This window comes from Lactuca saligna, chromosome 2 (assembly GCF_052625555.1).
Source record: "Lactuca saligna cultivar CGN05327 chromosome 2, ASM5262555v1, whole genome shotgun sequence".
Lineage (NCBI taxonomy): Eukaryota > Viridiplantae > Streptophyta > Magnoliopsida > Asterales > Asteraceae > Lactuca > Lactuca saligna.
This window is the reverse complement of record NC_136418.1, coordinates 155,522,333-155,581,952: the sequence shown is the minus strand read 5'-3', so window position 1 is coordinate 155,581,952 and position 59,620 is coordinate 155,522,333. Positions and strand designations below refer to the sequence as shown.

General features: G+C 37.0%; 4 protein-coding genes and 1 non-coding gene across 5 annotated transcripts; all 5 read right to left on the bottom strand.

The window, feature by feature from the left end:
- Window positions 1–17,461: 17,461 nt before the first annotated feature.
- On the bottom strand, window positions 17,462–19,337 carry LOC145030278 (uncharacterized). The gene is made up of 5 exons (XM_078978670.1): window positions 18,711–19,337; window positions 18,376–18,625; window positions 18,048–18,304; window positions 17,755–17,955; window positions 17,462–17,677 (listed from the first exon to the last, which is right to left on the bottom strand). Exons 1-5 carry the CDS (start codon window positions 19,335–19,337, stop codon window positions 17,462–17,464), a joined length of 1,551 nt encoding a protein of 516 aa, XP_078834796.1.
- Window positions 19,338–22,397: 3,060 nt separating this feature from the next.
- On the bottom strand, window positions 22,398–26,514 carry LOC145032261 (protein SIEVE ELEMENT OCCLUSION B-like). The gene is made up of 7 exons (XM_078981013.1): window positions 25,889–26,514; window positions 25,119–25,235; window positions 24,580–25,028; window positions 24,376–24,491; window positions 23,926–24,068; window positions 23,357–23,848; window positions 22,398–23,291 (listed from the first exon to the last, which is right to left on the bottom strand). The coding sequence occupies exons 1-7, from the start codon at window positions 26,285–26,287 to the stop codon at window positions 22,650–22,652; spliced, it is 2,358 nt and encodes a 785-aa protein (XP_078837139.1). The 5' UTR covers window positions 26,288–26,514; the 3' UTR covers window positions 22,398–22,649.
- Window positions 26,515–28,826: 2,312 nt separating this feature from the next.
- On the bottom strand, window positions 28,827–28,898 carry TRNAT-UGU (transfer RNA threonine (anticodon UGU)). The gene has a single exon. It is a non-coding gene; the product is annotated as a tRNA-Thr (tRNA).
- A 4,231-nt stretch (window positions 28,899–33,129) lies between these two features.
- On the bottom strand, window positions 33,130–36,558 carry LOC145032260 (protein SIEVE ELEMENT OCCLUSION B-like). Its single transcript, XM_078981012.1, has 7 exons — window positions 35,903–36,558; window positions 35,645–35,761; window positions 35,099–35,547; window positions 34,908–35,023; window positions 34,645–34,787; window positions 34,076–34,567; window positions 33,130–34,009 (listed from the first exon to the last, which is right to left on the bottom strand). The coding sequence occupies exons 1-7, from the start codon at window positions 36,491–36,493 to the stop codon at window positions 33,368–33,370; spliced, it is 2,550 nt and encodes an 849-aa protein (XP_078837138.1). The 5' UTR covers window positions 36,494–36,558; the 3' UTR covers window positions 33,130–33,367.
- A 15,779-nt stretch (window positions 36,559–52,337) lies between these two features.
- On the bottom strand, window positions 52,338–53,717 carry LOC145032259 (28 kDa ribonucleoprotein, chloroplastic-like). Its single transcript, XM_078981011.1, has 4 exons — window positions 53,245–53,717; window positions 53,044–53,145; window positions 52,684–52,959; window positions 52,338–52,616 (listed from the first exon to the last, which is right to left on the bottom strand). Exons 1-4 carry the CDS (start codon window positions 53,635–53,637, stop codon window positions 52,551–52,553), a joined length of 837 nt encoding a protein of 278 aa, XP_078837137.1. The 5' UTR covers window positions 53,638–53,717; the 3' UTR covers window positions 52,338–52,550.
- Between the last annotated feature and the right edge of the window lie 5,903 nt (window positions 53,718–59,620).

Below are 59,620 nucleotides of genomic sequence, written 5' to 3'. Positions count from 1 at the left end.
GTACTGATCGGTGGTCAACAATCTTGACCTCTAGAGGGCAATCCAACATGATCGAAGACTCAAGGAACCTCTTGCTAAGGGCAAGAGAGACAAATGATCGGGTAGCCCCCAAATCGAATAACACCTAAACCGGAATACTGATCACATGGAATGATCCTAAACAAAACACATAACATGGCATATAAATATCATAAATGATGCGACATCGACCTCCGACAATTCTTCTGGTCTTCTGCTCCGGCGGAGATCTGGACATCACAGTGTAAAGTCGTTAGAGCCGCCCTAGGGACTGTGCCCCGGGAGCGGACTCCGACGGTCAAGTTAGATCAGCTATAAGATCTGAGATGGCTCTCTTTAGCTAGAGAGGACCATCTTGGTGCTAGTGGTGGTATATGGTGGCTAACGGCGGCGGGTGGCGGCTGAGCCACCCGGCCGGAGTATAGTGGCGGCTAAGCCATGGGGGAAGATCTAGTGGCGACTGAACCACTTGGGAGAGAGTCTAGGGAAAGGTCCTTCTCCATGGAGGGGATACTATTCATTATATAGGGGACAATTAGGTCAGGCCTTGGGTTAGCCCAATTCAGGCCCAACTAGCAAGGAGCTAGGCAAGGCCGCTCGGAGGCGTCGGGTGGGGCTGGCGGGCGTGCCCCAGGCAGGGCTGGCGAGCGCGCACCAGGAGAGGATGGCGAGGGATTGCTTGGCCGAGCCGGCAGGAGAGTCCCCAACAGGGCTGGCAAGGGAGTCCCCAACAAGGCTCGTAAGGGAACGCCAGGGCTGGCAGGAGCGCACCAGGCCAGGATGGCGCACTAGAGCAGTCTAGGCCATGCCAGTGGACCATATCTCATCAATAAACAACATATAATAAAATCTATGGAGAAGAAATCATACCTATTACCACATCGGGTATGGCGCGTGCCTCCTCAACGGTCAACTGGAAAACTCGGCTCCTCACCACTAGAGCCTCTGTCTTACCCTGCCGGCCATCAGTAATCCGCAGGATCGCTGGAGTTGGTGCCACCACTGGCATTGCCGCTGCTGTCAATCTCGGGCAATCGGTCTTTTTATGACCCTTATGATTGCAGTTGAAGCAAATCAGGTCTGATGTTTGGAATGTGGGGGTAGGGGCAGTACAATCCCTGCTGAAGTGCCCCATCTTGCCACACTTGTAGCAGCCCGATGATCCCAATCTATAAGCTCCCTCATGCGGGATGCTGCATTTCCTGCAGTGGCTCTGGCTCAGCTGGCCTTTCGACCTAGTGTCAGATCCCTTGGGTTTCTTCCCCAAAACCCCAGTAACCTGCTTCGTCTCTGCCTTCCTCTTCCTGAGGTGCTCCAAATCAATCTCCGTCTCCTTCTCCCTCGCAATCATGGAATCCAGGGTCGGGCATACTTAGTAGCTGACATGCTCCCGCATATCAGCTCTCAACATATCATGATAGCGGGTCTTTCACATCTCCTCATCTCCTGCATACTGAGGCACCACCAAGGCCTCTCCCAGAACTTGGCGGTAATCTTTTCCACTGTCTCTATAGTCTCTCTCATGTCGAGGAACTCCCTGGCCAGCTACTGAAGTTCCACAGTCGGTGCAAAATCACCCCTAAACCTGGTCACAAAGTCAGACCAGGTCATTGCCTCAACGACTGAGGCTCCCAAAGAATCACCAACTGACTCCCACCAATCTCTAGCCTTGTCCCTCAAACATCCAGCAGCGTACCAGACCTTCGACCCCTCAGGGCAGAAGCTCGTCAACTGGGGAGACTCTATGTCTACAATACATCTTCGAGAAGCAATGGGGTCCTTCACCCCATGGAAATCTGGCGCACCACATCCCCTGAAGTCCTTAAAGGACAGTGTGCGCACCCCTGACTAGCTAGACTCCCAATCATTCCTAAACGCCTTGAGGCGATCCTCCATCAGCTCAATAATCCCTTCCTTGATCGACTCGAAAATCACCAAGGGCGACTCAAGGATGCCTCTAGTGATCTCAGAAGCAATGAAATCATGTAGTCCCTCATCAACTGGCTCAGAACCTGATCCTGACCCTGCACCTCCTCCTCCGTGTCACGTAATCATCACCATTCTGAAACAAAACATACAATTATCAGGGTCATACAAAATATTGAGAGGTCTCACACACTCTACAAGTTCCCTGGTTCATCTCAGCCCTCCTTGACTCGAGTACAAATCCTATGCTTTCAGTAGTACGGGCCCATACTACCTTCTACATATATCCATACTTTCCTCAAGGATTGCTTTGACTTCACCAAGTTACTTCTATTACCACTGCTTGATGCACTACTGTCATCCTAGGCTTACCCTACCTCTCTCTCCAACCCACTCTCCGCCATCAACTGCGTAAGAGCTCCCTGTCATCTATCCCTAACTAGCTCGCGAATACAATTACATATTACTAAGACCAGATAAATCTTCGAATGAGAGGTCCTGCCCTACAACGGTTGGACTCAAACAAGAGCTACAAAATAAGGCTAGACCTAACCTTCTGAAATTATTTAGTCCTCATAATATGTAACTTAACGTATTCATTTACTAGTTAGTTAAAGATAACTAGAACTCCTAATAGCACAGAGCAAGCAACATTCGGGCATTGAGTAACCCAAACCAATCACATCCTATCCAGGCTATTATATCACTGATTACTCCATACTATCATGCACCTCAATAAGCACATACAATAGGCATATCAGCCATCTTCCGAGATCCTTAGCCCTAATCTAGCATGCAGTTCTCATAATCATATCACATCATAACATATAATGTATGGGTATCTTGGGGAAAACTTACTTAAGCTCGGTCGGTCGCATGCATCACACACTTTGTTCTTTTCAAAGTTCTTTTCTCTTTTCAATTTCTGTTCAACTTCTTTTTTTAAATGCTTTTTACTTTTGAAAATTTTCATACCAAGTCCTTAGTTTGAGTTCAGACACACCCGAGAGTGTGCCCGAATCCCTTAAACCAAGGCTCTGATACCAACTTGTAACATTCCAATTTTCAAGACCAGAAATTTTGTTTTTAGTTATGTTACTTATAAAACCATTTACTGAAAAACATCATCAACATCATAAAAATCCATGAACCATAACCACATGTCTCAAAAATCACATCATCAATAGTAATAATATCATAGTACAATCATATGGATCTCAAAATGCGAAAATCATGTGTGTGCGATGCGTCGCTACCGTGCCAGCTCCTTCCCCTTCGACGAATACGTACCTGAAACCAAAACTGAAAACTGTAACCACAAAAATTAGCAAGTTCCCCTATCATACCACATACCATACAACATACATACTGTCGGGCAATTTTAGGGCGCCCGACCTACCCTGCCAGGCATTTCTGGGGTGTCCGACCTACCCATGTCAAGCAGTTCTGGGGTGCTTGACCTACCCTACTAGGCATTTCTACATTGCCCGACCTACCCTTAGGTCCTTACGACCATGTCACGGGGACTACTCCCGGCCCCTACTGCTATTATCACATATCATCATATCAAGCTAGCACATAAAACATAACAGGTAGTAGCAACCTATATAATTATCACAAAGACAATCATCTAACAAACAACTCCTACTAGTGGGCCGACATTGTGGCCGTAGACCCACTGCTACTGGAAGGTAACTCACCTCAATGTCGTGCAGTAACTGAACTGTCCTCGATGTCGAGATCAACTCCTCTCAACTCCTATACATAACAACCTTCCTTAATTTACCAATACATACTCTTAACCCTTACAAGGATTAATCAGGTCAAAGCCAAAGTCAAGATCAATACCTTGGTCAAAGTCAACTCTGGGTCATAGTCAACATTTTATTGACTCAACTCGCCGAGTTGATCCAACAACTCGCTGAGTCCCCAAATCCCCAAAACACTAAAACCTCGACTCCACTCGTCAGGTTTAGTACGCACTCATCGAGTTCTCCTTCATACCAAGTCGGGACATTCTTCAACTGACTCGTCGAGTTCATCCTTGAACTCGTTGAGTCCTCCTTAATGCAAGAACACACATTTAGCCCTGGACTTGCTGAGTTCCTTATGAACTCGTCGAGTTCGTTTTCATGCACTTGGGACTTGCCTTGAACTCACCGAGTTCTGATCTTGAATTCGCTGAGTTCCATGATTTCCAGGTCCAGTTTCACATCTAACTTGTTGAGTCCTCTTCTAGACTCAACCAGTTCGATAAAAGCATAAAAGGGGTGGGGAACCATACCCCGACTTGTCGAGTCCCATGAACAACTCATCGATTCCCCTAAATTCCATGTCCATACAATTGATTTCAGTCGGGTTTAACACATCCAAAACATAGATCTAGCCTCCTAGGGTCCATAATACACGTAAAGTTACAAACTTGATGTTCATGCATGGGGTATTTGGCACAAATGGCCCTAAAATGGAGTCTACAAGATGCATGGGTCCCTTATGGCAATAAAGTTGGCACCTTTATGCCATACGAACCCTTAATGGTTCCAAATCTGAAGTCATACCCCTTTAGAAACACACAATCCCGAATATGGCACTTCAAAGGCTTAGAAAAGGTAGAAATGAACCCTAACTAGAGATCTAAGAGATAGATGGTCAAGGTTTCAACTTTATACCTCAAATGAGCTGGAAATGTGCCAAAACCTATGGTTCTTCTTGCTTCCTCTTGATCTCTCAAGCTTCCTTCTCCTCTCAAACTTCAAATACACACAAATGGCACCAAAAAGCTCAAGAACACTCAATAAATGATTAGGGTTTCGGTTTAGGGCTTTTCTGGACTGGGAGGGACGATGAAGGATGGGTTGGGACAAGATAAGGTGTTTAAAAAGGGTGAAAACCCTAAATATTAGGGTTTCATCCAGACAGTCCTACTCACCGAGTCGAGCTCTCCGACTCGTTGAGTAGGTTACTTAAAACCCACGTCCAAGAGTCTAGTCTACTCAACGAGTTGGGCCTCCAACTCTCTGAGTCCTAGTGTAAAAACATACAATTAATTAAATTTAAATATGTACCGGGAACCGGGTGTTACAATCCTTCTCCTTCCCCTCCACATTTACGTAAATTTGCTATGAACTATGTACAGAATAATGTTGTATGTTCCATAGTCTCATAAAAATGTTTGTTTTTGTTCTAATTAATCTCCGTCTGGGAGGTACCCGACCTTCACCAATAAGTTAATAATACATCAGATCTTATATATAGTATACAAGAAAAGTTGCATATCAGTTAACATTTTTTCTATGATGGATTTAAGGTTAGATGGTTATAATATGCAAGGATCTTACACTTATAAATTTTACTTGTTCACTGGTAATCGTTTGACTAGAAATCAATTATGAGTTTTCCTTCATTAATGTCAACATCTTTGTTATATAAACATCTGATATTTATCCAAACTATGAATCTAAAACTAAAGTTAATCGAAGTATAGATATCATTGCTAAATCATTTTCCATGAACAGAAGAACAAAAAAGCATTACTAAGTTGATTAAGTCACCACTTGTTGTAGGGGCAGATTTACTATGTTGCACAGGGTAGCACATGCTACCCCCTCAAATTTTCCCGTTAAATGTAAATTTAGTGAAAATGCCTCAAAATCCATCACAAATCCATTGGAAATCCGTCATGAATTTTGCTACATCGTAAAACTATTGGCAATCCATTACAAAGTCTGATAATTGTGGATTTAGTGTAAATTCATCGGTTTATTGACTATTTTGTGACGGAAATTATTTTGTGATGGAAATTATTGTGTGACATAAATTGTCTTCAGAAATGAGTTTTTCTAGTAGTGTAACCCCTGACTTTTCTTTCTAGATCCGCCATGGATCCGCCACTGACTGGTTGGTTGTCTAAACTTTTTTCATTCAATACAACTCTAACTCAAACATGTAGGATTGAAAATTACACAAAACAGTTAAAAGAGGCGGAAGAGTGTTGAAATCGATATTGTGTGGTGTCATTGGTAGTCGACGAGAAGAAAAGAAAGAGAAAAGGGTGATCGATGACATGAGTTGTCTAGGGTTTAGGCGACTGTTGAGTGATCACAAAGTAGAAGTAAATTGAAAGATAAGGGTGTTTACATGTCCAATCCAAGCATATGTAAGGCTCGGGTCAAGATAAAAGAAGGGTTCCTTTGGTCACCAGTTGTTCAAATCTTATGTAGCTTTCATATATTCGTACACATCATATTATGGAAATCTTTTTAAAAAAATTTTGTTTCTAATTACTTAACTATAAAAACCTCCTAGTATTTTTTTTATAGTTTAAATGTTTTTTTTTTTTTTTTTTGCAAATAAACCAAAATTAATAGATTTAAAATCGTTGATTGGATTGTTGATTAAAATGAAAGAAATTTAAAATACTCTAAAAAAATTATTGTTTAATCCATTATTTTTGGGTTTTAAAATACCCTAAAAATGTAACATCCTAAAATCATGACAAAAAAATTCATTTTTATGACCATTCCAAAATCCATAAGTTACATAAAACATAGTTTCTTAAAACCATAAACATGAATCAGAGTATTCCAAAATCATACATCATATCAAAAAACCAAGATGATGTACACAATCATGCCTTCGACTTGCCCATATCCTCTGATGTACCTGAAACCATAAAATCAAACTATAAGCCAAAATTGTTGGGTTTTGAGCAATCAAACACTCCTAAGTGTACATGCAACCCTAAATACCTTGGATCTATTTTTTCTCTATTATACATGCAAATATCAACTTTCCAATGTATTGTTCTATTCTAGCATACAAATCTTTGGATAACACAAGTTAGAATAACATACCTTTTGTTGGTGCTTGTCTTCATGAAGCTTGAGTGCCTAGTGCCCCAAGTGTGACACCTCAAATGGTTCACACAACACCATAAGCACTTGGAATAACTTAGAGAGAAATTAGAACACTTCAAGAATCGGCTTGCCCTCCATGCATATCTAGTGGCCGATTTCTCACATCAATAAGATGCTTATATAGTTGTTACACTTAAGGTAAACCCTAATTGTCATGGCTTTCCATTTCCTTGGATCCATGGGTTCAAATACACCATGGAGCATCCAATGGGTTTGAGCCCAACTTGATAATCCATGGAGCATTAGCCCACTATATAAGTATGAATGATTTACACAATCAACCCATATATTTAATTAGTCTTCTTTTGATCACTTAATTAATTCTAAATCAATTATTGATCAATACTAATTAAATAATCTTATTAATATATTAGAACTTATAATATATTAATAAACCTTAAGTGTTATTTCTCTCCTTTTAGTCTATCCAAGTGCATGATGCCATGCAACCCAAATGGACCATGCCGGGTCGGGTCAAGTCTTACCAATTATAGTTATGGACTTAGACATTAATCCAACAGTCTCTCACTTGGATAAGTCTAAAAATATTATTGCAAGTATGACTTCAGAACCCGACTAGCAATCGTAGCTCTCAAAATCTTCTATCGATCTCTGACCTTGTCGAGGAACTCTGACCTCTGTCAATGACTTGTCCATTAGATAAGTGATCATATATTCCTCCATTCTAGATATCATATGGATTGAGACATGGATTATAATCATTCTCTCTGTCCATTTGTTGTTTCCCGATTTCTGATTTATGACGACTGACTAATTGAACAAATCAAATCAGTCCAGGCCCGGCCGAGCACTTACTTTTGTCATCACTAAATCATTGAGGGGCCCACAGATATCGCTTTTATCCTGAAGGTAAAAGGAATGGATAAACTTTGACTCATATGCTTGGACCAACTATTTGTTGAATCATACACAAAGGCACGTTTTATAACATCGAGTTACCAATGCATTTACGTGCAATCAATGTATAACCAACTCATATCTCTAGGTTTGACTAATATAAGATATTATCGTCTCATGATTCACTCGTGATAAAATCCATGAAGTGAATCCAAATGAGCGTGGGTTGAATCCAATACTCAGCCCTTATGAGTACTCATGAATGTTGTAGCAACTATTGCATTGTCTAAAGCACTTTAGACAAATCATACAAGCCAAATTCACGACAGTCTTGATTCATATCTACTTCCAACATATGACCGACTGTGGATGGTTTGAATAACCTGGTCATTCGGGAGAATGACCTAGTTATTCTGGAAGTCAAAACATGCAAAGTGAAATACAAAATAATACTAATCCTATATGGCCTCAACACCTTGAGCGTAAATAAAACACCTTTTATCTAAGCACCATATTGATCACTCATTATTCATGTTTCGAATAATCAACTTAATACTTGAATTTAAACAGTAGTGATGCCATGCGCCAAGCATGCATACTATGTTTCTCTAAACAATAGCTATGAAATACTCCAAGTATGCACACTATGTTTACATATGGTCATCTCTTTGTGAAATGTATATCAATTGAACATGACTTCAATGATTCTCACTTCACAATCCCAATCTTTATTGTAAATGTAAGAATACCAAGTTCTTGTCATTTACCGTAATCTATGCAATGATCATCTTGTAATGATATTCACACAAGTCACAAAGACTTGGCAACAAACATTACAAAGTATTCCAATGGAAAACAATTCCATGGATATGAAGTCTCAAATTCAAAGTACATTCCTTTGAACATCCTTCTTTGCATTAAGTTCTTTAATCTTACACATATTTAAAGAATAACCTCCACCTATGGAAACAATTCCATATTCCCATCTTGACCATTACTTTTGAACAAGAGTTGCCTCTTTCCAAAATATGTCAATACGATCCTTACTCTATACTTCCAATTGTCCATGAGTAACCAAACTTTGGAAAACCCCAAATTGTTCTCGACAATTGCTTAATCATCTTAGTCATATCCAATTCTAATCCCTTTTGCCTTCTTAACACCCTAAGCATTTGGAAAATTTAGAATGGATGAATATTATAACACATGCAATCGATCCTATATCCGAAGCATATGGGATACGATTCATGCTATAAAATTTTTATTTGCCATTTTCTCATAATTTGAACTATGAAGAGGGATGTCGTAATCATAATCGAATTTTGAGAAAGCAACATATATAGAAATTCCTTATGTTGAACCATTCCAACATAACATTCATATATATTCTTGACTAAAGTTGATTAAAATCTCAATCTAAACTTGTAGAATTGGAATGAAGTATAAATTTCTCTCCCTTAATTATAGTAAAACAACTTTTCAAAGCGAGTTGAAACTTTTGTTTTCTATAATTAACATTGCTAACTTGCAGCATAATCATCATGCTCCCACTAACATAATGATTATTATCTTACTAGCATAACACTTTATGCTCCTACTAGCTTTGACATGTACCTAGAAATCAGTCAGATTTCAGATACTAGATTGCGTTGATAAGACTTTATCAAATCATACACCTGGAGTCTAACCCTTTCCTTAGATAACTCACATATGAGTCAAAACCTTTGCCATTCTCATTAGTTAGTGTGTCGGTTAACCACACACGCTCCACTAACGATATGAGAATGCAAACTTCACACTTGCTATCCACTTAAATCTACTTAGTGAAAGAGTTTCCTCACTATCATTTCCATGAATCGGAGAGAAACCTTATGACACTTAGATTTTGATGGTGTATGTGTTCCTATCCATGTAAATTTGACATAACCATAATCACACGGCAAGGTTAATGACAAATCCAAATTCATATGGACTGAACTTGTGCAGTCTTAATTTCTTGCCACCTGGTAGCACAAGGGCCAGCCATTGCTTCCAAGTTGTTATGCAACCAGTTGAGAACTCTCAGAACTCTAATGCAAAACCAACTTTAACTGGAATAGGCTTAGAATATGTTAACACGATAGGTTACAAACCTCAAGTCGTGGTCTAGTGATTAACAAAACTCTTGATTAGTTCTTGAATCTATCTTAAGATCCTTTTAAGACTCCCACTGACCTCTTGACATATAAGATTCTCTTTGTCAAGAACCATTCCTTGACAAAAATGAATATTCAAGAGTTAGTGCAGATTCTTATCAAGTTAAACACTTCTCACAACTGGTCTTAGTTGGTCTTTGTTTTATCCAAAACATCACAACTTACCAATTTCAAATGTACAAGAGTAAGAACACATTTTACTCTAAAATTAAGAAGTGTTTTAAACATTTCTTAAGATTATGTCACTCAAGGCTTAATCTTGGAGTATGACTCTAAGATTTAATTTTGGAACGAAGTATAACTTATCTTTTGATCTAACCATTTCAACAATTCACTATTCATCTCCTTAATCAAACAAAATGAACTAAGGTGTCCTCAGAGGATCAATTGTGACATGGTTTCATAATCACTAAGATAATCATAAAACAAGATACTCAAGTACTCTCCCATCTCTTCAGATTAGAGAAACTTTTATCTTTCTGCCTTATTTGATTCTTCTTACTCATTATGTCTATCATTGAAACTTCTCCAATGATCCATAACTATACTTAAACTTGTAAGTATAACCACATTTACTAAACTTTAGTAAATCATAATGAATAATCTTATCAACTTTGTGGTGGACCTGATCAGCGCACACCCAAGTGTATCCGATCCCTTTGTCCTTCACTTGATTCACATATACATGTGAACAAGGAATTAGACTTAATTTTCCCAAATATATAAAAAAAATTCTCATGATCATACAATACAAGTTGCATGATTCTAAGTTTTTATCCAACTGAAACTTGGGCGATGAGAATCTTTCCTTATTTGGTAAATTATGACACTTCCACTAATGGAAAAACCAAATCCATTTACCCATATTGCTTATCAATGGAAAAATCTAATCAACAATTTTTCCACAAATGCTATTGTAAGGATACTTAAAATAAATAAAATCAAAACCATTTTTCTTTTATTTTAAAACTTTGCGGAAAAATTTATCCTTACAATCCATATGGAAAACTTGTTGTTATCTATTCCAAAGCAATATATCATAACTCTTAAGTAACAACTCAAAATTCTGATCACCGAACCATGCGATCGAAATCCATCTTCGCGATCAGAATCAGCATATACTTCCTTTAAGTTTCTTCACCTTTTCTTTGATTCTTAAAACATCAACATATGACCTCATCACATTATGCAATAAGAATCTCAGAATAGAAACTTAATAGAGTTAGACAATGGACTTTACCTGAAGTAGAGTCAAACCTATTGACTTTACCATCCTTAAGATGTTTCAGGTAAATTTAGCAGCTTCGCAACCAATGTCTTTCCTTTGGCAACAGAATCATATGGACTCTTTGGAAACGGTACATGGGACTATCACAAACTTAACCTTTCTCTTTACCATTTGGTCAACCGAGTTGACTATGACCGATCCCTTTCCATTGGGAAGAGAAAGTTTTTCCTGGACCTCCAATGTCACCATTTTCAATGTCCAAATAGGTTTGGAAAGTAGATCTTCCAATCCAATTTGCTTTACTAATGCTCCAAATCATTGCTGATTTAGCATCATCAAGCAAATAGGTAAGATCATTAAGGGTCTTGTCGCGACCTGTCATCAGGGAGTGACTGAAAAACCAAGTCAAGAGCCAGCTACCTCGAGACTTCGACACCCGACTCTCCCGACTTGTCAATATGTGGCTTAATCCCCAAGATCTAAGCAAATATGGACTTTGCTTGCCAATAGGGATTGAATGACTTAGAACTTATCAAGTCTTAAAACTTGTGGGATAGGGAGATTTATTGGAGGAGGTGGATGAAGTGAAGTATGATTTCTAGTCCCACAAATGCCCAACAAAGGGATTGATATTTCACCTTGATTGCCATTTGGGATATCATCTTCATTAGGAAGCTTGTTCCTAAAGATTTGGGAAGACCATAGCTGTCTAAACTAGACATCTATAATGGGAGAAATTCAAGTTAGCTGACTTAAAGTCCTTAATATAATACCCAATATGAAATATTAAGTCTAGGACTCAACAACCTATTTATAACTGGAAGAGCGATGCCGTAATCCAAATTATAAAATAGTTGAAGGTAGGTAAATGACGATTTACTAATTTCCACCATGAAAACGAAATATTTTATTATTAGGTTTTATTGGTTTTTGAATCTCCTAGATCTTTTGAGATACATTGAACTTTCAATGGCATGTTTGAATCTCGATTGTGTCCTCTCAAGTTTGTGACTGGGATGTCGAGGATCACAAACAAGGTGTGAATAACCATACAAATTGACTTGGTAACCTCAACAATATTACCTAATCGATGTACCGGTTAACTACACACGCTCCACCGATCTATAATAAATTCAAGTTACCCTTTGTCACTCTTACTAGTCCATGTTAGTGTGCCGGTTAACCACATACGCTCCACTAACGACTTGGTAAGGTACAAAGTGTAATTTTATGGGCTAGCACCTTTTCACATTTTCCTAAGTAACTAAGATTGGGAATTTATAAATGTTTAGTTACTTATGAGTTTAAATCATAACTTATGAGTTTAATGGTTCATTAAAATGAAGACTCTTCATTTTAATGTAACCCCTTATTCTTTAAAAACACTTTAAAGAAGTGTCTCTTCAACATCCATAACTCGAGGACAAGTTATGGAGTCATTAAACTATTTAATGGAAAAAACTCTTACATTTTATGTAACCTACAAAACTTTTATGAGTTTTTATGATTCATAAATATGACTTTTCACATAACTTGAAGACAAGTTACAAAAACATATTTTATGAACTTTTTTTAGACTAATATGGATTGAAAACAACTAAAACATAATTTTTTCATTATCAATCTAAACTAACTCATAAATCAAGGAAACATAAAATTCTTGAAAATTCATAACTTGAGGACAAGTTATGAACTCCATACAATTTTTCAACAAGATCACGAATTATATCACCAAACAATTTGCACACAATTCCTATGATCTAGCAAAACTCATAAGCATGATTATTCATAATCAACAATTTTCAAGAATAACATGAACACATATAAACTTGAAATTTTTATTATAGCATTGAAATTGGTTTAAAATAATCATTACCACATTCAAAACAAGTTTTATAAGCCCAAAACAGTCAAATGTAATGATTCTAGACCAATTCCAGCACCAAAACTCAAAAATATGTTGTCTGGGAGTCCAACTCGTCGAGTGCACGAACAAACTCGGCGAGTTGGATGCATTTTGCCTTGGACTCGTTGAGTCCTTTCATGGACTCGGCGAGTCGGCTGGGCAGACAGCACCAAAAGTCGATTTTTAAGCAGTTTAAGCAAGTACAACAAGAAAACAAGCCTAGTCTCTGATACCACTGTTGGGTTTTGAGCAATCTAACACTCCTAAGTGTACATGCAACCCTAAATACCTTGGATCTATTTTTTCTCTATTATACATGCAAATATCAACTTTCCAAGGTATTGTTCTATTCTAGCATACAAATCTTTGAATAACACAAGTTAGAATAACATACCTTTTGTTGGTGCTTGTCTTCATGAAGCTTGAGTGCCTAGTGCCCCAAGTGTGACAACTCAAATGGTTCACACAACACCATAAGCACTTGGAATAACTTAGAGAGAAATTAGAACACTTCAAGAATCGGTTGCCCTCCATGCATATGTAGTGGCCGATTTCTCACATCAATAAGATGCTTATATAGTTGTTACACTTAGGGTAAACCCTAATTGTCATGGCTTTCCATTTCCTTGGATCCATGGGTTCAAATACACCATGGAGCATCCAATGGGTTTGAACCCAACTTGATAATCCATGGAGCATTAACCCACTATATAAGTATGGATGATTTACATAATCAACCCATATATTTAATTAGTCTTCTTTTGATCACTTAATTAATTCTAAATCAATTATTGATCAATACTAATTAAATAACCTTATTAATATATTAGAACTTATAATATATTAATAAACCTTAAGTGTTATTTCTCTCCTTTTAGTCTATCCAAGTGCATGATGCCATGCAACCCAAATGGACCATGTCGGGTCGGGTCAAGTCTGGATTGCCCTTCAGACCCTCATCTTATGTCTGGATTGCTCCCGAGCCCACAACATACGTTTGGAATGCCCTCCTAACCCTTAGCTTATGTATGGATTGCTCTCGGGTTTGTTGGCTCCCGCACAAAGCATTATTTCCTCAACACAATCGTACTATGTCGACATATGCAACAGATAAACATATAGCCATCAAATAGATAATCATATAATCAGCAATAGACAAACAGGAAGATCTACAGATCAATATAACATAACAACATCCTATATACCAGGATACATTATACAACCTAGTGGGACGGCCTTGGTGCTTTCGACCCACGATTATAGTGAGGAAAACTCACCTCAATGTCCGAAAGATCGATGAACTGAATGTTGCTCCAAATACCGTCTCTATGAGTCACAAAAGTCCAGAAACGTGCTTAAGGTAGATAAGAAGTTTTAATTGCTGAAACCAAGCGCAAAGATGTATTCTTCTTCTTTAAAATGCCACCAAAACATACAAAAGCTCAAAGATTAGCAATCGAGGCTAGGGTTTCCTCTTGGAGGCTGAGGGAGAGTGAATGAGGTTAACGGTGGCAACCCTATCCATCATATTCCCATTAATAGGGTATCAAAACCCATATTAGAGTTTGTAATTAAACAACAGTCATGTCGTGGCGAATATATACCACGTCGTGGCGCTAACTTAGAGTCCACGAAAAACTCTACCCTTGGCCACACCATGAGACTCCATCGCCACGCCATGGCGACCAAAGATCCAATCATCCAAATTATTAAATTACTTAAAAGGAACATACCCGAAAACTTGGTGTTACAATTCTCCCTCACTTGAATCAGACTTTGTCCTCGAAGTCTTCAGCTGCAAATAACTCTGGGTATTGCTCCCGCATTTCTGCATTGGGTTCCCAAATCCACTCGAAACCCTTCCAGTGCTGCTACTGGACCTTGACCAAAGGTACCACCTTATTGCACATAGCATTTATCTTTTGGTCTCAAGTTGCTACCAACCTCTCCACACATATACCTGAATGTCATTAAATGGGATCACTTCTTAATTGTTGGCTACACATTTCTAATGTTGGGAAACATGAAAGGTATTATGAATCTGGCGATGCTCGTCAGTAAATCCAAATGATAGGCTACCTTGCCAGCTTTGGCTATCACTCAGAATATTCCAATAAGTTGGGGACCTAGTTACCCCTCTTCTTGAAGCATATAACATCCTTACAGGGTGATACCTTCAACAAAACTACATTCTTGACCTAAAAATCTAACTCGGATCACCGTCTATCGACGTAGCTCTTCTATCGGCTCTGATTTGTCTGCAATCTTTGTATAATCTGCTTAATGAGATTTGTGGCCAACCTCAGTCCTCCCCATGACTACCTCATTCCTACCCATGACCCTATGGAAAACCTCTCCCCAACACATCAGTGTACGAAAACTCCTTCCGTATAGAAGCTCGAAAGGCAGTGCACCAATACTAGAATGAGAGTTGTTGTTATAGGAAACTTAGATAGGTCAAGGTAGGAGTCCAAACTCCCACCAAAATCAATAACACAAGCCCTCAATATATCCTCAAGCATCTGAATGGTCCGCTAGTTCTGACCATCGGTCTGAGGGTGAAGTTTTTAGGGAAGGTGGTGACAGCGAAGCTATAACCATGTTTCACTTTCACAGTTTGAGGTTACATAAATGTGTGGAAATGCTGGGAAAGAGCATATTATTGGGTGACTGAATTTCATACCTTTATGAGGTATTCTAATTATTTCTGAAAAAAAATATTCTACATAACTAATAACTTTGTTCAAATTTTAATTACAAACAACAATGGCAAATGAATCTACATTGTTCGAATTTAGGCTATGAAATCATATGTGGAAATCATATGTCAAAATGTTTATAGTATGTGTAACTCAATATTTTATACATATTTTCTCATATTTGGTTGTTTATATTCAATTTTAGTTATACACATTTTCTAATTTTTGGTAGTTTGTATGCAGACTGACTAGATGGGACTTACATCTTAATTATTCATATTGGTTGGTAAATCTAATTTGATTCCACTACGGTTGGAAACTGATAGCATCTTCTTTGTTTCTTATTTATTGTTAAATTTTAGCTAATTATGTGTGCATGCATGTGAGTATGATAGTTTCAATGCTCAAATATGTCAAACCAGGAAGTTTTATCAAAGAGAGCAGGATATGGCATTCAAAAGTCAATAAAGCTACAAGTAGAAGGCATAAGTTTGTGACAAATACAGAGTAGGAAGACTATTGTAAGGAAGAAGGCCAAGGGGAAAAAGAAACAAACCTTAATTACCAGTGGTGAAGCAGTTGTGACAACGAAGGTAGTTGTTGGAAGACTTTCAAAATGATTGAGGCTGTAGGGGTACCTGGTAGCGGAAAAGGCATTACCACATCTTCATTACGATATAAATAAAAAATAGAGATTTTAGGATTTTTTGAGATAGACATCGCCATCATTGAGATGAAGAAGGTGAAAATGGATTAATACGCATTTTAGGGTTTCAGATAGAGAGAACGCATGGAAGACATGGATGAAGTTTTTAGGGAAGGTGGTGAAATGGAAGTCTTTGGAGGTTGTGGTGATGATCTGCACAACGATAAATAATTTGAAAAGGGTTGTGCTATAAGTGCCCCTTAACAAAATTTACCCCCTTAATATCAATCTAATCAATTGTCTAATCAATCATTTATTTTTGATTTGACATCATTTTTTTTGCTCTTTCCCTCTTTGTTTTATTTAATGGATCATTGACATACTATTTATTTATACCATTTAGATATAGAGTTCATAATTCTTTAAAGCTATATCTGATCGCATTTCCAAGTCAGTTTGTATCTATCCTAATTTATATAGGACAAAATTACGTAAATGGTCCTTGTGGTTGGCAAATTATAACACCGGAGGTCCTTTTCAAAGTATATGAACACCATGAGTCCTTTTGAGAAGAAATTTGCACATGAGGGGTCCTTTTGGTAAACACCGTTAACTTAGAGATGTTATTCTCTCTCAAATGCCCAATATGTGAGGGCAATTTGGTATATTTTTGAATTACTTTACGTATTCACAAGGGATTTACTTTATGGTGTGTATCCATGTTAGAATCAATAAAGGCTAGTTTGGTAATTTTCATATGAGGGATACCATTTTCTGTTAACTGCTTCTTGAGTACTGCATCTTCCTGGATTAATATTAACATAACATCATGCAAGCAACAGTTCTAGTATCATTTGTGTAAGCAAAAATATAATGTTTACATAAACTAAATTAAAATCAAATTTCACAAAAACATGATTTTTACACAAACTAAATTAAAATCTAATGTCACAAAAGCATTGTACTAAAAATATGTCTAACCAAAACACTACCCATAAGCAAAAGTCAAAAATTCTTTAACCAAAAATACCCAAAAGCAAAGTACCCATAAACACAAACATAACAAATATCACCCATCAGCCACTGCTTTGCCTCTCTTCTGCACTTCATTACCACCATCATTCATCCTTTCTCTTTCTCCACCTTGACCCTTACAACTTTTTTGATTGTGCCCTTTGCTTCCACACTTACTGCAGGTTATTGTGATGTACTTTCTGCTCAAGTTTTTCCCTGTAGTCACAACCTCACCTACAACTCTCTTTCTCTTCTTTTTTGGCCTCCCAACCTAAAAATAAAAAAGAAAAATATTAGAACCAGATAGTACCTAGTACCTGAGTATTATGTTTAAAATTTAAAGATTACCTGAATATGATGTTTAGGGGGCATTAGTATAAAAGGACATGCTGATTTGCACCACCTGCTCTTTCCATTAATAGGGTCTATTTTATGGCTATACATATCAGCCCATGTTTGAAGCCAATAAACTGGATGAACCCATGCCTCTATATCAGGTACTTTTTTCCACGATACTTGATTTTGTCCCAAATTGCACTCACAGCATGACTACAAACAATGCCTGTGAGTTCCCAATACATACAAGTACAACTTTTTTCCTTCAAATTGACCACATATTGGTCCTTCCTTGGAGTGGTCACCTGTGTCTTCTCAGCACCATTAAAAATGCACACATTTTGAGTTGCTTCTTTCTTAATACCTTCTAAAATGGTTGTAGTTGTTGGTGTTAGTGGTCCTTTAGATTTGTCAATGGATTTTTGAACAACAACTATCCTTTTCATCAAGTATTCTCTAATATATTCAAAACAAGTTATCACGGGTTTGTCTCTAGCATGAATGATTTTTGAATTAAATACCTCACACAAGTTATTTGTCAAGCTGTCTGTCTTTGCCCTTCCTATATAAGATTGTATACATTTAATACAATTTATATAAAAATAGTGCAATAATAACACGGAAAAAACAAACCACTGAAATGAACTCTACTCCAATGTGTTGTTGTAATTTTCTTCAACCAATCATGTGCCATAACATCATACTTCTTGAACAACTCCATTGCATTGTCAAAATGTGGAATTGTAGTTGTTGTTGCAATGTCCCATAAGAAGTCCTTGTACTTTGTATCCCTCCAATGCAGTCTCATATTCTCATGAATATGTCGTAAACAATATCTATGCTCAGCATTTGGGAACATATGATTGATAGCAAGTATGATACCCTAATTTAAAACAACAAACATAAATTAGATAGTTTACAAATTAGCAATAGAAATAGCAGTTATGACAATCTAAAAAGAATTTTACTTTTTGTCTATCAGAAATAAAGGTGAAGTTTGAAGATGCATTTAAATCTAGGTCATCTGCTAAACACTCTAAGAACCAACTCCATGAACTTTTAGTCTCAGCTTTAACAATACTGTAGGCTAGAGGGTAGATTCCATTGTTTGAATCTAGACCTACAGCAGACAAAACTTGACCTGGGAAAGGACCCTTTAAGAATGCACCATCAAATCCCAAAAAATCTCTCATACCTGCTTTAAAACCCAACTTCAAAGCACCCAAGCAAACATAAACTCTTCTGAAGGTTCTAGACTGTGAACTGGGATTTGGTTCACTGTACACATCTACTTTGAATGTTGTTCCAACATTAGATCTCATCAGTTCTAATCCATAATCCCTGAGTAAAGCATATTGCTTTTGAAAATCCCCAAACACTTGTTTTTGAGCGATTTGTTTAGCCCTAGAATCTTTCATCCTTGAAAACCCCACTTCGTATTTTTTTTTTTGCAGCTCTTCATGTAAGGCACTAACAGGAATAGTAGGGTTCCTCTCCACTTGTCCAATGAGATTTTTAGCCATGAAATTTGTTGTGCAAGCTTTGATTTCTCTAGTATGAACACGGTTGTGATCTGTATACTTTTCACCATCCATTCCTCTTCACTATTTCTCCTTGAAACAAACAATAACCAAGGGCAAGTGGAAGAAGTAGACTGAACAACTTTTTTTTTTTGCTTCTAATCTTGCTTTTTATCCATGGCCCACATTGACTAAAGTCTGGAACAACACCGTTGCATTTTACCCTTATTCTTGTTTTGTCATTTTTTTTCAAAATAAAGGGACCTCTTAGTATGTATTGAATGAAGTTTCACCAACTGCTTCACATCCTCTTTATTCTTAAATCTTTGACCAAGTCTGAATGTTGGTTGATGAACTTCCTCTAGTGAACAAAGAATTGGCTTTGCAAGATTTTTCAACATTTCCTTCCTCTTGTCCCCTGCAACTATCCCAGAATCAAGAACTTGGGTATCAATGACATTCAGTTCATCTTCACCATTGTCAAATGAATCAAGAATTGGAATGGTACTTGGATCTCTGTCAACTTCTTGGTCAAAAACACTAATAAAGTCTGTCATGTCAACCTCTGGTTCATTTAAGATGTTGTTCTCATCATATAGTAAATCACTACTCTCTTCATTGTTTGTGTTACTACCATCTATAATCCCATCTTCACTCTTATCATCCATACTGAACAAATCATCATCATCTAAATTTGTTTCCCAAAAATTAAGGCCTTCAAATGAATCTAATTTAGTATCATCTTCCAATAGGTGACCTTCATTTGCATCATAAAAATATGGAATAGGTTCATTAAGTGTTGATTGCCCATGTTCTATGTAAATGTGAAGGACTTTATTTTCCTTAACATATTTACTCATGTTATTAACATCTCCATCAGTAACCAGAGGCATTAACCCAAAATCCAATTCAGTACCTGGTGTATGAAAATGAAGGTAGATTGGCTCACCATTCTTATATCCAAGTTCCCTAACCATGTCGGCTAGCTCGTGAATAGAAAACAAATCCATATCAACGAAATCGTAATAATCAACTATTCCATCAATATATCTTATTCCTCTGTTCTTCGTAAAAGCCCCACTGTGATGGATTTTGAAGGAACAAAAATTTTCTACTGATCCTGATAAAAATCAGAACTTTATTGTTACCTTGGAGGGGAAAAAACTAACTATAACATTTTTTAAGATAAACTTTGTATTTTGATGATAAAACTTACCATATTCTTCGTGCAAGTTTGGTTTAGGGGCAAAACGTGAACGAAGATTCCATATACTAAAAACCATTATGCATGAACTTCAACAATAACGAAGATGAAGGAGATATTGCTCGTGATTATGGTTGTTTGCAATTTCTTCAATCGTAAGGAGAAAAGGGTTTTTGGGCTAGTGATTGATGAACTAACGTAGGGTTATGAGCATGAAAAGCAATAGTGTGGCAAAGATGAAAAATACCGAATTGCCCTCACATAGTGAGCATGTGAGAGAGAGTAACGTCTCTAAGTTAACGGTGTTTACCAAAAGGACCCCTCATGTGCAAATTTCTTCTCAAAAGGACCCATGGTGCTCACAAACTTTGAAAAGGACCTCCGGTGTTATAATTTGTCAACCACAGGGACCATTTACGTAATTTTATCTTTATATAGGGAAGACCGGAAGAGGTATTAAAATACCTTGCACACTAAAGCTTTATTTCCTTATTTATTGCGAAAGTTATAACTATTATTTTGACATGACTAATCCATGGGTTATTAAAACTAACACCTTAGTTATATTTTTGAAAATGACTATTTTTTCCTTACTCCACCCACACTTAGGCTCTTAAAAATAACACCGGGTATTACTAACCCATCGAATGAGTTTTTTTATCACATGGTCGCGTCAAAGAACAAATATACAATGAATATCATCTAATGGTTTATGGACAAAATAGTGATGCAAAATAAGAAGATAATGACTATCAAGTTCATAGCCATTTTCAACGGTTAAAGTTGTTGATTTTGTTGATTTTATTTAAGTCGCCAAAGGAAGGATGTTTGGATAGCTATTATGATTCAAAGTAGTTAAATTTATTCTACAATCAAGAATTCTAGAAGTTTGATTGTTTGGATAGTTTATTTTCTTTTTCTAATGGTATAATTTTAATCATTTGAACTAATCGTCTTTACAAACTATTTTATGAAAAAAAATCATTCGCACTCGTCGCTTAGCGCGGGTAAACGGTATATATATATATATATATATATATATATATATATATATATATATATATATATATATATATATATATATATATATATATATATATATTTTGACAACCCAATGCCTATTTTTAGGTCCAGTTCCCAGATAGGTTTGCCCATTTCTCGGCCCATTGACATCACTTAACGTCGTTTTTTCTCTACTTTTCAGTCAATTTCAATTTTTAATGTCATCTAAAATTGTGGTTATTTAACTTATTTTAAAGATTTCTCGAATTTCTAATTATTTCTTAAAATATTTAATGTTCTAAACTCTATTCCCTCGCTAATCCATTTCAAATCAAGGGTTCGTAACTTCGGTTACGTGAACTGTTTGCTGGAGAAAAGCAACAAAAAAACAGTCGATCGAGAATTGGCTCATTAGGTATCTTCTCCTCTGTACTCCTATTCGTCGAAATTTGGATTTCCAAATCCTCGAACGGATTCATAAATTATACAAAGTTTTCATAAATCAAGTATTAACTTGAGTTGTATATGTGCTCTTTATTTGTTTCCAGAGTAAAAATACCCATCTTTGACGATGATTTCAACCTACACTGTAGTCGTGTTAAAGATATCCAATCGTTCCGTAAGATTTGTTACAATTGCTACTTATTTTTGTGGATTGTTAACGGATGAATGTCGATTGTTTAGTTGATTCTGTTTGTAAATAAATAATGCTAACATTTTTACATTTTACACAAGCATGAGATTGAAATTACACAGTTTAGTAAGTAGATTCATTTAAAATTGGTATTTCTAGTTATCTATTTTCATCTCTATCTTTTCTTCCATCATATCCTAGCGACTTACCTGATTATCAAATTTATCCAATACAATTTAGGAGAAGTGGTTTGCATTTTGCAGCATAATATATAGTGTAGTGTCAAAATATCAAATACATATAACAATGACCTTATAATAAGATTCATAAACATTTTTATTACATAGTGGTTCTAACCCATAATGCAGTTTAGATCCACCAGGATACACTCAAGTAATAACAATCACACACTTCTGACTTCACACATTACAATCTTATCATAGTAGAAGACAAAAACAACATTCACATACCGCTGTTTATTCACTTCGTAATACTTACTGGCATCCGAGTAGAGTGTGCCAGTTTAGTTGATGCGAATATCAGTTCTTCAATAGGGTTCAAGAAGGCCAGTTTGATCGTGGCAACAAAGGAAAGCAGTGTATTTCTCCATCAATCGATGACACTCAGGGCAACGCATGCCTTCAGGGATTCTACCTGCTGTAATAGGAAACTCGAATTGACAGCAGTAACCCGCTGCAACATAAAGCTTGTCATGATAGTCTCTAAATGACAAATCAAAACCCCTTGTAGGGACATGTTCCTTCCATAGATCAAAGCCAGTAAGGGTCTCCAACATGGTGGATCCATGTCCATTAGTTAGAATCTGTGATCCTCTACACAGCAAAGCCCATGATCCATCCTTATCATAGCTCAGTAGTTTCTTGATCTGTAGCATTATAAGGTCTTGATCATCATCCCTCTTAAGTTGAATCTTGGAGAACAACATGCTCTCAATTCGTGCCCAGAAGAACCAAATCAGAATGGTATCTTGCCAGGTGTAACTAAGTTTTTCCACATTGATGGCGGCAATCGCCCTACGAACATTTTCCCTTTTCTTGCTTTTTCCAACATACGCCATTTCTAACGGGATGCGTGCAGCTGTTGCCATGGCTCTTGCATTGCTTGTGAATTTGCGAATCCACTCAATATCGTCCCCTCCATACAAAAAGATGTATTTGTCATCTCTTATCTAAAACACAAAATACAAGTCAATATTTAGTATGTATTTAAGAATATAACAAGAAGCAGACTCACCCAGTTAAGAATGGTGGGGTCCATGCCACTGACTAGCAACTCAAGCCTCCAAGTTTCTTCCCTCCACAAGGCTTCCTCTCTAGCACTTGTGAAAGGGAATGCATTGCTTCCCCAAATCCACATCATATGAATTGCATTGGGGCTCAACTCCCTTCCGTGTAGGTCCAACACTACGAGTATAGGCTTGCTCCTAAAGTGCCACCTGTCACCAATTGACCTTTTGACTGCCCTATCAATGATGGAAGGGTGGTACACTGAGAACCATGGCATTCTGTTCTTCATCTCTTCAAACTTTTTGTTCATTGCTTCAGTGTACTCTATCCAGGGGTCCACAATAGGCATCCATAGGACCTCATACAGAGCATCCCCTCTTTTTCCTTGAATTCGTGACTCGCTGTAAATTTGCTCAAGAATGGACAGCTCATCGCTAGACATGTCTAGCCCTGATATCAGCAACAACACATTCCTTTTCCTAAGAACTTCTAGGCTGACCTGTAATTATGTAAATTAGAATTTGCGTTTAAATATAAGTCAATATATGTAAATATAGTATAAATCATTGTTCAAACCCTTTTCTTAGTCGCGCCATCGAAAAGTGGCAGATTGTCATCTCTTGGACTAATTAAGATCTTGAGGATTTTCATGTTGTCGATATGGACTGTCTCAAATAGCTGATTGAATGAGTTCCTGAAATCCATCTCCCTCCTCTCTCCTACATTATCCATACAGGAATATAGTTGCCTTAGGTGATGTTTTTTTTTTTTTTTTCCTCTTTATGCATTGTATGTGTAAAGTGGTAAATGGATAAATATGTTTTAAAAAGAAATTAAAAAAAAAGAGTTTGGTTAAAGGGTAACAGCTTAAACAATGAGGTCTTAATGGATAAGCATGCCCTCCACTACCATAACCCATTAAGCTAATCTGTTTATATTAAGTCAAAAAGAAACAACATCTTCGTCTATATATTAATAACCAATGAACCATGTTGCGATTATTTGTATAAAGCATCAACAACATACCTACAACACGGTGGCAATTTTCGAGTTGTTTCTTGAAAAACTCATCTAATTGATTAATCCTAAGGATTAAGGTGGAGAGTTCCCATGGCTGCAACTCCAAGGATGATTTCCCATACCTGAAGTCAACAAACCTCATTAGTCAATACACATTCTCATTTCATATAAGATTTTAAGCAGTGTATCAAAGTATTATTTAGTATTTACTCATGTCCATTGCTAGTGATGCTTGTAATCAGTGTAGCACAGGCAACAATCCCTCTAAAACTCCAGTAAACAGCGGTGGGTATAATATTCAAAGCTTTAGCCATGGTTGGCACATCAGGAGTAACATACATAGATGGAAGCTCGTTAAACTGCATGATGCATCGAGTTAATTCAAGGACAGAGCGAATGAGTTTATTTAGGATGTCAAATCGAGGTTTCAAAGAGGCTGAATTCTCCATCATCATTGGAACTTGTCTTAGAATAGCCATGGAACTTCCAAGTTGGTTTGATGAATGGATTTGACCTAGAAGGCAGAAATCCCCATGGTTGAGAGCAAAAGCTGCAAGTGTCAACACCAGTTTTGCATCCCAGTGGAAGTTTCCTACCATGTGCAATAGGGCGAGAGCGGTTGTGTGTCCATCCCCGACACTTAAGCACCTCAAGGACATCTGAAATATTTACAAAAATTAGTTTCTTATTTTTTATTTTTTATTTTTTTTATCACATTTTGGTTTGTTAGGATGGGAATAGTAATATACCTCGGAAGCAAGTTTTTCGATTACATGTGACAATGAGTTAAGCATCACAACAGTGTTCATTTCGTGGGGTTTGCTGCCCAGTTTGCTCTCGACCTTTCCCACATCTGTATGCTCAGCCTACACCAAATTCAAGAACAACGGGGCGTGTTTTTTATAATGTAATGGAATGAATAACATAATTAAATGGATAATGTTTGGTTGGTTTGAAGGATTATAATGAAACATTCAAATATGTTTTTTGTTATGTATAGTTAGAAAACTAAGTAAAATTAAACTGATAAATATAGAAAAAGGGTTGCTTCATAAAACAAACTGTAACCAAATTAAAGATATATCGTTAAATAAATTACATTTAAATGTATTTCATATCATTTAATATATATATATATATATATATATATATATATATATATATATATATATATAATTTATCATCTAAATTTTTTGACAAATAAATAAATAGCATGAAATTTAAGAGAAAAAAACATCTACTTATTCTTGGAGAATAAGAAAAATCTAATTGAAGTTTTGAAAATTTTGGAAAACATTAGTTTAATTGAAAGATTATATAAATAAAAGAAATTTACAATTATAATATATCATTCCATTCCATCAATGAATGAAAAAGAAAAACCTCATAAGGAATGAGTTTCCATGAGGAATGTTCAGTTCTATTCTTCTTCGATTACTGCATACCTAACACGTGTTAGTAATAAAAGTCTTATTAATAGATAAAAAGTGAACATATTGATAAACAAAAATGTTAATACCAATGAAGTGGAATCGACATTAATGGTGGCATATCGGATTATATCTTCCACGATGTCGAGAAGTGGTTTGACATCAACATCATTGCCATCAGGGAGATGAGTATCAACCACTTGCTTCGTGATCACATTGTCATCCAAAGCACTAAAAATGTAGTTGTTTTTACTTCTGTTTTGTTGATGCATCAGTGGATTGTGTACAGATGTCGCCATCTGGTTGGGCAACCGGGTGGTATGCATTGTGTTTGCCATTGGATTCACCATTGGGTTCATCATAGGATTTGCCATTGAGTTCATCATGGGCTTGTCTCTGAGACCCATTAAGTGCTGCAATGGTTTGCTTGAGAGATCCAGTAGCTGTTGAGCCACTAGATGTGGCTGTTGCTGCTGCATTGGGTTCATTGATGAAGTAGCTAGTCCCTGTTAATGGATTGGTGCTCGTTAAGGGGTTGGTGGGTGTTAAGATGATGGTGATTTGTCGGTGTAAGTGGACAGCTATCGGTCCATTTTGATGGAAGAAAGGTGAGGAGGGGCTATTGGTAGTTTGGTTTTGAGGGTAACCTTGATTGGGTTTAAATACATGTTAGAAAATGGAATAAAGGTAGTCCAGGTATATAGCTGAATCAACTTCCTTGCTTTACATTGGAGTCAAAAAAAAAAAAAAAAACTTAATGTTAAGCTCAAGATTTGTCTCTTTACACTTTTAACATTTGGAGCCTAGGAATCTAAAAACCACAAAGTTTCAAACAACGTGTTTCTTGCGTGTGTACTATTTTGGAAAAAATTGTGCTTTTTAAAATAAGAAATTTTTTATATATACTCTTATTAAACGTCTAAATATCATATTTGTATGATCTAAACTCTAGATATCATATTTTCCTTTCTTAATGTTTTAAAATATGAGATTTGCCCAAATCTATTTTTTAAACAGTTTTTATTATTTGATAATCCTTTTTAATATTTTAAAATCATTAAAAATAAAATAATAATAATAAACAAATGAACCATAATACTCCTGCCTTCTAAATCACAGTGATAATCTTTAACCCTTAGCACGATCATTTCTTTTTTCTGACTTCTCGCCAATTAATTTTTGCAATCAGATTATATGCGGAACCATGGTAACAATACTCTTTAAATTAAATGATTTTGAATAAGATTAAAGGCACGCCTCCCATTTTCAGACAACTTATTAAAGCCGAAAAACTCGCTTTTCTTGATAAAGACGACGGAGTTGCATCCCTACAAATCATCAGAAAAGGTGGGTGTGGAGAAGCATACAAGTACGAATTGGTAGAAAGCAAAGTCAACACAATGAGTTTTTTAGTGGACATCTAAGATGAGTTTGGTGGAATGGATGAGAAATGTGATGACTTCGGAGGATCCAAAACAAGCGGTTGATCAGAAGCTTTTGGGGAATGGTTAAAAGGAACAGATGCTTCTTGTTCTTAAGATTGCTTGCTTGATGTTGGCTCAGATTAATCATTAAGTATCCAATGTGGAAATTAGCATAAACATGTGTTTAGGTTTTATATCAAGTGTTTATATATAGTTGTTTCATGTACCAAAGTCTAATAGGATGAGGATGACGACCAGGGACTGAGATGGCAGAGAGGCTGATGTTTTTGGAGAAGGCTCAATTCTAAAACCACGTGTGTTGAAGATGATTCTTAAACCCATGTTCCATTCTATTTCCTCCCAACCAAACACAAACACATGACGTGACATATTCCAAATTCTTCAAATTTCAATTACTTTGACAGAATCCACTTTCTTCCAAAACAATATGTGAACCAAACTCCCCCATGAAACTTTTAGGAACTATGTAGCTTATCAATGCCAGTCTACCAAACTATTATTCGTAGCACATATACTCAAACAACAAAAGCAATTTTGGTTAATCCAACCACAACTCATTGCCTAAAAACTGAAATCTATCATCTCTAGCATCCAGAAAATGGAATTAACTTATAGAATGCATATTTTAAGGGCGCCAGAGATGCAGAACAAAAACACATATAGCACAACAAGATCCAGCAAGATAGTATCAGTAGGCATAGTTTGGCTATACTTGGAATCGAGGGCTCATCAAACATGATAGACGACAGTAAGTTCAATTCATATCAAATTACTCCTGAAACCTCCAAAATTCAAAACACAAAGATACCATTTAACTGATATTGATGTTTGAACTCACAACCTAAGGCTAAGGGTTGTAGAGATACCATTAGATCAAAGACCACGTGATTGATACAAATCTGAATTATTAAGCACTTTCAATTCGATAAATGAAATAAAATTAGGTCATGAAAATTGGTATTTCCGGAAAGTGAAATCAAAAGAGGGGATGTTACAGAAATTAAGGTAGATTCTTCTCTTGAATCAATAAGAAAACCAGCAAAAAACAATAACCTGGCATCCTCACCAGATTGAAGAAAATGAAACTATGTTTTCCTCCGCAGACGCTTCCTCAGCTTCTTCAATTTGTGCTTGTTCATCTTCTTCTTTCTCTTCTTCTTCACACTATCAGCCCAAATCCCTCGTTCATCATTGCCCGAAACAATGTCTTCTTCAGGTACAACATGTTGAATAAACCCAAGTTGAGAAATTGGATTCAAAAAACTCTCAAACGCAAAAGTCGGGTAGAAAGCTGAAAGATTAGGAGGATTAGGGTTTGATTCATCAGTAGTTTTGGGTAGGCCATTGAAGAAGGGGATCGGAGCGACGGTTGGTCCGGGTTTGGGATCGAGTAAATGGGACGACGGGGAGAGAATTCGTCTGTTTAGATTGGTAATCAGGCTTGTACTGGATTGCTTTTATCTAAAAAGCTTTTGAAGAAAGGAAGCCATTGATGACTGATGACAGGTAGAAGATGAAAACATAAGAAGTTTACAATGAAAAATACCCCCAAAAAAAATAAAAAATAAAAAATAAAAAATTCTGCCCCCATGCAGGATCGAACTACAGACCTCCAGTTTACAAGACTGGCGCTCTACCACTGAGCTATAGGGGCTTTTATTATTGTAAGCCACCAACCGCTTTTTTGTTTTCTACAACTGATTTATAAAGATATCCATTCAAAGTACCGATTTCTGTTTATTAAATTAAACAAAATGAGTGAAGGTCTGAGATAAACTACTAAGAAAAACGGAGTATCCAAGTCAATAAAATTGGTTATCCAATATATGACGGTGATACCATCACAAAGGACTTGTTAAAGAGTATGAGATATTTGAGCTCAAAATCAATTTTCAATAAACAAAAATAAGCATCATGTGAATATAACAGTTAAGAAAGATGCACAACGATTTTGTTAATGGAAGGTACTCGACCTTCACCAATAAGTCAATAATGCATCGGATCTTATCTATAGTATACAAGAAAAACCACATATCAATTAACATTTTTTCTATGATGGATTTGAGGTTAGGTTATTATAATATGCAAGGATCTCACAACTATAAATTTTACTTCTTCACTGAAAATCGTTTGATTAGAAATCAATTATGATTTTGCATCCATTAATTTCAACAACGTTGTTATATCAACACCTAATATTTATCCAAACTAGGAATCAAATATTGAAGTTAATCCAAGTATAGATATAATTTGCTAAATCAATTTCCATGAGCACGAGAACAAAAAAGTGTTACTAAATTGATTAAGTCTTCAGTCTTCACACGTTAGTTTTCTAAACTTTTTCAATTCAATTCAAACAGTTATCAGTGGCCAAGTTCATACGGATAACAAAATCAATACAATTATACCTTAAACATGTAGGATTAAAAATACATAAAAACACTTATAAAAGGGAAAAGAATGTTGAAATCGATATTGATGTGGTGTCATTGGTAGTTGACCAGAAGAAAAATAGGAGAAAAGGGGGATTGATGACAGTAGGAGTAATCTAAGGTTCAGAAGGTTGTTGAGTGATCATAAAGTAGCAGGAAATTGAGAGATAATGGTGTTTCTCAATGAGATTTTGGTGGGCGACAAAATCTACCACAACAAATAAAGGAGGTCAGGGTCATCATTGTTTTCAACATGAAGAAAAAAAAAATAAAGGTGAGAATATGAGATAGATCAAGAGGTGAGAGAAGGTAAAGCATATCTAAATAATCAACTGTCAACGAGATATTTGTTGTTCTGCAACACACGTTGCTGGAACATGGAATCAACTCTCCTTATTTCCTTATTTACATAAGGATTGCGAAGAATTTGAATATGGTAGTTAAACAAGATTCCTCCTTATTTCCTTATTTATATAAGGATCACGAATCCTTACATGCAATTAATTAAGCATCTTGTCGAACCTCATGTAACATAACCTTATTTAATATTCTAAACTCTATTCCCTCGCTGATCTATTTCAAATCAAGGTTTCGTAACTTTGTTTGTGTGAACTGTTTGTCGGAGAAAAGCAACAAAATGAAAGATACGGGAAAAATGAGGGTATACCTACGGTCTTATAATAGAAGGTTTGCCGGAGAAAAAAAATGAAAGATGTAAGAAAATGACATGACCTTGATGTGGTATAAAAAAATGAAATGTGAAAAGGCTTATAATAGAAGGTTTCTAACTTGCTCCTTTTAGCCCTTCGTCATAATTATATTTATTTTTAGGTCCAAAAATTATTATTTATTAGTTGCTCTCTTTAAATTTTAAAATATTTTCATTCTAGATTTATAAAATAATAAAATACAAACTATAATATATTAACGAGAAATTGGGGCTTACATGTTCTAAACTCCATCCCCGGCAACGGCGCCAAAACTTGGTTGGGATGTCAAACCCACCAAGAAAATTACACCCTTTGATTGCTAAATAAACGTGATATAATGGTAAAAAGGGGTATCGATCCTCGGGAAATGGTTTCAATCACCAATGTAATTCAATAAAACTAGTGAAATTAAACTAACTAACTACAATTAAACTAAAAGGGGGGTGTTTGATTTTACTTGAAAACTAAAATAATTGAATAACTAAAAACCTTGCAATTAAGCAAGTTGATGAGATGCTCAAAGATTGGGAATAATTGGTTAACTAAGGCAATTCAATACAATGAACATTTGTGTGTTTATCATTAGGATCTAATACAAAGCTTATCCTTCATCCCAAATTGGTTATAACAATCATGAAGCATGATATGCTAAGATTCCTCATAGGTAGTATGGAGGTTGGGGAAGCCCACAACACACCTTCTTAATTAAGATCAAGGGTCAATTGAAGCAATTAATCCCAAGAAATCAATTAGCCTTAAGAATGAAGGAATCCCCAATTCCTAGAGGATGTTAAATGCTTACAAATCTATAAAGGAGATATGATTCATAAGCTAGAGATGATTTCTACCATCATAAAGCCTTTGTTCTAGATAAATTCAATGATCCAATGCAAAATCAATGAAATAAATCAACCATTGCTCAATCAAATACTAAGCTCATGATCAAAGCATCAAATAAGCATAAGAATTGCAAACTAGAATCATAAACATGGAATAAATTGATAATCAACATAAATCCTTCAAAACTCACAAAAATTCATTGGTTTTCAGCCAAAGTCAACCAAATAAGAGTATTAACCACTCATGGCAACATAGTAACAAGAACAATAATCTAATTGCATAAAGAAACTACCTAAGATTTGGAAAGATGAAAGGAAATGATATCTAGCTCCCAAAATCGCCTCTTGCAGGTCTCCAATGGTGGAAAATCGTGAATGAGCTTCTGGATCTGATCTCCAAAGGTTATGGCAAGCCAAATGACCAAAATGCCCAACCTGGGCAGTTGCGCGGGTACCCGCGTGACGAAAATTCCACCCGCGCAAATGTTGTTGTAATGCTATTGGTCCACCAAACCACTCCACCCTTCTTCCACTACCAAAGATTCTTTTGGTCCCCCTCCTTGTCCATGTAATTTGAAATGCACCAATCATCATTTAGCCACCAAATGGATGCTCCAAGCCTAAAATTTGAATTTTATGATCCATCTTCACAAGCCCAAATAATCTAAACCAATAACTTTCAAAGCCCAATTCTTCCTCTTTGATTCCGCCAAGCCCAATAATGCCCCAGGAGCCCACTAAGCTCGTCTCCAATCAACCCGCAACCGCAACAAGCACCGAAAAACCTACAAAATATCTCATGCAACATAACAAGCACCCGGTACGATCCATACTAAAGAAAAATAAATAAAATACAATGCATTAATGATAAAAATATCTAAAAATCTAAAATAAACTAATAAAAATAAGTAAATAAAATAAGCTATCACCCTTGCTAATCTGTTTCAAATCAAGGGTTCATAACTTTGTTTACGTAAACTATTTGCTAGAGAAAAGCAACAAAATAGTTAAGCGAGAATCTGTTCATTAGGTATCTTCTCTTTTGTATTCCTATTCGTCGAAGTTAAGGGTGTGTTTGGTTGTGGAAAATTATTTTCATTTTCTAGAAAATGTTTTCAAAAAATAGAGTTGAGTTTTCATTTTCAATTTTCAATGAAAATTTTAGAAAACGCGTTTTGTTAAAATCGGGGAAGTTTTCATTTTTCCATCTTAGAAATTTGGAAAACTTTGAAAAACACTTTTCTAGTTTACATACAATTTTGAAAACAAAAAATTTTCAGTTTCTTGGAAAATTTTGGAAAACTGAACGAACCAAATGCGTTTTCAAAATTTTCGTTTTCTTTGAAATTTTTTCTAGAAAACTGGAAAATCTGCTACAACCAAACGCAACCTAAATTTCCAAATCCTGTTATCCCCTGGATCAGATTCATAAATTATACAAAAGTTTCATTAATCAGAGTTGTATGTGCTCTTTATTTGTTTCCAGAATAAAATAGCCATCTTTGAGATGATTTCGGCCTGCATTGTAGTCGTGTTAAAGATATCCAATCGTTCCTCAAGATTTGTTACCGTTACTATTTTTTTGTGGACTGTTAACAAACGAGGCCAATAGTATAGTTGATCACTTGATCCTGTTTGTAAATGCCTCTGGTTGTTGATGATCTATTGTGTGTAGTCAAATAGATAACGTGACATTTTACATAAGCATGAGATCGAACTTACACAGCTTAGTAGATTCATTAACAATTGGTATTTCTAGTTATCTATTTTCCTTTCTATCTTTTTCTTCCATCATATCATAGTGGCTTAGCTGATTATCAGATCCGCCCGTTACAATTTAGGAAGAACTAGTTTGCATTTTGCAACATAATAATATTATACTAGTATAGTATCAAAATATCAAATACATATAACAATGACTTTATAATAAGATTCATAAACATTTTATTACATAGTGGTTCTAATCCATAAAGCAGTTTAGATCCACCAGGATACATTCAGGTAAAAACGATCACACATTACAATCTTATCGTAGTAGAAGACAAAAACAACAACATTCACATACCGTTGTTTATTCACTTAGTAATACTTACTGGCATCAGAGTAGAGTGTGCCAGTTTAGTTGATACTCATAGCAGTTCTTCAATAGGGTTCAAGAAGGCCAGTTTGGTCATGGCAACAAAGGAAAGCAATGTATTTCTCCATCAAACGATGGCACTCAGGGCAACGCATGCCTTCTGGGATTCTACCTGCTGCAATAGGAAACTCAAATCGACAGCAGTTATTCGCTGCAACATGAAGCTTGTCATGGTAGTCTGTAAATGACAAATCAAAACCCCTTGTAGGGACATGTTCCTTCCATAGATCAAAGTCAGTAGGGGTCTGCAACATGGTGGATCCATGTCCATTAGTTAGAATCTGTGATCCTCTACAGAGCAAAGCCCATGATCCATCCTTATCATAGCTCAGTAGCTTCTTGATCTGTAGCATTATAGGGTCTTGATCATCAGCCCTCTTAAGTTGAATCTTGGAGAACAACATGCTCTCAATTCGTGTCCAGAAGAACCAAATCAGAGTGGTATCTTGCCAGCAGTAACTAAGTTTTTCCACATTGATGGCGGCAATCGCCCGACGAACATTTTCCCTTTTCTTGCTTTTTCCAACATACGCCATTTCTAACGGGATGCGTGCAGCTGTTGCCATGGCTCTTGCATTGCTTGTGAATTTGCGAATCCACTCAATATCGTCCCCTCCATACAAAAAGATGTATTTGTCATCTCTTATCTAAAACACAGAATACAAGTCAATATTTAGTATGTATTATAAGAATATAACAAGAAGCAGACTCACCCAGTTAAGAATGGTGGGGTCCATGCCACTGACTAGCAACTCAAGCCTCCAAGTTTCTTCCCTCCACAAGGCTTCCTCTCTAGCACTTGTGAAAGGGAATGCATTGCTTCCCCAAATCCACATCATATGAATCGCATTGGGGCTCAACTCCCGTCCCTGTGGGTCCAACACTACGAGTATAGGCTTGCTCCTAAAGTGCCACCTGTCACCAATTGACCTTTTGACTGCCCTATCAATGATGGAAGGGTGGTACACTGAGAACCATGGCATTCTGTTCTTCATCTCTTCAAACTGTTTGTTCATTGCTTCAGTGTACTCTATCGAGGGGTCCACAATAGGCATCCATACGACCTCATACAAAGCATCCAGCCTTGTTCCTTGAATTCGTGACTCACTGTAAATTTGCTCAAGAATGGATAACTCGTCGCTAGACATGTCTAGCCCTGATATCAGCAACAACACATTCCTTTTCCTAAGAACTTCTAGGCTGACCTGTAATTATGTAAATTAGAATTTGCGTTTAAATATAAGTCAAAATATGTAAATATAGTATAAATCATTGTTCAAACCCTTTTCTTAGTCGCGCCATCGAAAAGTGGCAGATTGTCATCTCTTGGACTAATTAAGATCCTGAGGATTTTCATGTTGTCGATATGGATTGTTTCAAATAGCTGATTGAATGAGTTCCTGAAATCCATCTCCCTCCTGTCTCCTGCATTATTCGTACAGGACATAGAAATAAGTGGGTTTAAATATGTTTTAAAAAGAAATTTAAAAAAATAGAGTTTTGTTCAAGGGTAACAGCTTAAACCATTGAGCATCAACAACATACCTACAACACGGTGGCAATCTTCGAGTTGTTTCTTGAGAAACTCGTGTAAATGATTAATCTTAAGGATTAAGGTGGAGAGTTCCCATGACTGCAATTCCGATGATGATATCCCGTACCTGAAGTCAACAAACCTCGTTAGTCAACACACAATCTGATTCCAAGATTTTATAGAGGATGAAAGTATTATTTACTCATGTCCCATGCTAGTGAGGCTTGTAATCTGTGCAGCACAAGCGATAATCCCTCTAACATTCCAGTAAACTGCTGTGGGGAGAGTGTTCAAAGCTCTAGCCATGGCTGGAACATCAGTAGTAACATACATGGATGGAAGCTCTTTAAACTGCATGATGCATTGAGTCAATTCCAGGACAGAGCGAATGAGTTTATTTAGGATGTCAAATCGAGGTTTCAAAGGGGCTGAATTCTCCATGATCATTGGAACTTGTCTTAGAATAGCCATGGATCTTGCAAGTTGGTTTGATGAATAGATTTGAGCTAGAAGCCAGAATTCTCCGTAGTTGAGAGCAAAAGCTGAAAGTGTCAACACCAGTTTTGCATCCCAGTGGAAGTTTCCTACTGTATGAAATAGGGCGAGGGCAGTTGTGTGTCCGTCTCCGCCACTTAAGCACCTGAAGGACATCTGAAATATTTACAAAAATGAATCTTTTTAGTTCTTTTTTTTATTTATTTATTTATCACATTTTGGTTTTTTAAGATCAGAATAGTATTTAATATACCTCGCAAGCAAGTTTGTCGATTATATGTGACAATGAGTTAAGCATCACAACAGCGTTCATTTGGTGGGGTTTGTTGTCCATTTTACCCTCGAGCTTTCCCAGATCTGTATGCTCAGTCTAAGCAAGTTCAATAACAATTGATCGTTAAGGTTTGTTTGGTATGATGTTCAAATATGTTTTTTTGTTATGTATAGTTAGAAAACTAAGATATGCTGTTCAAAAAGTGGAGTTAATTAATGATAAAAGAAATGTTAATACCGATGAAGTGGAATCGACACTAATGGTGGCATGTCGAAGTATATCTTCCACGATGTTGAGAAGTGGTTTGACATCAACATCAGTGCCATCAGGGAGATGAGTATCAAGCACTTGCTTCATGATCACATTGTCATCCGAAGCACTAAAAATGGAGTTCCTTTCATCTCTGTTTTGTTGCTGCATCAGTGGATTGTGTACAGGTGTCACCATCTGGTGGTGCAACGGGGTGGTATGCATTGTGTTCCCCATAGGATTCACCATTGAGTTCATCATTGGATTTGCCATTGAGTTCATCATCGGATTTGCCATTGAGTTCATCATCGGGTTGTTTTTGGGACCCATTAACTGCTGCTGCAACGGGTTGCTCGAGAGACCCAGCAGCTGTTGAGCCACTGGGTTACTCATAGGACCCATGAGTTGTTGCTGTTGGTGTTGCTGCTGATGTGGCTGTTGCTGCTGCATTGGGTTCATTGATGAAGGGGTTCCTGTTAATGGATTGGTGGTTGTTAAGGGGTTGGTGGTTGTTAAGAGCCGTTTGTCGGGGTTAGATGATGGTAATTTGTTGGTGTAAGTGGACAGTGATTGGTCCATTTTGATGGAAGAAAGGGTGGGAGGCTATTGGGGTGAAGGATAGGTAGTCTGGTTTTGAGGGTAACCTTGATTGGGTTTAAATACATGTCAGAAATGGAATAAAGTGGTAGTCCAGCTATATATCTGAATCAACTTCCTTGCTTCAGTTGGAGTCAAAAAATAAAAAAACTTAATGTTAAGCTCAAGATTTGTCTCTTTACACTTTTACACATTTGGAGTCCAAGAATCTATAAACAGCAAGTTCAAACGAGCGTGTTTCTTGCATGTGTACTATTTTAGAAAAAAAAAAATGTGTTTTTTTAATTTTTTATTTACACTAGTTTACTATATAGTTTCAGATAGAGGTATGCCACTAGGTTTCTAGGGTTTCAAAGGACACAGTATAAATATTTTCGTAATAATTGTTTATATATATATATATATATATATATATATATATATATATATATATATATATATATATATATTATTTTTAAAATATCTCAGGAAACCGAATTTTAATTTGACTGGTTCGAATTGAATTTGAGTTTACTTTAAACTATTTGAATCCATGTGCTAAAAATGAATATCAATTTGGATTAAGATGATTGGATCATATTGAACCCATCCATTCAAACCAACATTCATAACAACTCAATTGTGATTACATTTTTCATTAAATATTTTGCTTCTAATTGTAACTATTTTTATTCAGAATTTTGTGTAACATACCCTGGCAAGCCTTTTTGTATTGGAATATATTTATTCGTAACTAGACAAATGGTAAATAAAGCAAGCAAGCACAGAGAAAAGGAAAAGATTGCTTCTTTTCCTAGATTTTATACGTGCTGTTTTAATAATTATGGTTTTGATGCTATGACCCAAAAGGAACTTCAAAAGGACAAATATATTATTTTTCTTATTGGCTTTGTTGTTCATTGTTAAATGCGTTGATCTAATATGGTCTTAGGAAAGAAAGCATTGCAGATAGTATAAAGTTCTTGGTAAGTTTATACCTATGAAATTAGTTATTATTATTTTATAAAAGATATATTATTAACTATGAACTAGTATACAGGGATGAGCATCGCAATGGGGTACCTGCTTTTGGAACCGGAATTGCCGGTTCTGGAACCGAAACTGTCTTAAGTTGTTCCGGTTCCGGTTCCTAAAGTTATGGAACCGCCTTAAGCGGTTTTGGTTCTTGTTCTCTTTTTTTCGGAACCACTACCCGTTGAGTATCCGTCAGAACCGATATATATATATATATATATATATATATATATATATATATATATATATATATATATATATATATATATATATATATATATATATACACACACACACACACACACACATTTTTTTGTACACGATCGGCAAATAATAAAATAAACAAAGTATCTACTTTAAAGCTTTAACGTTGCCAAAGTATCTTGTTGTAGTTTGATATTAAAAAAAATGTGTGTGGTATTATTTAGACCGATTTAGAATATATTTATCTGATTTTATCCGTTGTTGGTTCAAATTGATTCGATTTAAACCAAACTAAATTGAGGTTTTTATTGACAAAAGTAAACATATATTGATGTAACCGGGTTACCCAGTCCTAGAATCGGAACCGCCAGTGGGACTTGTTCCAAAAATTTAAGAACCGTCTAGACTGGTTCGGTTCTAACTTTCTAGGAACTGTCGGATCTTGTTCTTGTTCTCTCAAAACGAGGCGGGTACCCACCTATGGTCATCCCTACTAGTATATTATACAAAAGACGGTATTGCAAAAATGGTCCTTGTGGTTTGTCGAAAACTATCATTTTACTAGAAAAAGTTTTGGATTAGCATCATTATTCCAAAAAGTAATTTTTGTTATTGTTTTAATTTGAAAAAATTTAAAATAATGATTATGCCCTTGATAATTTTTTTTTATTTTTTATTTACTTTTCAATTTCTTTATTAAAAAAACATAAAAATATATCTACCCCCTCCGACTAACCCACCCAACCCCCCTCACTCTTTAACAAATTGACCCATTGACTCCTCATATTGACCATCACTACCTATCGGAGCTACTATTTTCGCCTAAGCACCACCATCTCTTCGTCATCTGTTGTAAGGAGCAACACCTTCTTGTCAGATCTAGAAAGAAGAAGAAGGGTGCTTCCAGAATTTGATTCTGGTGAAGGGTTTGTAAACAGGAGGCTGGTAATGGTGGAGGTCTAGCGACGAAGATCTGGATCCAACAAATAACACATACCGACGATGGCAACCCACAACACGCGTAATAAATCGAAAATCATAGGATTATCTGGTGTAACGCCTGTGTTTCTTGGCTTGCCATTTTTAGCAATGTAATAGTCTAGGTTAACCTTTGTAACTCAACTTGAAATAATAAGAATGTATTATTTGTGAATTATGTGAATTATGTGATTTATGTGTTTATTTTCTTGATTTTTATAATTTAATGAATTAAGAATGAAATAAGCGTCAAAATTAAAGTGTGAGATACGCCCGATATCTTTGCATAAAGTTGTAGTGGTCGAAATAAGGATTTCGGAGATATAAGGAATGCCAAAATCCGAGTTATAACGAAGAAGTTATGACCTGTCGAAGTTTCGAGACAGAACCAGCACGACGCCGAGTGACGTAAAATATGAATTTAAGATAGAACGATATTTAGCCTTAGCGATCTAAACGAAAGTCGTAGATTTCGTTAAACCGAGAGCGTGCATAAAAGGAATGCCCAAATCTGACTTCGTATGAGGAAGTTATGATTTTCTGAAGTTTCGACGTGGCAGTATGCAGCCCGAATACTCGATTTAAGATCGAGCGGTTTTTAGCTGAAACAATCTAAATGAGAATCGAAGATCTTGTTGTTAGTAGCGAAGCAATGAAAAGTTAGGCGAGAACGGACGTCAGACGAAGAAGTTATGAATTTATAACGAAGTTTTTCTGTCCCGGCCTTCTAAAAATAAATAATAAAAATAAAAGTCAAAATTAGCCAATGGACTCTAAATGAAAGTTGTAGAGTATGGTCTGACCTTCGCGTGGATATAAAGAACGTCGAAAACGGAGCTCGTATGCGAAAGTTACGCAATTTAGAAGTTTGACAAGTCAATTACGCCCCGCGTAATTTGAGTACGCCCCGCGTACTCAGTCGGTTGCAACTTGTCTGACCAATACTCGAGTGCCACCAGTCGACGCACGCATTGACGTCGAAGTACGCCCCGCGTAACCCGAGTACGCCCCGCGTACTGAGTACGCCCCGTGTAATTTGATTACGCCCCGCGTAATCCCAGACCCAGCAGCCTATAAATAGAACTCGAATTCAGCCATTTTCTCTTGTTCAAACTCTTCTCTTTCTCTAAGTTTTGCCTCGTTTTGCGTGCCGTTTATACCCCGAAGCCCCGGTAATATTCCCGAGCCCCGAAGCAAGATCCGAAGCCCCGAGAATCCCGAAGAGCGTTATTCCCGAGCCGAAACGCTGCCCGCGAGGAGCCCGGTTTTGTGAAGATCTTCCAGATCTACGGAGAAACACCTCTTCTGCAAGCCGTAGTGCTGCCCGATCATCTTCTGATCAAGTGAGTGTGTAGTTACTTTCATTCCAACACAATATTATGAAGTATTTTATATAAAATACGTGCTATGTGTATATATTTTGTTGTTATATATGTGAATGTATACCCACTCTCTTCTATCTTATAGATCTGATTATTTCTCTATGAAATACGTGTTATGTGTGTGTGCCTCATCTGTTATGTGAAAAATGTTTTGATTGAGCATGCTATACAGGTTTTGAAACTACGTATAAAAATGTATATTTTATCTACTAATATGTTGGGTAGAATATGGGTAGATAGTTGGTGTGTAATAAACAAATGAGAGGCCTCGATGTTGTTTTGATCCAGTCATCTAGCGGAATTTAGATGACGACCACGGACTTTTCTAGATAGTCCAGTGGAACGCTAGCAGGCTCATAACCTGTAGGTGTTAATGAACTTGGGTGTTCATTCGCTGTATTCCATCCCCCCCATGGTTGCCTTATTTGACTTATATTGCTGAGGAACCCCCGAAGCATGTGTAGTCGCCCCGATGAAATATTCTTAGACTAGGTCCCTTGTGTTAGTTATTTTAGGGACATAAAGTGAGAATAACGGGAATGGGTAACTGGGTTATTGTTGGTTGATAATAATTAATTAAATTATTTATTGTGGGTTGAAAACCCTACATGCTCACCAGGCTCCCAAGCCTGACCCACTCAGTTGATTTATTTTACAGGAAGTGGCGCAAGAGCTTAAGATGGGCGAACATCAAGTTGTTTTGTTTACAAGTCTGTATATGTATATATTTGTTGAAAGACTTGTAATGCTATCGTTTATGCTTTATGATCTGTATCGGAACATGACATCCCGACTTTTGATTATGAAATGAAATCATATTTCTTTATGAAATGTTTTGATAAATATCTATTTCATCATGTTTTGTTTTTGGGAACAAATTCCGCATCTCTTTTAAAATTAAAAGGATTTACTCTGAAAATTATTTTAAAAAGCATAAATGAAATCGGTCTTTTCTGGCCGAGATTTTGGGGATGTCACAGTTGGTATCAGAGCATTAGTTTAAGCGAACTAGGAATTTTTAGGATTTCTAGACTTAAACTTAGAATGCTAAGTGGAATTTTGAGATGTGTCTGTTATGTTTTAAGACACAAGCACTAGTTTATTTTAGGAAAGTTGCCTAAAATGCTTTATGTGCTAAATGTTATATGTTGCCATATATGATATTATTTGTTCGGATCTATGGTCTGTTGCCGACCGGATCTAGAAACCTTATGTGTGTAGGATTCTAAGCGTACGTCTATGATATTAGAACTAGCATGTAAACGTTTCGGAGTGATAAGGATGATTTGAATATCTATCGTGAATAAGGATCAAATTTCACCTTATTCGGTGTGTAGATCAAAAATGGTGAGAACAAGAAGTGGAGTTGGAAATGCTGATGAAAATAGGAATCAACCACCAGTGATTGAACAAAGACCTGTTGTAGCAGCAGCACCTGAGCCAATAACCATGGCTGGTGTGCAATTGATGATTCAGACGATGTTGGATCGTCAGATGGAGGAAACTAGACGGTTGCTTCAACAAAATCGTGAAGAACTATCGATTCGTGTGGAAGAGCCTGAATTAAATGAAGGGCACTCGGAAGGTGGAAACTTCAGTGGATCAGTTGGTCAAGCCAACCCACCGATAGTTAGGCAAGATAACCGCGATGGAAGCAATGATGGAATGGGATGCAAGTACAAGGACTTTTTGACTTGCAAACCATCGACCTTCAATGGAAAGGAGGATCCGATTGGGGTTATGGATTGGATCTCCGAAATGGAGCTAGCCTTCATGACGTGTGGCTGCAGAGGTAAGTTGCAAACCATCTATGCCGTGCGTCAATTCCGAGGTGGAGCCTTTCATTGGTGGAACACTCTAGGGAAGACTTTGAGCCCTAATGAGCCACTGCAATTGTCATGGGCAGAGTTCTTGGTGCAGTTTAAGCGCAAGTTCTGCTCGGCTCAAAATCTGTTGGAGTTGGAGAACAAGTTCCTGACATTGACTAAGGGCAGTATGTCAGTTGATGAATACACCAATAACTTCACCGATAAGATGGAGTTTGCCTTGCGTATCGTTCCAGACGAGCTGACGAAGGTGGACCGGTATGCGAAGGGACTCCCATGGGAGTATGAGGTGCCAGTACGTCAGGCACATACTTTAGAGGCAGCTATCTGGGTTGCCAAGTCTGTTGAGAACATGATAAAGGGGAGAACCACCAACAAGGTTGAGGTTGGTGAGAAGAGGAGGTTTGAGGGAACATCTGGTTCCGGCAAGAAAAGCAAATTTTTGAAATCTGATTCGAAAAGGTTTGGTGGGGGTAAAGGAGGGGAAGCGAAGTGGTGTGAAAAGTGTAAGAAAAAGCATTTTGGGAAATGTAGCGAGGATGTAACTTGCTACAAATGTGGAAAGGTTGGACATTTTGCCAATGAATGTCCGAACAACAAAAGGATGTGTTTTGGTTGTAATGAAGAGGGGCATATTTTGAAAGACTGTCCGAAGAAGAAGGAGGCAGCTAAGCCCAACATTCCACTAAAGCCGAAGGTGAGAGCATTCCAGATGACACTGGAAGCTGCTAAGGATGAAGCTGATGTCACTTCAGGTACCTTTCTCGTTAACAATTTGCCTGCCCAAATTTTATTTGATTCTGGAGCCAACTACTCCTTTATATCGCATGAATTTGGTAGAAAACTAGCTTTACCTGTTGATAGACTAGATAATGCTTTATTAGTCGAAGTTGCTAGTGGCAAGTTTGTACCTGTTAGCCATCGTATGAAAAACATCTTAATCGACTTGAATGGGAATAAGTTCCACGAGGAATTATTGCCTATCGAACTTAATGGTTTCGACATCGTGTTGGGAATGGATTGGCTCAGCGCCAATGATGCCGAAATTTTATGCAAAAAAAAAGATAGTTAAAGTAAACCCGCCTGGAAATGAATCGTTTATGGTGTATGGGGACAAGCGCCGAGTGAATTCTGGAATCATTTCCCTAATGAAAGCCAGAAAGTGTTTGACCAAGGGATGTACATCATATTTAGCATTCGTGATTGATGCTAAGAAGGAAAAGAAGGTGATGCAGAGTATTCCTGTGGTGTGTGATTATCCGGAAGTATTTCCCGAAGATCTTCCTGGATTACCACCTGATAGGCAAGTAGAGTTCAGAATAGACTTGCTACCAGGAACCACGCCAATAGCAAAAGCACCTTATCGATTAGCACCAACGGAGATGAAGGAGCTGATGATGCAACTTCAAGAGTTGTTGGACAAAGGTTTCATTAGACCTAGTTCATCGCCCTAGGGAGCTCCGGTGTTATTCGTGAAGAAGAAAGATGGAAGTATGAGAATGTGCATTGATTACAGAGAGCTGAACAAGGCAACGATAAAGAATAGATATCCGTTGCCAAGGATTGATGACCTATTTGATCAATTGCAAGGTTCGAGCTATTTCTCGAAGATCGATCTTAGGTCAGGATATCATCAGCTGAAAGTAAGAGAGCAGGATATAGAGAAGACTGCGTTCAGAACTAGATATGGACACTACGAGTTCTTGGTTATGTCGTTTGGACTAACCAATGCTCCGGCAGCATTCATGGATTTAATGAATAGGGTTTGTAATCCGTTCCTTGATAAATCCGTGATAGTGTTCATCGACGACATTCTGATTTACTCAAAAAGCTAGGAGGAGCATGGCAGACACTTGCGAGAAGTGTTAGAAGTTTTGAAGAAGGAGAAGCTGTATGCTAAGTTCTCCAAATGTGATTTTTGGATTCGTGAAGTCCAATTCTTGGGTCATGTGGTCAACCAAGAAGGGATAATGGTTGATCCAGCAAAGATTGAAGCTGTAATGAAGTGGGAATAACCGAAAAGTCCCACGGAGATTCGAAGCTTTTTAGGATTAGCCGGATATTACCGAAGGTTTATCCAAGGCTTTTCTTCGATTGCTACTCCATTGACAGCTTTGACCCACAAAGGAGCTGCTTATGCTTGGAGTGAGAAGCATAAAGAAGCATTCGAGAAGCTAAAGAAGAAACTATGCGAGGCACCGATACTTTCTCTACCCGAAGGAGTTGAAGACTTCGCTGTTTATAGTGATGCATCTGGGGTTGGATTGGGTTGTGTTTTAACCCAAAGAGAAAAGGTGATAGCATATGCGTCTCGACAACTGAAAGAGCATGAAAAGAACTACCCGACTCATGATTTGGAGTTGGCAGCAGTAGTTTTCGCTCTGAAGATATGGAGGCATTACCTCTATGGCACTAAGTGCAAACTTTTCACTGATCATAAGAGTCTCCAATATCTCTTTAATCAGAAGGAATTGAATATGAGGCAACGACGCTGGCTGGAATTACTCAAGGACTACGACTGCGAGATACTTTACCACCCCGGTAAGGCTAATATTGTTGCTGATGCTCTCAGTCGGAAAGTCAATCTTGAAAGGAAAAGGCCAAGAGCGTTGAGAATTGAAGTTGTCTCGACCATTGTGGAAAGTATAAAGAAAGCTCAAGAGGAAGCTTCTGAGAAAAATGACCGAAAGGAGGAACGTTTGGGTAAAACGTTGGTGTTTGGTACAAACGGTCATGGACTGAAGGTATTCCAAGATCGTATTTGGGTACCTAAGTCAGGAGGAATTAGAGATCTTCTGATGAAAGAAGCTCACAAGACCATGTATTCGATTCATCCCGGTAGCACTAAAATGTATAGGGACCTGAAACCCTACTACTGGTGGCCGACGATGAAGCTTGATGTTACAAAGTATGTGGCCGAGTGTGTGACTTGTGCGAGAGTCAAGACACAACATCAGAAACCGTACAGGAGTTTAGAACCTTTACCTGTGCCTATGGGTAAGTGGGAAGACATTGCCATGGATTTTGTCACTAAACTGCCCAGAACAAAGAATGGTCACGACATGATTTGGGTGGTCGTTGATCGATTCACTAAGAGTGCGCATTTCATAGCAGCCAAGGAGAAATGGTCTATGGAAAAGCTTGCGAATTCTTACGTAAAGGAAATTGTGAGGCTTCACGGTGTTCCGTTAACAATTGTGTCGGATCGTGATAGTCGTTTCACCTCGCGATTTTGGAAAAGTCTACAAGAAGAATTGGGTACCAAGTTGTGTTTAAGTACAGCTTACCATCCGCAGACCGATGGTCAGAGCGAACGAACGATACAAACACTTGAAGATATGCTGAGAGCATGTACCTTGGAATTCCTAGGTAATTGGGATGAACATTTACCGTTGGTAGAATTTTCCTATAACAATAGTTTTCACTCGAGCATTAAGATGGCACCTTACCAAGCTTTATATGGACAAAAGTGTCGTACGCCGTCTTGTTGGCTTGAGGCTGGGGAAAAGCAGTTTATGGGACCGGAGATGGTTCATCAGACTGCTGAAAAGTTGAAAATAATTAGGGAAAAAATGTTAGCAACTCAAGATCGTCAAAAGAGTTATGCTGACAAAAAGCGAAGACCGATGACTTTTGAAGTTGGGGATTCGGTTTTGCTTAAAGTCTCGCCGTGGAAGGGACTTATAAGATTTGGTAAAAGGGGAAAGTTGAGTCCAAGGTTTATTGGACCGTTAAAAGTTCTTCAGAGGATTGGGAACCAAGCTTACAAGCTCGAACTACCAGAAGAACTAAATGGAATTCATAACACTTTCCATGTGTGTTATTTGAGGAAGTTCACGGGAGAAGTTCCCGACATAATTCCACTTTCAGAGTTGAGGATCGATGAGAACAAAAGGTTGATTGAAGAACCAGAGGCAATTGTTGACCGAAAGACTAAGAAATTGCGACGTAAGATGGTCGAGTTAGTGCTTGTCCGATGGAAACACACGAATGGGCCAAACCTCACCTGGGAGACGGAGAGAGACATGAGGAGTCGCTATCCGCATTTGTTTGTTGATGTGTGATTCCGGGGACGGAATCATTCTAAGGTGGAGAGAATTGTAACGCCTGTGTTTCTGGGCTTGCCATTTTTAGCAATGTAATAGTCTAGGTTAACCTTTGTAACTCAACTTGAAATAATAAGAATGTATTATTTGTGAATTATGTGAATTATGTGATTTATGTGTTTATTTTCTTGATTTTTATAATTTAATGAATTAAGAATGAAATAAGCGTCAAAATTAAAGTGTGAGATACGCCCGATATCTTTGCATAAAGTTGTAGTGGTCGAAATAAGGATTTCGGAGATATAAGGAATGCCAAAATCCGAGTTATAACGAAGAAGTTATGACCTGTCGAAGTTTCGAGACAGAACCAGCACAACGCCGAGTGACGTAAAATATGAATTTAAGATAGAACGATATTTAGCCTTAGCGATCTAAACGAAAGTCGTAGATTTCGTTAAACCGAGAGCGTGCATAAAAGGAATGCCCAAATCTGACTTCGTATGAGGAAGTTATGATTTTCTGAAGTTTCGACGTGGCAGTATGCAGCCCGAATACTCGATTTAAGATCGAGCGGTTTTTAGCTGAAACAATCTAAATGAGAATCGAAGATCTTGTTGTTAGTAGCGAAGCAATGAAAAGTTAGGCGAGAACGGACGTCAGACGAAGAAGTTATGAATTTATAACGAAGTTTTTCTGTCCCGGCCTTCTAAAAATAAATAATAAAAATAAAAGTCAAAATTAGCCAATGGACTCTAAATGAAAGTTGTAGAGTATGGTCTGACCTTCGCGTGGATATAAAGAACGTTGAAAACGGAGCTCGTATGCGAAAGTTACGCAATTTAGAAGTTTGACAAGTCAATTACGCCCCGCGTAATTTGAGTACGCCCCGCGTACTCAGTCGGTTGCAACTTGTCTGACCAATACTCAAGTGCCACCAGTCGACGCACGCAGTGACGTCAAAGTACGCCCCGCGTAACCCGAGTACGCCCCGCGTACTGAGTACGCCCCGCGTAATTTGATTACGCCCCGCGTAATCCCAGACCCAGCAGCCTATAAATAGAACTCGAATTCAGCCATTTTCTCTTGTTCAAACTCTTCTCTCTCTCTAAGTTTTGCCTCGTTTTGCGTGCCGTTTATACCCCGAAGCCCCGGTAATATTCCCGAGCCCCGAAGCAAGATCCGAAGCCCCGAGAATCCCGAAGAGCGTTATTCCCGAGCCGAAACGCTGCCCGCGAGGAGCCCGGTTTTGTGAAGATCTTCCAGATCTACGGAGAAACACCTCTTCTGCAAGCCGTAGTGCTGCCCGATCATCTTCTGATCAAGTGAGTGTGTAGTTACTTTCATTCCAACACAATATTATGAAGTATTTTATATAAAATACGTGCTATGTGTATATATTTTGTTGTTATATATGTAAATGTATACCCACTCTCTTCTATCTTATAGATCTGATTATTTCTCTATGAAATACGTGTTATGTGTGTGTGCCTCATCTGTTATGTGAAAAATGTTTTGATTGAGCATGCTATACAGGTTTTGAAACTACGTATAAAAATGTATATTTTATCTACTAATATGTTGGGTAGAATATGGGTAGATAGTTGGTGTGTAATAAACAGATGAGAGGCCTCGATGTTGTTTTGTTCCAGTCATCTAGCGGAATTTAGATGACGACCACGGACTTTTCTAGATAGTCCAGTGGAACGCTAGCAGGCTCATAACCTGTAGGTGTTAATGAACTTGGGTGTTCATTCGCTGTATTCCATCCCCCCCATGGTTGCCTTATTTGACTTATATTGCTGAGGAACCCCCGAAGCATGTGTAGTCGCCCCGATGAAATATTCTTAGACTATGTCCCTTGTGTTAGTTATTTTAGGGACATAAAGTGAGAATAACGTGAATGGGTAACTGGGTTATTGTTGGTTGATAATAATTAATTAAATTATTTATTGTGGGTTGAAAACCCTACATGCTCACCAGGCTCCCAAGCCTGACCCACTCAGTTGATTTATTTTACAGGAAGTGGCGCAAGAGCTTAAGATGGGCGAACATCAAGTTGTTTTGTTTACAAGTCTGTATATGTATATATTTGTTGAAAGACTTGTAATGCTATCGTTTATGCTTTATGATCTGTATCGGAACATGACATCCCGACTTTTGATTATGAAATGAAATCATATTTCTTTATGAAATGTTTTGATAAATATCTATTTCATCATGTTTTGTTTTTGGGAACAAATTCCGCATCTCTTTTAAAATTAAAAGGATTTACTCTGAAAATTATTTTAAAAAGAATAAATGAAATCGGTCTTTTCTGGCCGAGATTTTGGGGATGTCACATCTGGTGTCGTTCATTTCGACGCTACCTCTGCATATAAGAAACCCTAGCTCACGACTTCATATTTTTAGGTTTACAGATCTGTTGTTCATCGGGGGTTTCTATAGCTCGTAGCTCAACATTGTGGTTGGAGAATGAGAAAGACAAAGATGACGTTGTAACCTAGATCTGTACACCGTCGTCAGAGTCATTATGTCATCATCTCCTCTGCAAACTCGATGTAGTTGCAGAACTTTGGTGGTGGTGATGAGTAAGTTGGGTAGGGAAGGTGACTAATTGGGGGTGTTTGTAGATCTTTGTTGGTGTTTGTAGATCATATCTGTCGAATCATTCCAAGTCTCTGACGATCGTCCGACATTGAGGGGGTGTTTGGGATTGCTTTTTAGCCTAAAAAGTCATTTTCAACAAAAGGGTCTTTTGACTTATAGTTTTCTCCAAAAGGAAGTTTTAAAATGGGTTTGGATTAACTTTTGAAAGAGCAAAGGCTAAAAAAGTCAAAAGTCATAAAAAGTCACAAATTCCTGACTTTTAAAACGACTCCTTTTTCTTCTTGCCAAAAAGTCATTCTAAAAAGACTTTTAGAATTGGCAAACAAATTTTCAAACTTTTAGCTTTTTGAAAAAACCAAAAGTCCAAAAAATTATTTTAAAAGTAATCTCAAACACCTTCTAAAGGTGACCGAGATAAAATGGAGGAGAGTATAGGTGTTATAAGGGTTGAATAGGTAGGGTGTTTTCTTTTTGTCTTTTTTTTAAATAGAAATATATTAAAGTAAATAAAAAAATGGAAAAAGAAAATACCAAGGGAAAATTTTAGATATTTTCAAAAAAAAAAAAAAAAAAAAAAAAAAAAAAAAAAAAAAAAAAAAAAAAAACTTATTTTGGACTAATGATCCCAAATTTTTTTGGAGCAAAGCTGCAATTTTCGACATACCACAACGACCATTTCTGCAATTTTGTCTATACCAAAAAGAATATCTTATGTGTATCTTTTAGATTGTCATCATAATAAATTAATAACATATTTTTTTTTTCTAAAAAAGTGTTAAATCTAAACATTTTGTTTGAAGTTCAACCTTTGGTTAGAGTGTCTGTCAATCAATTTATGATATTGTTAGACCAAAAAGCCTTTTGGTCATCACAATAATATACTAATATTATCTAGCAAATACCTTATCTTGCACTTACTAATTCATGTAAGGCAATATTTTTTTTCTTAGAGTACCGAATATACTGAGTTTAGTGTTGGATTCTGTAACATCCCAAAATTTAAGGCTAAAAATTTCATTTTAAATTAAACAATTATAAAACCATTTGTTTGAAAACAATCATAGTATCACTTATATCAAAAGCCAATGTATCGATAGTCAAAACATGTCATAATAAAACACTATCAGAGTATAAATCCCAAGGATCTTCTGTGCGGAAAATGTAGTGTGATGCGGTGCGATCATGTCGGCTCCTTTCCCTTCGAAGAGGAAGTACCTAAAACAAAAATTGAAAACCGTAAGCACAAAGCTTAGTGAGTTCCCTCATCATACCATATATCATACAATAACATATTGCCTAACATATCTGGGTGTTGGCTTACCCCTTCGGTCTCTTTCAACCGGTAACCACCTAGCATATCTAGGTGTTGACCTACCCCTTCGACCTCTTTCAACCGGTAACTGCCTAGCATATCTGGGTATTGGCCTATTCCTTTGGTCTCTTTCAACTGGTAACAGGACTATTTCACCCCTACCACTAACATATATCATCCTAGTACATAAACATATAAATCACATACTACCTATCATATTTAGGTGTTGGCATACCCCTTCGGTCTCTTTCAACTGGTAACGGGGACTATTTCACCCCTCCTACCACTATCACATAATACCATAGCATACTAGCACATAAAGCACAACAGATAGCGGCATACCATATAATTATTACAAAGACAATCATCTCAACTATACTCAACTATTAGTGGGCCGACGTTGGTGTCTTCGATCCACTTCTACTGAAAGATAACTCACCTCAGATGTCGTGAAGTAGTTGAACTGTCATCAGCTCTAAAATCAACTCCATTCAAACTCCTACATATAAAAGATCTCCTTTAATTACCCCTTTCATGCTCATAACCCCTTAAGGGTTAATTTTGGTCAAAGTCAAAGTCAAAGTCAACATTCTGGTCAAAGTCAACAATTTAGGTTGACTCAACTCATCGAGTTGACCCATCAACTTGTCAAGTTCATAGATCAGAAAACCCTGAAATCACGATCTAACTCATCAAATTCTTTCACAACTCGTCGAGTTCCTCCTATCAACAAAATCGGGACTTCTCCATTCAACTCGTCGAGTCATCCTTGAACTCATCGAGTTTTTCCCTTTTACAGAATCGGGATACTTCGACCTAACTCGTTGAGTTTCTCTATGAACTCGTCGATTTATTCAGTCTGTTAAGCTATCTTAATATATTAAGATCCTATCCTTCAGATCTAAGCTTCATACTTCAAATACATACTGAAAATGTCCTTTTGAGGGTAAACTTTCCAGCTTTACATGTTAATACGCTTCCTTAATGGATTTAGCTCAAACCCTAACTCTATCAGACCTAGATCTTGATCCAAAAGCCATTAATACTTCAAGCTAAGGCATACTGAGATCTAGACCCTAGACACTACATGAACACGTAAAGTCTCAGACTTTCTCTCCATGCATGGCCTTTTGGAGCTTAAAATGCCAAAATGACACCCTAAAGCTTACATGGGGCTTCAATAGCCATAAAGTTTGCACCTTTATGCCATGAAAGCCATCCAAGGTCCTAGATCTGGAAGTATACTCACATGGGACGTCCATTTCCTAAAAGTGAAAATGAAGAGATCTAAGTAATCTTTAAGCAAGTTTGAGACTTGCTTACCAGAAAATGCTGCAAATGGAGTGAAGCTTCTAGATCTAAAAGCTTCATCTTGGCTCTCAAGCTTCCCCTTCTTCCACAAGCTTCAAGTACACAAGTTTTCTCTCAAAAATGACTCACAAGCTCACACAAGGCGTTAGGGTTTTGAAATTTAGGTTGTGGGACTTGGAGGCTATAAATGAGGCCAACCTAAGGAAGTTTATGTGTTTAAATAGGGTGCAAAATCCTGAAAATTAGAGTTTCACTTTGTCAATCCTACTCGTTGAGTTGAGGCTCTCAACTCGTCGAGTAGACTTTACAACCCGCGTCCAATTCCATTCCTACTCGACGAGTTTGGGGCCTCCAACTCGTCAAGTTTCTATGCAAAAGTGAATAAATTTTTAATTAAATACATACCAAGAACAGGGCATTACAGATTCGTTATTTTTTTTTTTCAAATTAAATCTTGTTAGATTTTGGATTTTAAAATATCAATATAAACTTGGATAATTTTAATCATGTTTGCAATCATTTTTTAAATGTGTGATTTCAACCCTAGCCTAATATCACAAAATCTGATTTGGAATAATCCAAAAATAACAATTTAAAAGTCAAGCCACCTCCAAATTAAATATTTTGCTATTTTACATTTTGAGATGTAGATAAATTCACATAATCAATTTTGAGTATCAAAAGTGTTAACCCTTTCCATATAACATTCATCTTCATTTTATAGAAAGAAGATGGTAGTTGGAATTTGGTTATACAGAAAATGGTGCCAAAATGGGTGGTTATAATAGTAGTTGTAAGACATAACCGATTCTTACATAACAATTATGCCGCAACCTATTTTTTACAGAAAATGCATGTTAGGGCTCTTTCCTGTTATAGAAATTTGTTTAGGTTTCGGGACGCTGCCTCTTGACCCCATCTGTTGACTGGTCAATAGAACCACCGCCAAAGGATTTGCCTCTTGGACCCCGCAAGGGGCATTGCCCCCGGACCTTCATATTTCCTAGTACACATTGATCACTTCGAGTGTGCATCACGCACTTCCAGTCTGGTGAGTAAATACAGCTCAGACTATCTCAAAATTAAAAATAACTACAATAACACTAAAATCATAAGTCTTGTATGGATAAACCTTGAATCATAAGGTAACTGAATGGTTATGATTTGTATTTTATAAGCAAAGCAAAGGCTGATTCTTGAAAAAATATAACATCTTATCGAACACCACCATTAACTCTAGTTTACATTACATAAAAGATGTCATATAATCTATAACAATTAAAAAAAAATGAAAAAAGAAGCAGGTCCTCTTCAAACTCCAGTACTTCACCCTCATGTGATTACCCTCCGATTTCAAAATCAAAAGAAGCTACGTTTAGGACGTTCCTCAGCAACATTAACCCTAATTGCCCTCCCATCCAAATTCTGCATCACAAATTCAATAAGAACAAGTTACAAAATTACAAATTGCAATTTACAAATTGCAATATACCTGTCCATCAAGAGCAGCAATGGCATCGTTCATGTCTGACTCACTTGCCATTGTTATAAAACCAAACCCACGTGATTTTCCACTTTCACGATCATAAATCACCCTTGCATCGACCACTTTCCCATGTTCATTAAACGCCTGCTCCAGACGTTCACTATCCACCTGCCATGCTAGGTTACCCACGTAGATCTTGAAAGAAGTCCCTACCACTCGTCTTTCTGGTTGTGAACCTCTTGGTGCAGCCTTATTTACAGTAAGAGCCCTTCCACTCAAATCCTGTTTTTGTTCATAACAATATTACAGATTAATGTGAATATGTAGTAATTAAGATGGATGGATGGAGAAGAAGATAAAGGTTACATAGCCATTGAACTTCTCCACAGCTTTCTCAGCTTCTTCTACTGTGCTCATTGTCACAAACCCAAATCCTCTACTTTGTTCTGTATCCCTGTTGTATATAACCTAAAACCACACATCAAAGCGACCACTGTAAACACATGATGCAACATACGGAATTAATTAACAAATTACTGAAAAGTAAGGGGTTCAATCGATTAACACCTCGGCAATATCTACTACTCCGGCAGAATTAAAGAGATTAGCCAATTTCTCGCTGTCAAAATCGTAGGGTAAGTTACCGACAAAAAGCTTTGCCTCTTCAGGTGGTTCTGAATATGATTCTTCTTCCTCTTCTCCTTCTTCGTTAGTTGCATCTTCTTCGTCTACTGGTTCAGTTTCTTGTGTCAGTTGTTGTGACAAATCTGAGGTGTGGGTCACGAATTGGAGTGATTTGGAAGGTGAAATGGTGGTTTTGTGAGAAATCCATGATGAAATTCGAGAGACGTTTATGGTTTTGAAGGGTTTAGGATATGAATTTGACCCTAATGGGGTGGAAATGGAAGTGTATGTAGGTCTAAGCAACTGGAATGACATAAATGTTGTAGCGGAAGTCATAACAAGAAGGGGGAGGAGATGTAGGAAGATAAGAGTCGGAAATGGAAGAAGAGGCAAGGCCAAAGATTATTGCAAGGAACACTGCCACTGGGTAGATAGATATTTTTATTTTTCTGGGAGATTCTTTGTAGTGTTAACTTTGCCCCTTCTGTATCAAATCTATCTCTTTTGGTCCCTGGAGTTCAAATAAACTATGATTTTGGAAAACATTCAATTTGCTCAAATTTGAAGCATTGCAATTTGCATGTATATGTTTCCTTCAGATTTGGATACAATATTACTGTTTTTTTCTCTTTATATATATATATATATATATATATATATATATATATATATATATATATATATATATATATATATATATATATATATATATATATAGGGAAGATCCCCGCTTTGTGGGGTTGGATAAGCCTAAGAGATTGACAAAACAGGAAGATTTATTAAGTCACATTATTTGTGCACGTCTGATACATCCATTTCCTCCTTCTATAGAGTAAAGAATTACAATAAGGGTAAATGATACAAAAAACATTTTTTTTACACAAAAATTCGATTTTGACACTGTGTTTTTTTGTATGTCAATTTTGACACTGTGTTTTTCAATTTGTTACAATTCTGACCACTTGACCGGTTAACCAGGTTACATGCTGACGTGGCATGATGACGTGTCAGTTTTGATGATGTGACATGCTGACATTATATGCTGACGTGTCAAAATTGAATTTTTTTTCTCACAAAAAACACTAATTAAGTTTTTATTTTTTTTTTCGATTTTGACACTAAGTTTAATTTTTTCTTTCAACTTTGACACTACGTTTTTTGTTCCAAATCGAACATCATTTTTTTCCAATTTTATTCAATGTTGACAATTTTCTATTTGAAACCGTATAATTTTTTTTAATACATTTAAACCGTATAAATATGTTTTTTTTTTTAATTTAAAAACCATAGTTTTGTATAAATACATTTTTTTTACACTCAAACCATATTTTTATATATAAATATGTATTAGTTATATAAAAATTGTATTTTATATTAAATATGCAACTTTAAAATGTGTTTGAAGGTTTGGAGGCGTGTAGTCGATCAAAACTCAGATATCAAGTTTGCAACCCATTAAATTTTTACATCTTATTAGAACCTTATGGGTAGTGTGATTCTCATGATATAACTAATGCTTTGAATGTATGAAAAAAAAAACATTGTATTTAAATAAAAATGTGGGGTTTAAATGAAAAAAATATGTTTATACGGTTTAAAATGTAATAAAAAAATATATTTATACAATTTTAAATAGAAAATAGACAAAATTGAACAAAATTTGATAAAAGATGTTTGATTGGAACAAAAAAAACATAATGTCAAAATTGAAATAAAAATTTTAACTTAGTATCAAAATCGAAAAAAAGTGAAAACTTAGTGTTTTTTATGGAAAAAAATCAATTTTGACACGTCAGCATATCTGTCAGCATGCCACGTCATCAAAACTGACACATCATCATGCCACGTCAGCATGTAACCTGGTTAACCGGTCAAGTGGTCAGAATTATAATAAATTGGAAACACAGTGTCAAAATTGACACAAAAAAAAACACGGTGTCAAAATCGAATTTCTATGTAAAAAAAGTGTTTTTTGTGCCATTTACCCTTACAATAATATCCAAAAAAAGAACACATTTTCCTTCTTCATAATTGGTCATAATCCATAATCTGTGAAAAACATAGACTTCCCTTAACGCCTCCAAAATGAGTAAACTAAATGCAGACTTTTTAACATTTTGCTCCAACTGCTCTTTCCTTCTATTTGCCCAGTCTTCATTGTTTTTTCCTCTTCTTAAATTCAATTTAAATGGAAATATACTTACCTTTTCTACCAACTACCAACACCACTTCCTGCCAAAAAAAATCTTGAATCATCGAGGGGTAAATTAGTAAATATGTAACTGATTTTTAGAAAGTAATAATGAGAAAAGACGGGATTCCCAGACTTTCTCCATTAAGTTTAAGTCTTTATTATCGTATTAAGCAAAATAGAAAGAATCATATATTGGAGAACTTATCAGTTGAGTTGGATGTTACACACTTTGTGCTTTTGTGGATATATCTTTAACTTTTTCAGCAACATAGCCCTGTAGTTGATGATATTTTTTAGGGATGAAATGATTATAGGGTTATTTGCTTCCACTGCTTTGAAAATACACATCCAAACAACTTGAACTCAATCATTAAAACTTACAAGATCATTAAGATAAAATACGTTATAACTAAGAAAAGTAGATGAGTAAAATACAAATTTGGTCCACTGGCAAAATAGTCATTATAAAAATATTAGTAGATAAGTATATGATAGGTTGTGTTTTTCTGACATTTGCCCAACGAAAACTACATTTAGTACTAGATTTAAGTTGTGTTTAATAACAAATAAGTATTTGACCATAATTGACAAGATTACTCGTGAAAATGCTCTAAACTAACTCTAACAGCTTGATACCCATGTTATCGGTACCACCTGTCCTGCCGGAGAGACTTCTGATGATGAAGTAGCACACAAACCGCCACACCGCCGGGAGTTGGTTCTTTTTGAATTTGCCGATTCCTCTCAGTTTCTTTTGATAACCCATCTGGTACAGTGTTGAAATCACATCATTAGGGCTTGGTGAGAAGAACTTTGTTGTAGAGAGAACCCTTAGATTGATTGCTTCCAAGAACTTTGCTTTGGTTAGAACAGCAAGAGAATTATCATCAAGGTTAAGATAGACTTCTTAAAGGTTATGAGATGGTCGGAAAGTAGTGAAGGCACATTTGAACAGGTTTGGCAATGGAACAACTTCTGTGAAGGAGTTGAATGGTCCATATAGTGGGTGTTTTGAGAGAAATTGAATCATTATCCTGATTGCATCATTGTAAGAGGGATGATCGGAAATGATAGCTCTGAAATTGTTCGAGGCAATGGATGACGATTGATCTTTTATTGTGGATTCTAAGCCGGTGGGTCGAGCAGACCCATAGGCTTTCGACTGTTACTTGGAGATGCCTGATTTCACCATGGTTGCAGAAAAGGATTTTTAGCACTTGTAAGAAAATTGTTTGAGCAAGAAGGGGGAAGAAGATGAAGATCGTCTTTAGGGATTTAGAAGGCGTAAATCAATCTTGGGAAGAAAATGGGGGTTTTATACCATCGGATTTCAAATTTTTTTGGAATCAGCTTATCTACAGTTGATAAAGGTAAAAAAACTTTGGGTTTTAACCATTATCAGCCATAAATAAAGTTAATGCAAAAGAAAATGTTTTCCTAGAAAATCAGGGCATTTAATGACTGTTAGACCCATGATCACATGTTTGAAGAATGTGTGGTGAGAGGGGTTTATCCGTTGTGAAAAGCGAGAATTTGAAACGGATTAGGAAGTTTAGAGGCTATGAGACACGATAGATTAGGAAAAAAGATTTGTTAAGAGATTTCGTTTATGGAAAAACGATTTATTTGTTTTATAGCCTAAAATAGATCTGACATAGAAAAGTGATTTTGAAAGAGACTGAAATGCTGTATGCTACAAAAATAATGTTTTAAGAGGAATGTTTTTCTTTTATTTAATAAAGATAATTAAATAGCACACTAAGTTATCAGTGAATTTATGAAGTGATTGTGGGATCATGTATTGTAACTGCGGATGAATTTTGATGACTGCGGTGGAGAGCAGTGTAACTACGGTAGTGGAATCTGAAAGGAACACTTGATAAGAGGTTAGAAATAACATAAATTAAATACCTAAAGAATATATGTATTGCATATGGTTGCGGTATACATAGCATACTGAAACGATATATGATAAATATATTATTCTAGGACCGCAGCAGTGACCAAAAGTGGTATGCAGTACCTATCAATTCAAAAAGAAGTGCGGGTCTAGATTCATAATTCCTAGCATTTCCAAAAAGTTATTCAATATTGTAGCATCAAGTGCCTTTGTAAAAATATCAACAATCTCTTCGTGAGTGGGAACAAAAATTAGTTCGATGTTACCTTTGAAAATATGATCCCTGATGAAGTGGTACCGGAGTTCAATGTGTTTCATCTTCGAGTGGTGAATATGATTGTGATAAATCGCTATAACACTCTTTGAATCACAATAAATCGGTATCTGCAGCATTCTGTATCTGTAATCCATGAGTTGAGTTTATATCCATAGAACTTGGGAACAACAGCTGGTTGCGGCCACATATTCTGCCTCTGCGGTAGACAACGAGATACAATTATACTTCCTTGAAGACCAGCTAAATAGTCTTCCTCCTAGAAATTGACAGCTACCGGAGGTGATTTTTCGGTCTAATCTACATCCGGTATATCCTCGAGCGTCTGGATAGTCCGCTCACTCTGTCCATCAGTTCGAGGGTGGTAAGTTGTACTGAAATGTAGCTGGGTGCCTAAATCCTCATGAAACTTCCTCCAGAACCTAGAGGTGAACCTAACATCACGATCCAAGACCACAAACATCGATGATGAAATACTCGATGTTGAATCTCTTGAACCTCTTGAGTTGAGTGATGAAGAAGATAAAGACTTGGTTGAAAATGTGATTCTAGGACTTCAAGCTATCAAGGAACAACCTGTAAAGGTCCTTTCAGATACAGAAAAGCTGAAATGGTCCTCGGTTATGTGGCCATCATCTTTAGCAGAAACGTTCAGACGAATTATTGCCATGGCAAAAATCAAGACCAGACTAACAGTTGATGCATTCCGAGCTACTCAATACATGCTCCCACCAATTCCTGCTCTGTGGATAGTTCAAACCGATTAAGGTTCTCCTACTCGAATACCTGATAATCTCCTTGAAGAGCCTCTGATTCCTCCATCTAAAATTTTCATCACAGAGTTTGGTCAACAAATCATTTCGTCTTTTTATGGCGAAAGCGAAAATCCACAAGACAATGGCAAACAGATTGCAATAGACCATGACAGCCCATTGAAGACTATAACATCCGGATTCCCAGGTATTCTATGTTATTAATTATTTTTGGGTTAGAAAGATGGACTCGACGAGTTGGCGCTTAGACTCGTCGAGTAGGATCGCGATCTGTTGACTGAATTAATGAATGACCTCGACGAGTCGGAAGGTGTGGACTCGACGATTCTACGCTGTGAGTTGAAACCCTAAATCCCCAGACTTGTACCTTATTTAAAGGACCTTATGGCCTTTAGTTACTGCTACCTTCATCCTAAAGAGCACCATAGCATCTGTGAGCCTTGAGAGAGTGAGAGAAGAGCCATTGTTCACCATTTCTAGTGTGTTTTAGCAAGAAGGAAGGAGGTAGAACAAGCTAAGCGGGTTGAGGAGCTTGGATCCACTATTATTTGATTAGAGGAAGTTGTTGGAGGTAACAATCTGTGCCATTCTTGTGTTTATGATAATTCTAGTGGAATCTAGGGTTTCTTTATGTCTCTTTTAGTTTGAAACTAGAGTATGCGAGGTCCCAAGGCAAAATGGTTCATAGATCTGGACCTTAAGAGGTCCAGAGAGTCCTTACCACTCTGCTTTATGCCATACCTTTTGAGTTATGAGCCTTGGAGGCCATTTTAGAGGTCATTTCACCAAAAGAAACCTTGGGTGCATTGCATGTGAGTCAAGTTTCGACCTTTACGTGGTTATTGGTCGTAGGGAAGTCAGATATATAGATTAGAGAAGTGGATCTGACCTCAGAAGGTCATTTGAGCGTGATTATGGAAGCAACTCTCCGAGTTCATAATTGGACTCGACGAGTCGAGTCGGGGTTGCCCCGCGATTCGTGACATGTGGAACCCGTCGAGTGGAAGGATGACTCGACTATCCAAGAGAGGCTAGAAGGATTATGGGGACCCGCATGGACTCGCGGAGTCCCCTATGTACACTCGATGAGTCGGGTCAAAGTTTGACCGTTGACTTTCATTGACCTTAGGGTTTTGCTCAAGACTGATTCGAGAAAGTTCAAGGAGGGGTAGAATGCC

Excerpts from the sequence above, each read along its gene's own strand:
- LOC145030278 (XM_078978670.1), bottom strand. The coding sequence starts at position 19,337 with ATGGATGGTGAAAAGTATACAGATCACAACCGTGTTCATACTAGAGAA. Across the intron at positions 18,305-18,375 it reads GAGTAGAGTTCATTTCAGTG|GAAGGGCAAAGACAGACAGC; the intron begins GTTTGTTTTTTC and ends AATCTTATATAG. Across the intron at positions 17,678-17,754 it reads CCCCTAAACATCATATTCAG|GTTGGGAGGCCAAAAAAGAA; the intron begins GTAATCTTTAAA and ends TTTTATTTTTAG.
- LOC145032261 (XM_078981013.1), bottom strand. The coding sequence starts at position 26,287 with ATGAACCCAATGCAGCAGCAACAGCCACATCTAGTGGCTCAACAGCTA. Across the intron at positions 25,236-25,888 it reads ATGTCGATTCCACTTCATTG|GCTGAGCATACAGATGTGGG; the intron begins GTATTAACATTT and ends AATTTGGTGTAG. Across the intron at positions 23,849-23,925 it reads ATGGCGCGACTAAGAAAAGG|GTCAGCCTAGAAGTTCTTAG; the intron begins GTTTGAACAATG and ends ACATAATTACAG.
- LOC145032260 (XM_078981012.1), bottom strand. The coding sequence starts at position 36,493 with ATGGACCAATCACTGTCCACTTACACCAACAAATTACCATCATCTAAC. Across the intron at positions 35,024-35,098 it reads CTCACTAGCATGGGACATGA|GTACGGGATATCATCATCGG; the intron begins GTAAATAATACT and ends TGTTGACTTCAG. Across the intron at positions 34,788-34,907 it reads AGATTGCCACCGTGTTGTAG|GAGACAGGAGGGAGATGGAT; the intron begins GTATGTTGTTGA and ends CGAATAATGCAG.
- LOC145032259 (XM_078981011.1), bottom strand. The coding sequence starts at position 53,637 with ATGACTTCCGCTACAACATTTATGTCATTCCAGTTGCTTAGACCTACA. Across the intron at positions 53,146-53,244 it reads GAGTAGTAGATATTGCCGAG|GTTATATACAACAGGGATAC; the intron begins GTGTTAATCGAT and ends GTGTGGTTTTAG. Across the intron at positions 52,960-53,043 it reads TGGAGAAGTTCAATGGCTAT|GATTTGAGTGGAAGGGCTCT; the intron begins GTAACCTTTATC and ends GAACAAAAACAG.